Genomic DNA, 72,089 nt, shown 5'->3' on the forward strand with positions numbered 1-72,089 from the left:
TTTAAAAGTCAGCAGCTGCAGTATTTGTAGCTGCTGGCTTTAAAAAAAAAAAAAAAACGCTTTAATAAAGGACTTGTCCCAAAGTGTCTCTTGTCATTTTCATTATTTTTTTACCTTTTTTGTGAAATAGTAGGGGTAAAATATACCCGTTACCAATTCACATGTGGGGAGGCTGGGATCTGGGGGTCCCCTTGTTAAAGGGGGCTTCCAGATTCTGATAAGTCCCCCACTCGCAAACCCCCACGACCACTGGGCAAGGGTTGTAGGGATGAGGCCCTTGCTCCCATTAACATGGGGACAAGATGCTTTGGGGGGCTACTCCAAAGCACCCTCCCTATGTTGAGGGCATGTGGCCTGATATGGTTTAGGAGGGGGGGCGCTCACTTGCCCCCCTCTTTTCCTTAGCCTGCCAGTTTACATGCTCGGATAACAGTCTGGTATGGATTTTGGGGGGGGCCCATGCCAATTTTTAATGATTTTTATCTATATTGCGAGACCAGACAATTCATTACAGCCACAACTTTTTTTTTTCCTTTAGAAATGTCATTTTCCTACGGTACTGTTCTAAACATGGGAAAAATGTGCCACTTTACAGGAATACTTTAGACTTTAAATGCCTAGGCAATATCCTATGTCAGGACAGATACTGTAACTGCTCAACAAGAATTCAACATTAAGGCCTTATTCCCACTAATGCAATTTCTCCTGCATCTTCTGTCACGTTGCACTATAAGGTGCCCATTCGCATCAATGCAACATGGTGCAGTGTGATTTTTTAAAGGTTTCAAGTACTTCTTTTGGTGAAAAAAAGTGCAGGTTTGGCCTCATAGAATTTAATTGGGAGTGCATGAAAAGCACATATACCGGTACTTGCATTTTTGGTGAGTTTTAGATTTAACAGCCAGTCTCTTCCTCCTACAAAAAAAACACATGTAGCATGAAAACACATTACAAAACACCCATAAAAATTCACAAAACATGCAGAAAGCACATGATTTAGCAGCAGCACTAGTATAGACCTAGGCTAAAATACTGTAGATAAATCAACATTAAAAGATAATACAATGGATTTTTTTTTTTACTATTCTAGATGACAATTACAAAAATAGTGTAATGTCAAAGAAGAAAGGGCTATATTGATGGTAGAAAAAAAAAAAAAAGTCCTGCATTTTATTGTCTGCCCAAACTACACAAAAAATTAAAAAATCACCCTGAATGCCTTATAATATAAAGATATGTTAACTTTACAGGGAAAGTGAGTAGATATGTGGATAAACAGCTAAATGCTTTTTCTAAGAGAGTTTTACAACTTAGGTAGAGGGACTTAACAAGAACAAAAACAAGGTATGTGGATCCCAGAATGGCCCTAATAGTAGGATGGATATCGAAGCTCTAAACTCAAACATTTTACCCAAGATGGCATTAGAAAGTATTCTAGGTATCGAGCACAAGAAATATAACAACTTTTTGGTGCTTCCCACCAGTGGCGGCTGGTGAAGTTTTTGGATGGGGGGCGCCAGACTCCGCCCATCATGACCCCGCCCATCATGTTTTCCCCCTCCCACTTCTCATAAACTACGCCCCTTATGTAATCCACCAAATCCGTCCCCTGTATTCCACTTCCTTCCACCCATAGTGTCACGAGTATACAGCTCAGATCACAGGACAGAGTATACAGCCCCAGAATTACAGGACAGATTATATATCTGGATAAAATATTGAAAATGTCAATGTTTAAACCAACTGTTAAAGAATGCAATAAAAGTACCACGAATCAGTGATTTTTTTTTTTTACAACAGCAAACAAACTTTATTGTACAACAAACAACAAAAAGACTCAGGCTCGGTTCACACAGGGGCGACTCAGATCTGACTTCAGGTCGCTCCTAGTCGCCTCAGGTCGGACAACATTTAAAAATCAATGTAAGTGAATGAGAGCCATCTTAATGCACGCTACTGAAGTCGCTCTGACTTCAGAAAAGGTTCCTGTACTACTTCAATCCGACTTGTAGGCGACTGGTACCCATTGATTTCAATGGAGGTCACCTCCAAGTCGGATCTCTGTCTACACGGAGGCGACTCTGACAGAATTATCAGCTCTCAAGAGGGAACTCCACGCCAAAATGTATGAAAAAATATTGGCTTGGGTTCCCCCTCTGAGAGCATACCAGGCCCTTAGGTCTGGTATGGATTCTAAGGGGAACCCCCTACGCCGAAAAAACGGCGTGGGGTACCCCCAGATCCATACCAGACCCTTATCCGAGCATGCTACCCGGCCGGCCAGGAAAGGGGTGGGGGACGAGCGAGCTGTACCAGGCCGCGTGCCCTCAACATGGGGGGGTGCCTTGGGGAAGGGGGGCCACACGGCCCCCCCACCCCAAAGCACCTTGTCCCCATGTTAATGAGGACAAGGGCCTCTTCCCGACAACCCTGGCCGTTGGTTGTCGGGGTCTGCGGGCGGGGGGCTTTAATAAGGGGGCCCCCGGATACCGGCCCCCCACCCTATGTGAATGAGTATGGGGTACAATGTACCTCTACCCATTCACCTGTGGAAAAAAGTAAAAATAAAACACAACACAGGGTTAAAATAGTTTATTGCACAGCTCCGGGGGTCTTCCGTCTTCGGGGGTCTTCTCGCCGGACTCCTCCGCTATCTTCTGCTCTTTTGCTAGTGGAGGAGCCTGACTTTCTTCCTCGCCGCCGCCCTCTTCTTCCGACTTCGGGGGTCTTGTCCCCCTCTTCGGTTCTTCTTGCCGGGCCACCGCTTCTTCTTCCAGCTCTTTTACTAGCGGTGGCCCGGTCTTCTGTCGCCGCCGTCTGTTCTTCTTCTTCTGGAGATGTTGACTTGACGCTCTCTCCGGCCGCAATGCCAGGGACGCGGTGCGTGGCGACTTATAAAGGGACAAGGGGCGGAGTCACCAGTTGATGTCTCATGGTGACCCTGCCCCCTTACGATGTCACAGTCCCAGCATCCTCCGGGACTGTGATATCATAAGGGGGCGGGGTCACCATGTGACATCAACTGGTGACTCCGCCCATTGTCCATATATAAGTCGCCGCGCACCGCGTCCCTGGCATTGCGGCCGGAGAGAGCGTTGAGTCAACATCTCCAGAAGAAGAAGAAGAACGGAAGGCGGTAGCGGCGACGGCGGCGACAGAAGACCACGGCCTGGTACGGCTCAGGGGGGGGGGGGGCGCTCGCTCGTCCCCACCCCTTTCCTGGCCGGCCAGGTAGCGTGCTCGGATAAGGGTCTGGTATGGATCTGGGGGGGACCCCACGCCGTTTTTTCGCCGTAGGGGGTTCCCCTTAGAATCCATACCAGACCTAAGGGCCTGGTATGCTCTCAGAGGGGGAACCCACGCCAATTTTTTTTCATAAATTTGGCGTGGAGTTCCTCCTTTAGAGCTCATTCTCTGATTGGCCATGGCAAAAGTCACCTGGCCTGGGGCGACTTCAATGTCGTGTTGTAAGTCGCCCCAGGTCGTGTCTAAGTCGTGTTCAAGTCGTCTCCAAGTTGCCTCACAAAGTCGTCCTGGAAGTCGTGTCGCCCCTGTGTGAACCGAGCCTTAGGCCGGCCGGGGTGCATTTGGTAATTAATTATTATTTACTTCATTATTTAATTTTTTCCACAGAGAGTCAATTATGCCACTCACCGTTCTTGCAGCTCCGCTCGGGCTGAGGAACAGAGCTGCCGACGTCACTTCCGGGTTTCGTGAAGCAGCCGAAAGCCGGAAGTGACCTGCCTGTCTCTGAATGACAATGCTCCCGCCCGTAGAATTACAGTGATTTTACGGGCGGAAGCTATTCGGCGTTCTACAGTGCGCCGCAAGGCGGGTTTTTAACCTGCAAATGAAGCGCCATGGATGCAATCTTGTGATTGCATCGATGTGGCGCTTCTCATAGTGCACTGCGACCGGCGCCACAGTACACTATGTTAAATTGTTAAATTACATTTTTTTTTTTAAATGTCTTAAAGGGCCCGTTTTTTTTTCTTTTTACACTGGGGGGGGGGGGGGGGGGCGGCGCCTGGGCGCCCCCTATGGACGAGCCGCCACTGCTTCCCACTATACTCTGAGAAAGGAAACAGCAATGGGAACAATTTGTACACCACCAAATGAAAACTTTTGCCTGGGTTGGTGAGGATGAAGTGTACATGGAGTTTGTGAATGATGTAACAGTGTGCCCTTTGTGTCAAGGCCATTTGTTACTATACAGCGCTGCACTACTTTACTGACAATTACACACTCATGCAACACTGTACACAAATTACATTTATATAATTTTTTTTCACACAAATAGAGATTTCTTTTGGTGGCATTTAAACACCACTGGGTTTTTCTTTTCTTTTTTTTTGCACTATTAATGACAAAAGACCAAAAATTTTGAAAAAAAAATATATATTTTTTTACTTTTAACCATAAAACATCTCTCTCTCTCTCTCTCTCTCTCTCTCTCTCTCCCTCTCTCTCTCCCTCTGTCTCTCTCTGTCTCTCTTTGTCTCTCTTTCTCTGTCTCTCCCCCTCTCCTTCTCTCACACTTGGCAGTTTCTTTCAAAAACAGAATCCTCCCTCTTCTCTGCCTGTTGCAATAACATCATTGGAGCAATATTTATAAATGAGCTGTGGGCTGAAAAAAAGAAAAAACTGTTTTATAGATAAATGGATAATAAATTAATAAACAAGTTTTACTTGGCTCTTTTTTGTAATCTGCACACCATGATTCAGAACAAAAGAGAAAGCACTTCAGTAAAACAAAGCAAAATGACCCCCTTACATCAGGGTCCTTATCTGAGCCCCCTTATATCAGGATTCCCATCAGAGCCCTCCTTACCTTACTGTCCTCATCAGAGTCCCCCCTTACATTAGATGTCAAAGTATATATCACCAGCACATCCCCACAATAGGACCCCTTCATCAAGCATATGATGGTACTCCATGGCCACAAAACTTTGTACATTACCACTGTGATGTGAACACATTAACTGCTTCCCGACCGGCGCACGACGATATACATCGGCAGAATGGCACGGATAGGCAAATTGGCGTACAGGTACGTCCACTTGAAATTGCCGCCATGCCATCGCGTGCACACCGGCGGCGGCATGTGCCTGTCGGGACCCCCGCGGTTCCCGTGGACTCAATCGGTGCGGGAATTCCTGCGATCATATCACAGGGAGGCTGAACGGGGAGATGCGGAAGTATACAATATAAAGTTACCTTTCAAGTAGGGTCAAGAATTAACCATAGCCAAAAAAGCAAAAGACAGCTATTATGGCTGTAGCAGACAAATATAGGGTAATACCAGTTAATTCAAACTTTTTATTAATTAGCAAAAAGAGGCCACGTCCAAAATATAAAATCACATTGCCCTTTTCCTTAAAATACATCTTACCCTACTGGGTCTCAGATAGTGACACATCAAAGAATCCAATATATGCACCCTGCAACCTATGGTCAAGGTACATTCAAACCATAGACTCACATATAACACAGACAAAACGGACAAGGCGCCACTCAGACCACTCACGCAGAGTTCTCTGTGGGAGAAATCTTTATTGCTAATAATAAATATATTAAATCATTTATACTATAACAAAGAACTCAGTGTGTTTATGGTTCCCTAGAATTACAATATATAAAAAGAAATCAAACTTATTTTCTATAACGTGGTTGAAAAAGTAACCAGTTAATTCATATCAGGTTACATAGTTACATAGTTACATAGTTAGTCAGGTTGAAAAAAGACACAAGTCCATCCAGTTCAACCTTAAAAACAAATAAATAAAATAAAAAATAATCGTACAATCCAGATACCCAATTTTATGCCCACAATTGATCCAGAGGAAGGCGGAAAAAAAACCCAGCAGAGCATGCTCCAATTTGCTACAGCAGGGGAAAAAAATTCCTTCCTGATCCCCCAATAGGCGATCGGATTTTCCCTGGATCAACTTTACCTATGTTAGTACCTAGTTATATTATGTACCATCAGGAAAGTATCCAAGCCTTTCTTAAAGCAGTCTACTGAACTGGCCAGAACCACCTCTGGCGGGAGTCTATTCCACATTTTCACAGCTCTAACTGTGAAGAAACCTTTCCGTACTTGAAGATGAAATCTCTTTTCCTCTAGACGTAAAGAGTGCCCCCGTGTCCTCTGGGTTGACCGTACAGAGAACAACTCAACACCAAGTTCACTATATGGACCCCTAATGTATTTGAACATGTTGATCATATCCCCCCTTAATCTCCTCTTCTCAAGAGTGAATAAATTTAGTTCCTCTAATCTCTCCTCATAGCTGAGTTCCTCCATGCCTCTTATCAGTTTGGTTGCCCTTCTCTGCACTTTCTCCAGTTCCCCGATATCCTTTTTGAGAACTGGTGCCCAAAACTGAACGGCATATTCCAGGTGAGGTCTTACTAATGATTTGAACAGGGGCAAAATTATATCTCTTTCTCTGGAGTCCATACCTCTCTTAATACAAGAAAGGACTTTGCTCGCTTTGCAAACAGCAGCTTGGCATTGCATGTTGTTATTGAGCTTATGGTCTACCAAAACCCCCAGATCCTTCTCCACTATGGATTCCCCCAGTTGTACTCCCCCTAGCATGTATGATGCATGCATATTCTTAGGCCCCAAGTGCATAACTTTACATTTATCAACATTAAACCTCATCTGCCACATAGTCGCCCAATTAGACAGTGTATTGAGGTCGGCTTGTAAATTGGAGACATCCTGTAAAGACGTTATTCCACTGCATATCTTGGTGTCATCTGCAAAGACAGAAATATTACTTTTGATCCCAGACCCAATATCATTTATAAAGATGTTAAAAAGTAAGGGTCCCAGCACTGAACCTTGGGGTACACCACTGATAACCTTAGACCATTCAGAGTAAGAGTCATTAACCACTACTCTCTGAATTCTGTCTTTTAGCCAGTTTTCTATCCATTTACAAACTGATATTTCCAAACCTGTAGACTTTACCTTACACATGAGCCGTGTGTGGGGAACTGTATCGAATGCTTTTGCAAAATCCAAGTATACCACGTCCACCGCCACCCCTCTGTCCAAGGTTTTACTTACCTCCTCATAAAAAGAAATCAGATTTGTCTGACAACTTCTGTCTTTCATGAATCCATGTTGTCTGTTGCTTAAAGTGTTTTTGTTCAGCAAGAACTCGTCGATGTGGTCTTTTATTAAACGCTCCAGTATCTTCCCAGCTATAGAAGTTAAGCTAACAGGTCTATAGTTACTTGGTAAAGACTTTGATCCCTTTTTAAATATAGGTGTTACTAATGAGCTATCACTGCTTACTTTACACCGCTTACTTTACTCTCCACCAAGTCTCATTCAAAATCTTCTGAAGGTCTAACATTCCATAAGATATGCTGTTCCTTTATATATTTTGTAAGCGTTTATGTTTGTATATGGGACAAGATTGTTCAATATTATCAGATTTGAATACTGGTAGGGAAGATATCTTTTTTCTGTTATCATCAGGAAACTTTTTTTGTTGATAGTTTTAGTCCCAAATAACTTCCACAGATGTGTCTTGTATCGAAGTACAAATCATCAGTCCCAGACAAATTTACAATCTGTGAAAACAGCAGATTCAAATAGCACACATTGTAGCCATCCCATCTCACATACAGCTATACCACTTCCTGATGGAACACCGATGGATTACTGGCAGTTCATGGGGTTAACACCCGTAATTCAACATCCTTGCCTCTGCTTCAAGTTTCCAAAAAGCAGGACAATATCCAACGGTACACTGCCCAGCCTGTCAAACCATCTGGGATACAGGCATGTGTTAATTTAGTTGGTTTTGCTTAGCCGACAGCTCAGTACGATACTAGTCAGCTATCAGCATTTCTCTGGGTCTCATTCAGGTGGTTGTATTCTCCATCCTCCGCTGTGTTAAAGATTGCGGACAATACAATGTCCAGTGGAGCGCTGAATAGCTGGGAATGGCTTTTCAATGTCCATTAGCTTTACATAACGCTGACATAGGTTACGGTTATAGGTTAGGAGCAGAAGGAAAAGAGGGAAGAAAAAGGAAGAAACAAGAGGAAGGGAGAAAGAAAGGGGTACATACATAGATAAAAAGACAAAAGAGAGAAGTTCAATAAATAAATAAAGCATATAGAGAAATAGAAAAAAAATAAAAATTTTTATATATATATATATATATATATATATATATATAATATATAATTATAGAGAGAGAGAGGAGAAGGAATGTCACACATCAATTGATCACACCTTCCTCATTAACTGCATCTCCCTGATCAAGGAATGTCTGTATATTCAATTCTGTGTTCATTCCCAGAGGAACAAGAGATTTTAAAGTAAAAATCCACCACTTTTCTTTCTGTAATAAAATACGATCAAAGTCCCCTCTTCTCAATGGTAGTTTGAGGACATATATCCCCTTACTTTGAATCCATCAGTCCTCCCCTGATGGTACTGAACAAAGTGTTTGGTAACCGGTCTCTCCTCCATTTTCTCTTTTGTTTCCATAATTCTCTGCTTCTCCTTTGTAATATCCCTTAAAAGTTCCCCTATACGTACTTTAAGGGCTCTTTTAGGCTTCCCAATATACATTTTAGGGCAAGGGCATGTGATCATATAGACCGCCCTAGTCGTAGAACAGTTGATTAGATCCCTAATTTTGAATTCCTTTTGTCCCATAGCATCCTTAAATGTATCAATCCTTTCAACGAAGGAGTATATTTGGCATTTTGTGCAGGAGAACATTACTTTAAATCGGGGATACTCAGACAGCCAGGTAGAGTCCCGCTGTCTGATGTATTTAGAGTGAATAAGGATATCCCCCAAGTTTTTAGATCTATGTGCCACCATTTTTGGTCCACTACCTACAATTTTTGTTGCTACTTAAAATACCCCAATGTTTCTCCAAAATTTTACGGATGGATCCCCATTGGGTCCCGTACGTTGTAATCAATCTTATTGGTTCTGAGTCCTTAGATTGTTTAACTCTAAAGCCATCATCCACATTCAGTAGGCTTTCTCTGCTGCGAATCACAGCTTTATAGTTGGCATTGCGGATCTGCTTATGACTCCCTAACCGATCCAAAATGTCAGAGAAGTTAAGTTTTATCCTCATAAATTGCCCCGTAGGGATTCCATTCTTCTGCCAAGGTGGATGGTGGCTTTCTGCTTGTAAAAGAGTATTTGCGGCTGTCTTTTTACGGAACGTACATGTCCTAATTCTACCCCTATCTAATACAATTTTTAAATACAAAAAGGGCAATTCAACCTGATCAAATGCATAAGTTAAGCGTATGTTATGCTCATTTCCATTCAGTTGGTCAACAAATTCATGAATGGTAGTGACGTCACCGGTCCAGATGACCAGCACGTCATCAATGCACCGTATGGACGTGGCTGAGGTACAATGGTGAAATTGAAAACATCCTCCTCCTCCCAGCTACCCAAATGCAGACAGGCATATGCAGATGCCCATGCTGCCCCTATAGAGGTCCCCCTAATCTGTTGGTAAAATCCTGTAGTAAACTGAAAGAAATTGTTTTTAAGAGCAAACTGTAACAGTTCTATTATGAATTCATTTTGTGGGCCAAAACTCGGGTAGCATTTGTCTAGGAATCGCTTTACCGCCGCAATCCCACATTCATGTGGGATGGAGGTATACATCTATACTCAACAACCATACTTCTCCTTCTACCTTCAAATCAGCAATTTTTACCAGGACATGGCGAGTGTCCTGTACATATGATTCAAGGCCACTCACCATCTCTTTAAGAAGAGAATCAAGATAGCTTCCAATTCTATCAAGAGGACCATGAATTGCAGAGACAATTGGTCTCCCTGATGGTTTCTCTAATGATTTATGCATTTTTGGATGCAATAAAAGGTGGGGATATTATAGTCAGCAACTGACAAATATTCATATTCTCGTTTAGTAAGAAGTCCCACCTCCAATGCATCATCCAGCCTGCTATTTAATTCACATACTACTTTAGGAAAGGGAACCCCCTCCAATCTTTGATAGGTATCAGAGTCACCCAAGAGGCATTTTACCTCAGCCTCATAATCCCTGTCGTTCAAAAGAATGACATTGCCACCTTTGTCACTTCTCTTTATTACGATGCTCTTAGCTTCCTTTAGTTCTTTTAATGCTTGGCGCTCCAAGCGAGTGAGATTATCATCATTCAAATGTTTCCATGGGATCTAATTGAGATCCACCTGTACCATCTCAAGGAACATGCTCAAACAACAATTTTTTGACAGAGGTGGCATTTTTTTAGATTTAATATTTAGCTTAGGTGTCCTCCTTGTCAGAGAATCAATTGTCTCTTCCAATAAAGAGTTGAGAATATCTATGGCCTTTTGATCATCTACATCAAGAGAAAGTCCTATTTCTGCCTACGTATTTTTTTGTCCAAATAAGGATCTAAAAAATTCTTTCCTTAAGAACAAAACAACATCTTTATATACTGTAAACTCATGCATGCAGATAGTTGGGGAAAAGGAAATGGTGATGTAATAATTGGATATGTCCTTCAGTCAATGGAAATGAAGATAAATTAATAACTGTCATGTCCGAGTTTACAGTAAGATAATTTCGCGGTTTTGACTCCTCGTTCGGTAACCCCTCATTTGCCATCTCAGAGCTTTCTCTTTTTGTTGTTTGTTCATCTCCTGTTGGGACTGTGAACTTACTTGGGAGGGGGTACCTGTCATCACATCTTCCACCCCCTCTTTTTCCAAAAAAGTCACTGTCCATTGAGTATTCTCTATTTCTTTCTCTCATCGGTACCTATCATGTCTATTTCTGGACCGTGATCTACTTCCTCTTCTAAATGAACTGCTACGTCCTCTTCTAATATTCAAATCAAACACTTGGTTGGTCTCAAAATCCTGTTTATCTCTCCTATATTTTGATTGTTTTGTCATTTTTAAACTCTGTTGTGCCTTCTCTATTTCTTTTTTGAGAAGCCATTTTGTCTAGTGAACTCCTCATTTTCCTTCAATAAATCCAATCCTTTAGCACTTTCCTCTATTAAATTCCTAAGTTTAGATAATTGAATTTTCTCTTCCTCTACAATCAGTGTCATAACTGCAATTTCATGATTTACGCAGAGTTCCTTCCATTTAGGAAGGAATCTGTCATTATGAAGATGTTTAGCTGGTATTGTTCTATCGCGTAAACCACAAGGAACTATTTTATATTGAATGTATGTCTCCAGAAAAGAGACGTTCCACTTCCTATTGAGATGTTTAGTCAACAATTTTTTTATGTTCTTTAAATCCAATTCTAATTTCCTCATCTTTATCCAGAAGCTGAGACGTCTCCCCCTGAAAAGCCTCCCTTATTTCCCTCTCTATATCCTCTCCCAAAGTAAAAGCCATAGCAGAAATTATATGTTTTGCTCAAATCTGTTACTGCGGAAGTAAACAGCATCTCCCTGTTCTGCCTAGCAACAAGTGACACTGATCTCTGCTCCCTGTGATTGGAGCAGAGATCAGTGTTCACTAACACACAGTCACACCCCCCACAGTTAGTAACACACCCCTAGGACACACTTAACCCCTACACTGTCACCCCCTGGTTAACCCCTTCACTGCCAGTGTAATTTACACAGGATTCAGTGCATTTGTATAGCACTGATTGCTGTATAAATGACAATGTCCAATGTGTCCGCAGTCACAATAAAAATCACTGATCGCCGCCATTACTAGTAAAAAAAAATGATTAATAAAAATGCCATAAAACTATCCCCTTTTTTGTAAACGCTATAAATTTTGCTCAAACCAATCAATAATCACTTATTGCATTTTTTTTACCAAAAATATGTAGAAGAATACATATCGGCCTAAACTGAGGAAAAAAAAATGTTTTTTTTTTTTTATATTTTTTGGGATATTCATTATAGCAAAAAGTAAAAATAATGCATTGTCGCTCTTTTTTTGTTTATAGCGCAAAAAATAAAAACTACAGGGGTGATCAAATACCACAAAAAGAAAGCTCTATTTGTGGGAAAAAAAAGGACGTCAATTTTGTTTGGGAGCCACGTCGCACGACCGCGCAATTGTCAGTTAAAGTGACGCAGTGCCGAATCGCAAAAAGTGGTCTGGTCATTGGCCTGCAAAATGGTCCGGTCTGAAAGGTATATATATTGTAATGTTCGGGGGACCAGGTAGATCGCAGGACACAGGCTTTTCACACAACAAAGGGTTTATTAAACTTAAACAGCTTTACAGCAGCCAAAAACAAAAGGAAAAGGTTTGTAGTCTCACTGACTTGCAAAGTCCAGAATAGCTGTCTCTATCAAAACAGTGCTTGATCTTGATGGCAGGTAGCTTCCCCTGCGAGGAGCCTTCCAAACAGGACACTGCTGTCCACTTCAGTTAATGCAACCCAAAATAAACACCATCCACCATGTCTTCTCCACTCCTCCACCCCCATCTACCACTTCCTGTCTTGTTTTTTAAAGACACTTCCTTAACAGGTGGGTTAATCAATTTTATTCCCTTAAAGAGACCACAAACCAAATAGAGGGGAAATATAGCGTCCTTCCATGACCCAGCCACGGCGTCCTGTTCATATCCCCCCCTGTGCCCCAACGCCAAGGAGGTGGAGGCAACAGTGGAGCTCAAACAATGGACTCGGGAGAGGGCATCTGCATTTTGATGCAGTCTCCCGGGCCTATGCTCCACTACAAATTTAAATTCCTGGAGTGCCAGGAACCACCGGGTAACCCTGGCATTAGTCCCTTTTCCCTGTCTCAGCCATGTTAAAGGGGCATGATCAGAAATCAACCTAAACTTCTTCCCCAAAAGGTAATTTCTGAGGGATTCCAGAGCCCATTTAATGGCCAGACACTCTCGTTCAATTATGGCGTAGTTTTTCTCCGCTGGTGTTAACTTCCTGGTGAGGAAGACTATTGGGTGTTCCTCGCCATGAATAACCTGTGACAACACCGCTCCCAATCCTACATCAGAAGCATCAGTCTGGACAACAAACTCTTTTGAAAAATTAGGTGCTACCAGGACAGGGTGTTGGCACAGTGACGACTTGAGCTCCAAAAAAGCCTTCTCAGCATCTGCATTCCACTCCACCATGACCGATTTCTGACCCTTAGTCAGATCGGTCAACGGAGCCGCCAACGTGGCAAAGTTGGGTACAAACCTCCTGTAGTATCCCACCATGCCCAGGAATGCACGTACCTGCTTTTTTGTGAGGGGGCGGGGCCAATTCTGTATAGCCTCTATCTTGTTGACCTGCGGTTTCACTACCCCTCTACCCACGATATAACCCAGGTATTTCACCTCCTCCATTCCCAAAGCACATTTTTCAGGTTTTATTGTAAACCCCTCCTTCCAAAGAGAGTCCAGCACTGCCTGAACTTTGGGCAAATGTGATTCCCAGTCTTTGCTAAAAATGACTATATCGTCCAAGTATACTGAGGCATACTTCCGGTGAGGTCGTAAAATCCTATCCATTGCTCTCTGGAACGTGGCTGGAGCAGTTTGCAATCCAAAAGGCATCCTTTTGTACTGAAAACTCCCCTCTGGGGTAAAAAAGCAGTTTTCTCTTTAGCAGCCTTAGTCAACGGTATTTGCCAATACCCCTTGGTAAGGTCTAACGTAGTGATATACCTGGCTGGACCTAGTCTCTTGATAAGCTCATCTACCTGGGGCATGGGGTAGGCATCAAACCGGGAAACTTCATTACGTTTCCGGAAATCATTGCAGAATTGCAGAGTCCCGTTGGGCTTCGGTACCAACACAATCGGGCTCGACCACTCACTCTGCGATGCCTCAATAATCCCTAGGTCTAACATCTTTTTTACTTCCTCTGAAACAGCCTTCCTTTGAGCCTCTGGGATGCGGTAGGGCCCGACAAAAACTTTGACTCCTGGCTCTGTGACAATATCATGCTCTATGACATTAGTGAGCCCTGGCAAGTCTGAAAATTTTTCTTTATTTCTCTGCAAGAACTCCTTTGCCTGCTGACTTTGGGTTTTAGATAGGGTATTTGCTACTTGGACACTCTCCACCCCAACCCGAGACTCAAGTTTTGTACTAGCCAGGGAGGTCACTGGTTCCCTGTCTGTCCAGGGCTTTAACAAGTTTACATGATATATCTGGAAGGGTTTCCTCTTGCCTGGCTGGTGGACTCTATAATTTACCTCTCCCACTTTTTCTACAACCTCGAAAGGGCCTTGCCATCTGGCCAAGAATTTACTTTCCACAGTGGGAATCAACACTGCTACTCGATCCCCCACTTGGAAGTTCCTAATTTTGGCTGCCCTATTATAGACCCGTCGTTGAGCCTCCTGGGCTTTTTGTAAATGTTCCTTAACTAGCAGCATCACAGTTCAGATCCTCTCCTGCATTTGAGAGACATATTCCAGAACACTCTTATGCTGAATTGGTTCACTTTCCCATTCTTCTTTAACAAAGTCCAGTAATCCACAAGGTCTCCGCCCATATACCAATTCAAAGGGCGAAAACCCAGTGGAGGCCTGGGGCACTTCTCAGATAGCAAATAGGAGAGCTGGTAACAGGCAGTCCCAGTCTTTCCCATCCCTTTGTACCACTCTCTTGAGCATAGACTTAAGGGTCGTATTAAAACGTTCTACCAATCCATCTGTTTGGGGATGGTAGACCGATGTGGCAAGCTGTTTAATCCGGAACAGTTTACATACATCAGCCATAACCTTCGACATAAACGGGGTGCCCTGGTCTGTGAGTATTTCCTTGGGAAAACCTGTCCGTGTAAACAACTGGAATAATTCCCGTGCAATAGCCTTAGAGGAGGTATTCCGCAGGGGTAGCGCCTCAGGATATCGAGTGCCATAGTCGAGGATCACCAGTATGTAAGAATGACCTCGAGCCGACTTTACCAAGGGACCCACTCTATCCATGGCTATCCTCTCGAATGGGACCTCAATTACGGGCAGAGGGACCAACGGGCTCCGGAAATGGGTCGCCGGAGCGGTCAACTGACAGGTGGGACAAGAGGTACAGTATCTCCTTACCTCTGCTTTCAAGCCTGGCCAGTAAAACCGGTCGGCGATCCGTGCCTCCGTCTTTTCAACTCCCAGGTGTCCCCCTAAAACATCATCATGGGCCAGGTCCAGGACCTTGCGTCTATACTGTTGGGGTACCAATAATTGTTCTACCACATTTTCTCTCACTTTAGTAACCCGATAAAGCAATTCATTACATATTGAAAAATGTGGCCACCGCTCATTAGCACCTGGCTCTTGGGGCTCCCCATTTATTACTACAACCTGTTCCCGTGCCCCGGCCAAAGTGGGGTCTTGCATCTGGGCAGTACCAAATGCCCCCTGGGGAACACCCAAATCTGGCAAGGCAGGGGTAGAGGCCACTTCCTCATCCTCTTCCCCCAGCATTACCTGAAGCGGGGAAGGTTCCCCCCCCTCAGTGTTCAGGTAGGTCTGAGAACCCCACATTTTGACATCCTTAACAGTATCAGCACTATTTTCATCATCATTAACCAAAGTCTTGGCATTTTTATCAACTGGGTCCATATTACGAATATGTGGCATCTCAGGGTTATTACCCTCAACAACAGGAACAGAGGGACTAGTTTCTTCCCAGTCTCTGGACCTTTCAGATAGTTCTCCTTGTCCCCAAAGTTTTGCAAATAACGGACAGTCTCGTCCTATGATAACGTCATGTACCAAGTTCTTTACCACCCCCACCTCTTGAGTACCAGTGTCACATGCTGTGGAGATGGACACCGAGATGAGAGGGTACTCTCTAGTGTCCCCATGAATGCACACAACCCGCAAAATTTTGCTTACCGGACCGATCTTCCCAATTACTCTAGGGTGAACCAGGGTTACCATGCTTCCAGAGTCCAGCAAAGCCCGTGCAGGGTGGTGGTTCACTTGGACTTCACACTCAAATTTCCCCTCTCCAAGGTCAAGATGTGTTGTACAGGCTTCATGGGCATAAAACGACCCCCTTCGAAGAACCCCGCATTCCATGGGCTCTTCCTGCAACGGGCAGTGGGCTTGGGTATGGCCCCAGGCATGACATCGCCAACATTGTACATCCCCTCCTCTCTGAACAGGAACAGGTCGCTGAGGGGGTAACGGGTGTGACTCTTGGCCTTCCGGGGTGTTGGTTCCAGGGCTCCTGGGGACACCCTTTCGAAGGGTGGCAGTTGGTCGGAAAGGCTGTGGCAGACTGGGCCCTTGACGCTTGGTAGGGCCAAGCAGATCCTCCACCACTGTATATCGTTCCACCATCTCGAACAGGAGGTTCACCGTTTTGGGGTCTCCATGGCTGACCCACCGTTGAAGGTCGTCTGGCAGTGACCTTAACTATCGGTCCAGCACGACCCGCTCCACAATTTGGGGACCAGACAACACTTCGGGCTGCAGCCATTTTTTTACTAGTTGCACCAGGTCATGCATTTGAGACCGCGGTGGCCGATCTGGACGATACTTCCATTGGTGCACTCGTTGGGCCCGGACAGCCGTAGTCACCCCCAACCGAGCCAGTATTTCTGCCTTTAATTTTTGATAATCTTTAGCGTCTTCTGGTGGTAGGTTGAAATAGGCTTTTTGAGGATCTCCGGTGAGGAAAGGAGCAATTAGGCCAGCCCACTGGTCCTGGGGCCACCCTTCTCTCTCTGCTGTCCTCTCAAATGTAGCCAGAAACACCTCTACGTCATCACTCGGGGACAGTTTCTGCAAAAAATGGCTTGCCCTTATGGTCACCTGGTTGCCAGGGGCAACGGCCACTTGTTCACGGCTCTGAGAAAGCTGTTGCATTGCTTCTTTTAAGGCAGCCATCTGAGCCTGCATAACCCCTTGTAGGGTCGCTTGCTGGGCTGCTAAGCGCTGATTAGCTTTCTCATGTCGAGTCTGCGCTTGCATATTAGCCAAGGACAGCTGTTTAATTAGCTCCTCCATTGTTTCAGCTTTCAACAGTTGTGCAGCTTTAACCCAGGACATAAATTCACTGTACTGTCCCTTTAAATGTCATTTTAAATCCAATGCAAAAAAAAAATAGCAAGAAAAACGCCTGTTACTTTGTCCTGCCCACATTCAAGCACCACTTGTAATGTTCGGGGGACCAGGTAGATCGCAGGACACAGGCTTTTCACAGAACAAAGGGTTTATTAAACTTAAACCGCTTTACAGCAGCCAAAAACAAGAGGAAAAGGTTTGTAGTCTCACCGACTTGCAAAGTCCAGAATAGCTGTCTCTATCAAAACAGTGCTTGATCTTGATGGCAGGTAGCTTCCCCTGCCAGGAGCCTTCCAAACTGCTGTCCACTTCAGTTGCTGCAACCCAAAATAAACACCATCCACCATGTCTTCTCCACTCCTCCACCCCCCATCTACCACTTCCTGTCTTGTTTTTTTAAAGACACTTCCTTAACAGGTGGGTTAATCAATTTTTTTCCCTTAAAGAGACCACAAACCAAATAGAGGGGAAATATAGCGTCCTTCCAGGACCCAGCCACGGCGTCCTGTACAATATATATATATATATATATATATATATATATATATATATATATATATATATATATATATATACACATTTGAATGTTATCTTGAAGATCCATGGTGTGCTGGCCATAAATGCTTTATCTGCTTTGATGTTACTGGTCTCCAGATGGGGTTGCTACAGCACTCACTTCTTGACATCTCTATGTGCATAAGGAACAATATACATTCTTCCTTATACAAACTGGCCAAAAAATCACCCCTTACAACAGGGTTCCCATCACAGCCCCCTTTATATCATATTCCCTGTCAGTGGTCCTCCCTTTCATTGCTTCCATTGTGTGTGATTGAAGCCAGTGCCGTGGCATGACAGAAGCCAGGAAGCAGGGCAGGTATGAACAGGGGAAGTTCTGTTCTGCTGCTGGGGTACATACATCATTAGTTTCTAGGACTCAAACACAGCACACCTGGGGGAACCTGGCCCTAGCTACAGGCCAGATGTCATCCTGATGTGGGCCAGACTTCCGGTGTCCTAGTGTTGCTCTGTATTCCAGACACCGGAAGTGACGTCCTGAGCACGAGCGTGGAGCTCGTTTTGTTTTGTATGACCTATTTATGCTGTTTGCCTTAAAGCAGTAAGGTATGGAGCACCTGATGCTTGAGGGCACTGAGAAGCTGCAGGATAATCCCAGTCACCCAATTGAGTCACCCTGCCTTAATACAATTCACGGACTCTTTAATCTCTACCACTGTGTGCACTCACGGATTCATATATGTGTTATTGTTTCATTAGCCTTGTGGATATATATATTCAGTTGGACACTTTCATCTATTCACATGTGTGGCACTAATGCACTTTATTAGTGGATTTTATTCTTAGCAAATATTTTTTCAGCAATGTGTTCCCCTTTGGCACGTATGTACTTTATCTATTAATGCGATTAAGTCCTTTGATTTTAATATTGTGTTTTAATGTGGATATACTTATTCAGTTGGACATCAATATTTTTTCACATTTGTGGCACCTTGCACTTTATGATTAGTGGATTTCACTTTCAGTAAGCAGTCTTCAGTATTACATTTGTTTATGACACATATGCACTTTATTTATTTATGCAAATATTTCTTTTGATTTTAGTGTTTATTTATACACATAAGTGTGGACGTTTAGCACATAATAATTTTCATTTTGGGGGGCGTGGCCTGACCTCGGAGGGAAATGGATGCCTAAGAGACGAGCTCCCGCCGCCATCCATCCCCTCAGCGATACCGGAGGCTTCTCACCGCTAAAACGATCGGCGAATCATGGGCACAGCGTCTAGGCAGTCCTCCGCATCCCGCTCTCGCTCTCCACGCCGGCAGCAAGGAAGCCAGCACCACACTATTCCGGATATCTTCCGCTCTCAGAGAGGTAACATGGCGGCTTCCCGCCAGCCTCTCACACAGCCCTCTCACACAGCGCAGCCGAGCGGCTCTCCCCACCTCACGCTGACAGACCTGGGAGAGCAGGGAAGTCTGCAGCAGCAGCAGCAGCCCAGCCTCATGGATCTTAGAGCTGTGGCAGCGGACATTAAAGAAACCCTGTCTGCAGCTATAGCTGACCTTAGGCTGGACATTAGGGCTATTGCAGACAGAGTACATGAGGTAGAAGTAACAACGGCCCAGCACAGCTCATCCATCCATAATATGGGCTCCACACTAGACACTCACTCGTTACAGATGAGAGACCTTCAGCGCCATTTAGAGGATTTGGACAATAGGGGACGGCGACATAATCTGAGGGTGAGAGGCCTGCCAGAATCTGTGGAAACAGAGCAGTTAGAAGCGACAGTGACAGGCCTTTTCAACAACATATTAGACAAACCAGCTCAGTCTACTGTAGCTATGGAAAGAATTCATAGAGCTTTGAGACCTAAAGGGAGAGATTCTGACCCCCCACGGGATGTTGTGTGTTGCCTCGTGGATTATAAGCTTAAGGAAGAAATCCTACGAAAGGCACGGAACAGGATACAGCTAGAACATGAGGGCGCATCAATCCACATATACCAAGACCTGTCAGGAATCACTCTCCAACACAGAAGGGATCTACGGCCACTGCTGGACCAGCTACGAGCTAAAGGCATTCCTTACAAATGGAAATTTCCTTTCGGTCTAGCGGCTACCTATCGCGGCCGTAGCGCTTTACTTAGAGTCCCTGAGGAGCTCCCGCTCTTTTGTGAGGCAATGGATATTCCATTTATGGACATCCCTGCATGGTATGCAGGGTTTAGGAGCCGATTACAAATGAGAAGGGGAAGATCGCAGGAAGAACCGATGGAAGCCCAAAACACCAGACATCGCAGGCGCAGATCCCCTTCGGGTACCAGGCACTACGCATCTCGCAGGGAATCCTACACGGATGGCAGCCCTACCGACTCACCGAGATCCAGAAGGGCAAGACGGGACACCGGTCCCCCGAGGGGTCGCTCTCCACGATATTGAACATCCGAAGTCAGCTAAGTCCGGGACTATTACCCCTTTTGCCTTGTCCCTTATTCATTTCCTAGCTTCCAACTGCTCGCTGTCTCTATCCTCTCCTTTCTCAACATCCTCCCTCCTAACATGCTGTAGAGTCACCAAGAGTCCTAGGTATTCATAATGGAGTTCCTAGTTCCAAACTAGTAGAGTCATATACCTGACTGAATCCCTAATCCTAAAGAACCCCACTTCTTTGACTCCAACATCTACCCCATTGCTGAACCTTTTCAAAAAAGCAGGGTAAGATTTGACAGAATGACTGTTTGGGGAGTAGCAACCAAAGAATTCCCTCCTTTACAGCTGCAATCCAAGACTCAAGATCTCCAGCAGGGGTTATTAGGGATCAGTTCAATGTACCCCATTCAACATGAAGATGAAGTTCTTGAAAGGGACGAGACCAGGTTTATGCTAGGCTCTAAAGGTCGTAGACTTAGAAGTTTGTTTACCGTGCTTACAGTTTATTATCTAATTTTATTCGCTTTATTATAATAGGGAAATGGAGATGCACCGAGGGACTGTAGGAAGGCCCCCAACCCTTCGACTTTACCGTGTTTGACTTTGCTCAACCACGTTTTCCCATACTCCTCATTACTTGCACAGATCCTTTGGAATCCAAAACTCAGCTCAAAATGAAGTCTTCAACCCCTATCGCCCAATATGTAGAGACCTTTGCACCAACTTGAGCCTTCCTGCATCCCCTCCTAGCTTAGGTGCAATATTCATCTCATCCACTAGCAGGTATATGAGGTTACATTAATCTGATCGCATCCACATGCCAACTAAGACCCTCTCCGTGGTAGTAATATGGTGTACCCCTGACATGCTTACCAGCCGGTACAAAAGGCTAGTTGTGGGTACACATTCTCATAATATTGTAGATCCTTAGGCTGGGCATTACTTTCCCTTTTTAGTTTTCACGACTGATATGGGAAACAAAGGCGTTTATAGTCTGCCCTTAGAGACACCATATGCTTACTCTGCCCAGGCCCATATTCTTATAGGAATTCCCCTTCAGATATCCTTAGGGGTCACATTACTATAGGCTAGAGTATGGGGCAAAAATGGAATATATGATGCACGGAGGGATCCAACGCGTTATCTCCAACGTGGAAATGGCAGTGCAATGCTTGCTGGGACTCACAAACAGGTTTAAGAAATATACCTTACTGGTTTGTTTGTTTATCGTTATCTGTTTTTTACAGTTATTGCTTCTAGCTTACAGCATCCCAAAGTTTTGTTGCACACAGTTTTTCGTTCAGTACTCAATGACATCTATAATCCTTTTCCTCTACAATTTTGAGACAATATCATTCGTGGAATAAAGGTCTGCCAACCTATGGTTCTCTAGAACCAAAGGCAATACCGTTAACTACAACTGGTCTGGTTAGACCTTAAGTTGCTGTTTATCTAGACACATAAGTAATCAGCATGATACCCTACTGTAAAGGTTTATGTTTTTCTCGCCAGATCACAAATTGAATTATAACATGTATGGTGAATAGATACCTCCCTATTTACTGATGAATATATACTTCGGGCCATGGATGGCGGTGGCGCGAAATAGATTTATTGTTTATCCACTTTTTAATTTCCTTTCGAGTGGTATTGTCCAACCCTCACACAGGGACCCAGTGGGAAATACCTCTGACAACAGGGGTGGCCCCCAGCTGGGCGCTGTACCCATCCGAACACTAGAAACATTAAAGGAGGGGCTGGTCCCCTTCCTTTCCGGTACACCTCAGTGACGTGAAAATTCTCTTTTCTCTCTTACCTTGTACCCTAACACGTTCCCCTTTTTCCTCCCCCCCTTCCACTTTTTCACACCCCCACTTTGCTTCTTATTTATCTGCTTAGAGGATTTCTTACATATCAATATGCCACGTAAAGACATCGCAACCCCATCCCCCCAGGTCAAGCTATACTCCCTAAACGTAAAAGGTTTAAATACACCTGAAAAAAGATCTCAGCTTCTTATACTCCTTAAAAAAGCTAGAGCCGATATTGTTTTCCTCCAGGAAACTCACTTCAAATCACACAACATGCCTGAATTGAAATCCTTATACTACCCGATCGCTTATCACGCCACCAATGTGGAGGCCAAATCTAAAGGAGTCTCAATTTTAATCTCCAAACACTGTCCTTTCCAAATTCAGGATACTCTAGTCGATGCAAATGCCCGCTACATATTTCTGAAGGGGGTACTGTACAACCAGACTGTCACTCTAGCCAACTTATACGCCCCAAACAAGCTACAAGTCCCATTCTTTCGAGATACGATTCATGAACTCACCTCCTTCTGCCAGGGAATGCTAGTGGTTGGGGGAGATTTCAATTTACCTCTTTCACCAACAGTAGACTCATCCTCGGGAACGTCTTCCGTTACCTACCGGGCGTTGCGCGCGATCAAAAAACATTTGCAGACGCTAACTCTACATGACACCTGGCGCACCCTCCATCCACGAGATAGAGATTATACGTTCTACTCTCCTCCACATCGTAAGTACACGAGAATTGACTATTTTTTTATGTCTCAAAATGACTTAGATTCCCTTTTGACAGCGTCTATAGACCCGATGGTCATTTCAGACCACCACCCAATCGCTATAACTGTCTCCTTTCCACGGTCACCAATAACACCTTTCACATGGCGTTTAGACGACTCTCTCTTGACGGACGCTGCCAATGTTCACGAAATCAGTACATGCCTTAAACAATACTTCCAGGAGAACGCATCTGACGACATAAACCCGCTCACGCTTTGGGCAGCGCACAAATGCGTGATCCGTGGAGAATTTATGGCTTTGGCAGCTAAACGAAGGAAAATCAGACAGGCCCGCATACACGACTTATCTAAGCGCGTTCATACCCTTGAGACCAAACATAAACAATCACTTGCGGAATCCACTCTCCAATCTCTCCAGTTAGCAAGAGAAGAGCTGACCACAGAACTAGGTAAAACCATCAGACGCAAATTCGCACTCACACAACGCATTTTCTATGAATTTGGCAATAAAGCCAGTAAATATTTAGCAAGGGCAATCCAAACAAAACGAGCCTCTTCTAACATTCATCATATCCTAGATCCTCAGGGAAACAAACATGTAATCCCCACTGATATTGCTAATCAATTTCGTCATTTTTATAAGAATCTTTATAATCTCCCACTTCCGAACACTGAGTCCGCTGTGAAAGAGAGACAACAGAAAATTATAGATTTTTTGGCACACTACAGCCCACAACCCATTTCCCCTGAAACGGCAGCAAGCTTAGATTCTCCATTTACAGGAGAGGAGATGATGATGGCCCTTAAGCAATTGAAAACAGGCAAAAGCCCGGGTCCAGACGGATTATCTACCGGGTATTATAAAATGTTTGCAGAAACCTTGCACCCTTTTTTACTTACATTTTTCAATACATTACCTTCTGATTCCACAAAACACTCTGACATCCTTGAGGCCCATATATCAGTCATTCCCAAACCTGGTAGAGACACAGCCCTAGTCCCCAATTACAGACCCATCTCCTTAATCAACGTGGACATAAAACTCTATGCAAAAATTTTGGCGAACCGAATTCTTCCCCTTTTACCCTCTTTAATCTCATTAGATCAAGTTGGATTTATCCCAAATCGCGAGGCTCGCGACAACACCCTAAAAGCTATCAATGTGCACTACTGGATGACGACCCACAACACCCCTGGCTTTTTTCTTTCCTTGGACGCGGAGAAGGCATTCGACAGAGTGGCTTGGGACTACATGCTAGCAGCCTTACGATCGATGGGATTTGGAGAACATGTCCTAGCATATATCACAGCACTTTATTCGTCCCCGTCGGCTAAAATCAAAATTAACGGCCACCTGTCGGATGCCTTCTCCCTGTCCAACGGAACCAGACAGGGTTGTCCTCTCTCCCCCCTACTTTTTGTTCTCACCATGGAACCAATGCTCCAAAGAATCAGGGAAAATCCAGCTGTCAAAGGGGTACAGGTTAAGGATATTCAACACAAAGTAGCGGCTTTCGCCGATGATGTACTCCTGTTCCTCACTGATCCGATCACCACAATTCCCAATCTGTTACAAGACTTTGCCCTGTTCAAGGAAATTTCCAATCTCCAAATTAACTTTGGTAAATCTAAAGCCCTCAATATCACTCTACCTGAAGATGTAGTACGGTTATGTAAAGCCAATTTTCCTTTTAGTTGGGAATCGCATTCCATCACGTATCTCGGTATACAGCTTCCGACCAAGTTGGGAGACTTATACCCTAGAAACTTTTTACCACTTCTTAATACCCTCAGACAGGACCTCGAACTTTGGCATAAAAAATCCTTTTCCTGGTTTGGTAGAGCGGCGATCCTGAAAATGAACGCCCTTCCCAGACTCTTATACCTTTTACAGACAATCCCTATTAAACTTCCTCTAACGTTTTTTTCCGCGTACAAAAGTATTTGCTTAAAATTCTTATGGGCAGACAAGCCTCCCCGCATCAAATGGGACACCTTAGTAAAACCCATTGGGCAAGGGGGAATAGGACTACCAGATGTACAGAAGTATCATTGGGCTGGCCTCTTGTCCAGAATAGTTGACTGGCACGTACATGCTGACATTAAAGCTTGGGTGAGACTGGAGAATGCTTTTTCATCAATCCCAATACACCACCTACCCTGGATCAACTTTCGCTCCACGTTGCCAGACACATTAAAACACCCCCTCATAGGCCCAACCATACACACCTTTAGTCGTATCTGCCAGAGGTCACACATAGCTCACACTCCTGGTCCAATGACCCCGCTGGATGGAAATCCAGATTTTCCTCCGGGCTTGCTTAACTGTTCAACTACTCTCGATAGGGCATTCACCGCAAGAAAGGCGGAAGCTTTCTTCGACAAGGGGGAATTAATCCCTTTCTCCACCCTCACATCCCGTTTCCCCGAATGGGATTTATCGTTTTTCCAATTCCTTCAAATTCGCCACTTTTTACTTCAGACGTCCACGTCACAACAATGGAGTAGAGCTCTCACCCCATTTGAAACCTTGTGCAATAGCAGGGACCCTGTTAAACACCTTATCTCTCAAATGTACACCATGATATCCCCAACGCTATCTAAATCGGAAAACCCTTACGTCCAGAGATGGGAACATGACCTAAACATGACGCTGACTCAAGAGGATTGGGATAATATTTGGCTTAATATACACAAAGGCTCCTTAAACGTGTCGATACAAGAAAACGGTTACAAAATATACTCGCGTTGGTACAGAACTCCCGATCGGCTACACAAATGTTATCCCCAGGTCCCACCCACTTGTTGGAGGTGTGAGGGAGCCAGGGGAACTCTCTTGCACATCTGGTGGGAGTGCGACCGAATCCAACCCTTTTGGGTTGCAGTTCACCGTCTCATAGCGAAAATCACGACATACACGCCTACATTTACTCCAGCTCAATTCTTGCTTCACCACACCTCTCTCCCCCAAAAGCAATACAGGAAGTCCCTTATGCACCATTTGATTAACGCAGCAAAACTTTGCATCCCTACACACTGGAAATCAGCCACCCCTCCTAGCGTCACAGTCTGGTTGCAGAGGGTATCCAGAATTGCCGAGATGGAAGCCCTAATACATCAAGCTAAAGAAACCTCACATAAATTCCAAAATACATGGGCCTGCTGGCTGCAGTTTCAACAATCGGAGGAATACAAAAATCTTCTCTGTACCTAGTAGCTTGACCTGGGGGGTGATCCCCTTATACGTACCTACTTCAGGATATGCATATTATACATCTATACCTCACTATCTTTATTCCCTTTTTCCTACCTCCTTTACCCCCCCCCCCCATACTTAACAATTAGTAGCAACCATGGTTAACCCTGTTACTGTCTATAAACCTCACTGACATAGTTACTGTCAAACCTTACATTTTATAATCCCCAGTTGACGATGGGGCTGTCATTATTCACTAACAATGGGACGGAGTAAAAATAATTTCTTTTTTTTTTTCTTATTGGGCTCCCCTCCCCTCTCACAGTCAGATCCCAGTTGGGGTGAGAGGGAAGGGGAGTGGATTACCAGGATCCCAAATCTTCACTTAATAGCCCTTAGGAGGAGAAGTTATGGCTTACTCTCCACCATGGTGGGTCTCACAAAACCCACTCAAGAACTACCTAATCCATATACTGCCGACAGGCTGTAGGACTATAACTTGGCGCCAATAAGGTTGTACAAGAGGTTCTACAGCCTTTTGTTCTTCGTCCCAGATTATAGAAACACACACAATATGCCTGTTAGTAACAGAATATAGGATTATTCAGAATGAATCCCTTGTTGACATATAACTTACGGCACCCTAAACACTCTGATATGGGATATAAATATGGAAATAAGTACAAATGTTATCCTTGCCACATAAAATATTTCTGTTCCTAGATAATAGTAACTGTAACTTATACTACTTAACCTAATTTACGTGCCTTGAGTGTCATTTTCTTACCTGAATATTTATGACCTTAGGAACGTTTTTGTTATTCACTACAGATGGCGGCTGCGTCCGCAAAAAGTAAATTTCTGTTCTGTTTCTCAAAAATCAATAAAATGTTTTAAAATAAAATAATTTTCATTTTGGAGTGCAACACCACATATTGATTTTCTTTTTACCTTATTTGGGGGGGGGGGTTTGCACCCCTGTCGGTGGTTTGCTGCAACTATTATTCATTATTTACATTTAAATTAATTTCACTCACATTAGTAGAGCGGCAATACCCTATATACTTTTATCTGAATATACAACTTAATCACATTAATTACAGATTAATCACATGGTATCTATAATAACTGCAAATGCATTCAGTATATTCACAGTTAAAATAGAGATGATTCATTTTTCAATTTATGTGACATCTGCTTTGCAATCATTTATGTCATATTACATTCATTATTACAGTCTAGTAATAGGATAGCATTTCTATACATTAGAACTGCATGAAATGTGGGGTCATATGTCAGTCAAAGATGAGTACAGTAAGTGACTGCTCATGTGAAATTGATAAATCTATATGCCTGGGGCTTAGTTTCACTACACAGCTGGTCCAGTTTGAATTTCTAGGGTTTTAAATTATATAAAATAAAATTGAGAGAGCATTCCAAAAAATGGAAATTAAAAATCAAAATAATGTTTATAATGTATTACCAAACATATCCAATGTACAAGCTTTGTGAAGATATTAAAAAAAAAAAAAAAACTGTATTACTTGTCCCAAATTTTACATTTTTTTAAAACTAATTATCTCTTATGCAAAATTGGTTTCTTGAAATTTTGAATACAGAATATTATCACAAGTAACTATAAGCTTGGAATGACAACATAAACCTTCAGGCTTGGTTCACACCTAAACCGGCCGTGGATCGCACAGCAACGCTGTCCGTCCCTATTTCCCAATTCAGGGACAAATCAGGGAAGATTCTTTGCCTGAATTTGGACCTGAAATGGAGGCAAGGACACACAGTGCAGTGTGCTCCACAGCCACCCTGGAGACATGTGAACCAGCTCCATAGAGAGCAGATCACATTCTCCTGCTATGCGAATTGGATGCAGGTGTGAACCCAGTCTTAAGGAAAACTGTCATGAATGGAACATAGAGGTGGCAATTTTTGACTTTTTCTAATGAAAATTCCCCCATCACAGGTTTCTTTTGAGATTTAGCACCATAAACCGTTTTGTGCACTTTTAAAGTGTCTGTGCGAATTGGACAACATTTCTTTCTCTACTTGAAGATTTAAATAATTTCTACTAAATTATTGAGGTGCAAATTGAATGCATCTGTACTGTATTTAGCTAATTTGCTATAGGGGAACATTTACCAAGCTAAACACTATTTCTGTTCAGGTGCGTACATCTAAGCCCTTGTACACACGGTCGGAGATTCCGACAACCAAATCCGTCGGATTCTGTCCGTCGGATTTTGTCCGAAACTGTTGCATACACACGGTCGGACAAAGTTGTCGGAAAATCCGACGTGATGACGTTTTTTCATTACGACGGGACTACGCTCACGCTAGTAGCCAATAGCTTTGGTGTAGGAATTTGATCTGAGCATGCGTGACACTTTGTCTGATCGGAATTCTCTACACATGATCGGAGTATGTCCCATCGGAGCATTTTGTCTGAAAATTTTACCAACAAGTTGGAAAACTTGGTCCGTCGGATTATCCGACGGAAACAGTCCGATGTAGACCACATACAGTCGGAATATCCGACAAAGCGGTCCGATCGGACACATTCCGTCGGAATCTCCGACCGTGTGTACAAGGACTTAGTGTTTTGCTAGCCTCACCTAGATTTTTTTCTTTCATTTACAGCATCCAGTAATCAAGGGTTGGGATGAGAGAGCTTTGCAGGAGTTTTGGGAAGCCCAAAACGAGGATGGAAAACTACAGGTGTGAGACTTGTTTGCTGCCTAGAAGCATAGAGGGCCCAAAAGGAACACAGTCAGGCTTTCAAGGGGCATACAGTATATTTAGAAGGAAGAAAATGTATTTTTTACACGAAGTTGTAAATGTAATAACATTTTTCTAACATACAGTATAGGCATACTTAGAATTATACCCCTAATCAAATTTTGACACTACTCCTGAGTAAATAAGTATCTGTAATAAATACATATGGGGATAGCACATGTTTGAGACTTTTTAGTAACCTAAATGCAGACAGGAGTCAAAATCCAAGGAGCACCTTTCTATTTTCAAGGGGAATAAATTACACTAATTTCCTAAATACCTATCACATTTTTGGAGGCCCTGGAGCACCAGTAGAATAGAATAGAATAGTAGAGTAGAAACACCCACAAAATTACCAAATTACCAAATTTTGGAAAGTAAACAACCAAAAGTGTTTTTTAGGAGACATAGTGAGGCTTTTATGAAAATTAAAACAAACAGGTTACAAAAAAAGTGTTGGTGATACCAATAATTACCAATAATTTATTAAGGATTAAAAATAGGCTACCCATGCAATTTAGTAGAAGAGGCTATTTCGCACTTACCTGTTTCCACATGTTAAAAATTAATTTACTGAAGAGGATGGTCATGTTAATAAATAATTCATCATCCAATTCAACAATAGGTAAAGTAACATGGAAAAGTTCTTGAGGAAACACTGGCTAATTCTTTTGCAGGACCCCCAGTTAGGGCCTATGCTCCCTTATAAACATTTCCTGGACAGATGAAAACATTAAGACTAAATTAGCCCTGAATAAAATCAGTGCACAAAACAAACCCTGTACCAGTGAAAGTAATCTGTTTGGCAATCTAATAGGAACTTTAAGTACAGGAAGAAAAAGTTCCTTACCTGCAAATGTATAACATGTGAGCAAAAAATGGAATGGGAGGTCATACCAAATTTCTCTCTTCTACAATTGCTGCAAAGAATTTGTGGTGTACTGCCTAACTTGCCCATAAGATCTTACTTATGTAGGGACACCATTAAGACCTTGCAAATACAGCTGGCCCATTGAACAAGACAACATTAATCATATGGTGCCTGGGCATTTTTCTGAAAAACATAATGAATCTACTGATGGGCTCCAGGTTTGGATCATTAAGGCCATACGATGCATTCACCACAAAAGTGTTTAAAAAAAAATGAAATGTTCTGGATTTTCACTTTCAACATATTATCCCTGACAGGAACTATACTGCGGGGGCACCTATATGGAGGCAATGCTAGTCCTAGACTGACTGAGTATGCACTGACCAAAATAAGGAGGATGGTGTGGAGGGGACATGGGGAGCAAAGGGGGTGTGCAGAATAGTTATTATAGGAAAGGCAGTCCTTTGAGATGTTCTGCTGTTGTCTGGGCCCTTTAAGAGCATTAGTGACCCTAAAAACAGTCCCAGTATAGTCTTGGCACAGGATGCTCCAGTCTTCCTGCAGCAGTGAAACAGGTGCTACGATGTGGGTGGTGATGCTCTGCCCTCAGGTGTTTTCACTTCCAGTCTCAGGCATGGGCAGTTGTGACAACAAACATAGCTTGGTGTAGCTTCACTTAAAGCGGGAGTAAACCCGCTGAAGTTTTTTTTTTTTTCTTTTTTTTTGACCTGCAAAGGAAAATGCATAATGAGCTAGTATGCACCGCATACTAGCTCATTATGAAATACTTAATTAGAATGAGGCCCTGACATCTGGCCCGATCCACGCCAAGGGAGCTGACATGTTCCCTCCTGACATGTTCCTTTCGGGTATCGCGGCACCGGTCACTCAGGGCGCATGCGTGCGGTAGATTTCTTTCCGGTAGGCCCCAGCGTCTGCTGGACTTTCAGCCGAGAATCCCCTGTGCACATGCGCCGCTGCAGTCAGCGGCGCATTGCGAGGGTAATATCTCCTAAATAATTTGATATATAAAGTGTATCTTGTTAAATAAAACTAAAAATATAATTGCACTACCAGAATAACGTAAAAAGTCTAGCAGCCAGCAACAACAATGATGAATTGTGAAAACATAAAAAACAAAAATTGCAGCACTAAATAATGTGAGATACTAGTGACAATACAGACAAATATATAAAAAAAAAAATTGCGATAAAAAATGTGTGAGAGTAAACTCACTGAAAACAGTGAGCCACAACAATAGTAGTGAAGCTAATAAATATTGATAAAAAGCAAATGAATATCAAATCCAAAATGCATAACATTAAATTATAAAAAATAATCTGTGCAGTTCATAAAAAATCGCAGATGATTGGAAAATGCTATGCACATAAAAAAATCCTCATGAGAGGTCAAGACACTACAACATCAATGAATCAGTCCTTCATGTAACCCCATCCAATTCTTATACAGGGGACTTCAAATATATGCGGTAGTATGGAAATGTGATACTTGACGTCCAAATTCCACCAATAGCAATCTTCCAAGAAGATAGCATGTGCACTTATCATAGAACAATAATGGGTACTCTTACCCTAAGGTGTGGACCCACACACCATAATGGTGGGTCAATCGTGCATCAAAGTGAATCCACCGCGATTGGTCCTCCAAAAGGAACAATCGAACTCCTGGCTCTCGATCGAGATATCCAATGCAGGTTGTCTGTGTCTCAAACTCCATGAAACTGCAATCATGAAGGTAGGTATAATGAGAAAAAATTTAAAAAATGCCTCCACATAGAGTAGATCACAAAAAATGTATTTAAAAATGTTAAATTATAAAAAACATAATTCATGAAGGTACAAGCCATCAAGAGAAATTATGCATAGGCAGAATAATAGATAAAAAGCGTGATATATCTGGCCGACAGGCTATGTACCCGTCATGTTTCACACCATAGTGCATCAACTGGTTGCCCCAGTCCACACCTTAGGGTAAGAGTACCCATTATTGTTCTATGATAAGTGCACCTGGTATCTTCTTAGAAGATTGCTATTGGTGGAATTTGGATGTCAAGTATCACATTTCCATACTACCGCATATATTTGAAGTCCCCTGTATAAGAATTGGATGGGGTTACATGAAGGACTGATTCATTGATGTTGTAGTTTCTTGACCTCTCATGAGGATTTTTTTATGTGCATAGCATTTTCCCATTCTCTGCGATTTTTTTTATGAACTGCACAGATTATTTTTTATAATTGAATGTTATGCATTTTGGATTTGATATTCATTTGCTTTTTTTATCAATATTTATTAGTTTCACTGCTATTGTTGTGGCTCACTGTTTTCAGTGAGTTTACTCTCACACATTTTTTATCACAATTTTTTTTTTTTTTTCATATTTGTCTGGTGTGTATTGTCACTAGTATTTCACATTATTTAGCGCTGCAATTTTTGTTTTTTATCTTGTTAATTTAAGAGTGAGGCACCCCAACTGGGAACACACTGCGCTCAGAAGGAGAGCTGCGACCCCCAGCCCTCTTTTGGGGGTTGTTGTATTGTTTTCATTGTAATGCCCCATACACATGGTCAGATTTTCCAACGGAAAATGTGCGATCGTATCATGTTATTGGAAAATCCGACCATGTGTGGGCTCCAACTGACTTTTTACATTGGATTTTTCGACGCACAAAGTTTGAGAGCAGGATCTAAAATTTTCCGACAACAAAATCCGATTGCATAAATTCCTGAACGTGTGTAGACAATTCCGACAGACAAAGTGCCACGCATTCTCAGAATAAACTAAGAGACGATAGGTATTGGCTACTGGCCCATTTATAGTTCCAACGTACGTGTTTGACGTCACCTCGTTCTGAAAGATCGGATTTTCCGAGAACTTTGTGTGACCATGTGTATGCGACACGGGTTTCAGCCAAAATCCGTCAGAAAAAATCCAACGCATTTAGTGGTCGGAATGTCTGACCGTGTGTATGGGGTATTAGATAACGTCTAGTGTTAGACTAAGTAGTATATGAAAAAGATGTTAGTGTTCGAAAAAGAAAAAAGTAAGAACTATAAAATATAAAAGTATAAAATAATATAACATAAAATTAGGAGAAAAAGAAGAAAAACACAGTCAGATAGCTACTTCCCTTTGGTACTATAGTATGGTTTATAAGTAATACATTTGAGTTTTATGTTTCATTGTGTACCAATCTACCTATTTTTCCCATATTTTTTAGGCTTTATTGTAATTGTTTTGGTTTGATGCATATAACATCTTGTACGCTGCGCGCGTGTTAGTCGTATTTATTACTTCATGTATGGACGGGGTTTGTTGATCTCTCCAATGGCACATTATCGCTAATCATGCACTCAGAAGAATGTGCATGGCTATGGTCCTGTATTCTGGTGGAATTAACTCTATGTCTAAGGATAAAATTGCATTTCCCGGCGACATGGGTACTTTAATATTCAATACTTGTGAAATTACTCCATATATACCTTTCCAAAAGTGTATTGTTGGCTAGTAAGAAGAAAGTGATAAAGATCGCCACCTTTAAGTTGTATATTTTCCAATTCTTTCCATCTGGTATTGGGGCTTTAGGAGAACCATGTTTTAATTTGCGCCAATATTGAGGCAATGCAGTAGTCTTTAAGTACTACTAAGCCCACTCCTCCCGCCTTCCTAGTATTGATTAGTTTGGAGAATACACACCTTGCCCTCTTTCCTTGCCAAAGATATATGTTGATCATAGATTGGGCTTTAATAAAGAAGATGTTAGGCACTGGGATAGGGAAGGTCCTAAATAGGTATAGAACTTGTGGTACCAGTACCATTTTAAAGGCTGCCAGTCTCCCCGACCAGGATAATTCTGTTTTTGATAGATTGGAGTTTGGGGTCTAGTTTATCTAAGAATATGGAGTCATTTGAACAATTCCTCTGTCTTAGGTGTTAAGGTGGTGCCTAAGTAATGTATACCAGTGGTGTTCCACGTGTATGGGTATAATTGTTCCATTTTGCATCTAGTTTTAGGAGGTATATAGATGCCAAGGATGTATGCCTTTGTGTCGTTTACTTTATAATAGGATATATCGTTGAACATTTTGAGTGTTTGATGTATCGAGGCTAATGAGATCTCTACATCTGTGATCATGAGTATAACATCGTCAGCAAAATAGACTGATGGTGTGTGCTGAGTTGTTAAACCTATGTCCTGTAATTTGAGGGTGGTTGCGTATGTAACTCGCCAGAGGTTCCATGAGAAGGATGAAAATTAACGGTGAAAGTGGGCACCCCTTGCGAGTTCCATTTGTAATATTAAATGAAGTGGAAAGTGCCCCGAGGTTTAAACCTGGGCAGAGGGCTTGAAATATGTCATAATTGTAGAAAATATGGTGCCTTGGAATCCAAACTTCTTCAATACCCTGGCAAGATATCCCCAATGTATCCAATCGAACACCTTCTCTGCATTCAAAGCTAGGAGCAGAGAAGGCATTCCCTTCAGATTTGCATGGTGGATTATATTAATTAGGTGTGTAGTGGCGTCAGTGGTTTGACGTATTTTTGTAAATCTGGATTGATAAATGTGTATTAGCTGTGGAAGTATGTTTATCAGCCTTAGTGCAATCAGTTTGGCATACAGTTCAGGTCGTTATTAAGTAATGATATCGGCCTGAAATTCTGTAGAAGAGATGGTTCCTTCCCTGGTTTGGACAGGGTGATTACAAGTGCTTTCAACATTTCTGATGGGAAGGAGGAAGAGGCAGCTGCAGCATTGAAAATATTGGTTAGGTGGGGTATGAGGATGTACTTGAATGTTTTGTAGTATTCTCTTATGTATCCATCAGGACCTGGGGATTTGTTTAGTGGTAACGTATCTATAGCATGAGACCCTTCCTGGTTTGTGAAGGGAGAATTAAGGTGCTGTAGTTGTGTTGGGGTTAATTGGGGAAGAGAAACTTTCTTCAGAAAGCCCTGTATAGCCTCGGGGGTTGGTTGAATGGTATTTGGATCATCTGCCAAGTTGTACAGAGATCCATAAAAATAGCTAAATGTGTCGGCAATTTTTTGTGGGTGTTTATCTTTAGTGATTGGGTGTTGGATGTATGGTATCTTCATTTTGTACCTGCAGCCCCGTAAGCTTTGTGCTAGGAGTTTCCCCACCCAGTTACCATACCAGTTACCATATACATAATAGTTCATATTTAGGCATCTAGTAGACTTTTCAAAACTTCCTAATAGCAGCAATCGAAGATCCTAATGGTGTTGGGATAATTGTTTAGAAGTTGAGGGTGTGTGTTTTTGTTTATTACTGATTTCTAAGTTGTGAATTTTTTTTCTCAGATCCTGTATTTGCTGTTGGTGCTGCCTCTTCCTCCTTGCCCCTAGTTTAATAAAGATACCCCTCATGAATGCCTTCTGGGCATTCCACAATGTAAACTTATCATCCACAGAATTCACATTATAGCTAAAATATTGCATTAAATGTTGTTCCAATATAGTTTTAGTAAGTTTTTCCTGTAAAAGAAGCGGGTTAGCTCTCCAGATGGGAACATGGTTTGAGGAAAATGAGTCACTGATTGTCAGAACTACAGACACATGATCTGACCACGTAATATCATTTATGGATACTGCTACAGTTCTGGACAAGGTCCATTGATCTAGTAGGAATAGATCAATTTGTGAGTATGACCTGTGTGGTGAAGAAAAAAAGTGAAGTCTTTTTCCCCTGCATGAAGACATCTCCAGACATCGAATAAGTTTTTGCCGATGTATGATATTTTGAAGCGTTTGAGTTTTTCTGATGAGGGTAGAAGTGGAATCAAGGTGTGAGTCTGGGATAAGGTTGAAGTGCACACATATCACCAGGGCTCCTTTTTGGTGGGCCCTTATCTTCCGAAAAGTTTTGTTAATAAAGCGTATTTGGTTTGAATTCAGGACGTAAGGTTCACAATAGTGTACGTTGAGGAGTTGATATCGCAAATTAATATTATGAACCGTCCCTGTGGGTCTGCAATCACTTCATGAGACAGTGTCCCTTAATGCAATAAGAACTCCTTTTTTTTTTAATCTGCGTTTGCAGTAACGATATGGGGGAACTGTTTAGTTGTGCATTTTGGGGGGGAACGAACTATTAAAATGGGTTTCCTGAGCACATAGGTCATCACTTTTGAATTGTTGAGCTTCCTTCCTTCCTGACAGGGTGATTAAGTCCTTTGGTATTTATTGAAATAAATGTCACCCCCATGTGGACAAAGTAGGTTTAGATGTTTGACATTCTGTGTTCATATAAGTTAATTTGTGAGTGGAGAGTTCCCTGTGGTCAGAGCCACAGAGTGGTCAGAGCTGGTATAAATTGTATTGTTAAGTGTTAGTGCACACCAGTGATTTGTTGTACTCACATTTGGAAGTGCATGCATCTTTCCAGCCTGGCTGTGCTGGGGGGGGGGTCTCTTTGGAGGTGTTGACCTTGAAGAAACAGTAGTGGCTTCATCTGAGAACTGTGAAGTAATCTGTAAGTTCTGACTGTGTTGGAAAAATATAACAAGAAGGAAAATAAAACTGACTATGAACATAAAAACTTAAAATTTGAATAACATATTTAAACTTCTCAAGTCAACATTGTGATCCAAGTATGGGTATTGCATACCCATATGCAGCATTTTGCTGCTCAAGTAGTATCAGGGGAGTGAATTCATGAGCCAAGAGAGACTATTCTCCCCATAGAACAGACAATAATACTTATTAGCTTTCCAGGTATTCAGTGTTTTTTAGCATTTTTAGCTGTTACCTTTTGCCATCCAGGATCTGCATGGGGAATGCTCTTAGGGGAATCAGGCCTGCTGACAGGCTCTGGAATTATCTGCCATTCTTTGAGCAGGGACAGACCTTTTTCCAGGGGGTCTAGGGTGAAGGTATAACCCTCTTTGGTAATCATGATTTTTGAGGGGAAGCCCCATCTGTAGTTGATCCTATAATTCCTGAGGGCTTTGGTAATTGTGGTGAGGCTTGTTCGTTTTTGGAAAGTGTATTGCGATAGATCTGAAAAAAGAATGCAGATTTTGATGCTGTGGAGGGATATTATCCTTAGTGTGCACTGCAGACATTAATTTTTTTTAAAATGTAACTGAAGCATTATATCCCTAGGGATCTGATCGGGGAGGTATGAAGGTTTAGGCAAGCGATGGATCCTGTCTATGATCACATCTAGATCCGTGAGGTCAGGAAGGATTTCTTTAAACAGAGTAGTGGCATACTCATGTGGGTCTCCTTTGCTGTACAGCCTCTGGGATCCCTCTTTAGATTATTCCTTCTACTTCTGTCCTCCATGTCAGCCATTTTAGATTTAGAGCCCTTCTATTACCTCCTCTTTTTCATCATGGTCATCTACCAAATCATTCACAGTATCTGCAAACTCCCCCATCTTGTTTTCAATGTGTTCCACTCTGGATTCTACAGCCTTTATCTCCTTATTGAACTTTTGCATGCAAGACATCATGTCAGTTTGGATTGATCTCCTTAGGGGCAGTAACATGTCCTTTAGCACTGTGTCCATAACTGGATGATTATTCATTGGGAACACCTCAATGCTGTCAGACAGCTCTCCAGTGTGCTCCCCAGAGTCAGTGCTGGGACTAGCTTTGGGGCTGCATCCAAGCCATCCTTTCAGAATTTGGCTTTAGCTGGGATTGCATAATGAGGGCTATTAGGGTAGGATTGCTGGCTGTCTGGGGACCCACTATTTTTGTTGACAGATGCAGAGTTAGCAGGGATGGAGTGTGTGTTGTGGGTCAGGGTGGATGAACGGCCAGTGCCATCTTGCCTACCTCCATGTGTCTGCCATGAAACAAAATCCATCCATTTCTGGGGATTCTTGAGGTCTTTTCTTTTCCTTGAGTGGGGTGTAGGTTGCGCTATGGAGCCTTAGAATTGAATACAAGTAAATAAAGAAATGAATATGAAGTTTAGATAAGAGCAGCCTCTATTAATTTCCACCCTAATGGGTGGAAAGATGCTAAAGAGAGGAGAAGGAATAGATGTGGTGCTATACCGATAATACCGATTATTAATACAAACCTCTGGGTGAGGGCTTTGTTATATATAATTCTCAGTAGGCTGACAATTAGGTACAAACATAGGTGTGCTATCACACACCCTATGCTATTTGCTAATGAACACCTATGAGTCGAAACCCGTATTACATATAATTCTCAGCGTGCTGGTTAATTAAACCCAAAGACACAAAAAGCACAAGAAACACAAAATTGCGACCATGATATGGAATACTTATCCCTATACCATAACAATGTATAGTTATTTGTAAAGTGCAAGTGCAAATAAATCTACATGTGCCTTAAAGGTAAGGATATACCATAAAATAATATAAATAGAAAAAGGACTGGATGTGATATCGGTGAAATAGCCGTGAATGTGATATTAATAATTTAAAAAAAAGTTAGTGCTCTAAAGTAATGTTTAGAGTGAATATCACAATGATAGCACAATATAATGGCTAATACAGTGTAATAAATAGTACTATATAAGATGAAAAAAATTACAATGAAACATAGAAATACCATAAAAATTAAATAAAAATAGGGTAAAAAATATAAAATAAAATAAAATATGTGCAAAAAATGCAGGTGAACTGTGAACAATAAACGTGGTGAAACAAGTCTCTAATAAGTGACGGAATCTTCCGTGAGTGGTGGGGAGGAGGTGATGGTTTCCAGTTGTGTTCCTCGCGTTCGGTGGCTACGTATATATTATATTATTATGCTCTTACCGGAAAAAATACCCCATCCGGGGTGGATCAGCCTTCACAATATCAGCTATTGTGTCGCTCTCTGGCTTCCTTCAGATGTAATATTGGGGATCCCTCGTTTCTCCGTGAGTGCAATGTGCCACGTTATATAAGGTAAAGAAGAGGCACATCCATAGTGTGATACCGTTTAGAACATTGCTTTTATTCCAAAAAATAGATTAAAACTACTTACAAACAAACGGTTTAAAATTGCGGTAGTGTATGTAGCTTTAAAAGTCCCGATCTACTATCTCCGCCTGAGCTTGAGGTGTACGTTGCCTGGCCACGCCCTACGCGTTTCGTCACACGGACGTCATCTGGAGCGGCCATTTTCGTACACCTTTCATGCTTTATAGGGTGTATTGTGTCTATCGCGCATGCGCGGTCAATCGGCGCCATTTTAAGTGAGGGAATACCCTCATAATCTTGTACTGCGTGACAGACCATACACAATAGAGAATTGGGACTGCACAGAGAACTAATACCGGAAAAAGAACTTTGTCTAGCATAATTTAATAAGAAGAATAATATGCTGATAATCCAATTAAACCAAATATGAAATTCCAAGCGAATGTGAGGGCGTCTGTACTGAAATACCTAATGAGGAAGTTGATTATGTTGAGGTGAATGTGGGTGCTAGCTGCTTGTGTGATGCCTACGTAGTCATTATTGAAATGTTTGATTTGGGCATTAACTCTCTGTTGTCTTGCAGGGGCACGGAGGACTTATATATAACATATGTATTGCACTAGTTCATTAATAAGATGGGAATAAGTGAGGATGGGGAATGATAATAATGGAATTAAATGTAGTATTAAACTTGAAATGTTAGAAATAAGTAAAAAATATGAAAATTCAAAATAAAGATAAAAATAAAAATAAAAAGAGACTAAAATAAATGCTAATAAAATGAGACCAAGGCAGAAAGGAATGTGGTATTACTGTGGGAAGAATAAAAATATATAAAAAATATATAAAAATATATATAAAAAATATATAATGAGAGGAAATAGGACAAGTCAGAAGATAAATATATGAGGATGTATAAAAAATCAATTAGGTATATATATATATATATACATGTATATGTGAAAATCTTCTTGTGATACAGTGGTGTGAAAAAGTGTTTGCCCCCTTCCTCATTTCCTGTTCCTTTGCATGTTTGTCACACTAAGGCCGCGTACACACGCGCGGACTGTTCGCCCAACTTTGTCCGTCCAACAGTTTCGGCAAACAGTCCGCTCAAACTTAGCATGGACGGACATGGCCACACACGACGGACGAACAGTTTGCTGAAACCGTGCGCGATGACGTGAACGGCACGTACGACGGGACGAAAAATACGACGTCCTATACACTGCATTATAACTTTCGGCATGAAAATCCTTTCTGAGCATGCGCGCAACTTTGTTTGACGAACAAGCCTACACACGAGCGGACTGTTCGCTGAAACAAGGTTTCAGCGGACAGTTTTACGGAATTTCCGAAAAACCTTGTCCGTCAAACTGTCCGCTGAAACTGTCCGCTGAAAGCCCACACACGAGCGGACTGTCCGCCCAAACACTGTTCAGCGGACAAAGTTGGGCGAACAGTCCGCCCGTGTGTACGCGGCCTTAGGTGTTTCGGAACATCAAACTAATTTAAACAATAGTCAAGGACAACACAAGTAAACACAAAATGCAATTTGTAAATGAAGGTGTTTATTATTAAAGGTGAAAAAAAATCCAAACCATCATGGCCCTGTGTGAAAAAGTGATTGCCCCCTAAACCTAATAACTGGTTGGGCCACCCTTAGCAGCAACAACTGCAACCAAGCGTTTGCGATAACGTGCAATGAGGCTTTTACAGCGTCCTGGAGGAATTTTGGCCCACTCATCTTTGCAGGATTGTCCTAATTCAGTTACATTAGAGGGTTTTCGAGCATGAACGGCCTTTTTAAGGTCATACCACAACATCTCAATAGGATTCAGGTCAGGACTTTGGCTAGGCCACTCCAAAGTCTTCATTTTGTTTTTTTTCAGCCATTCGGTGGTGGACTTGCTGGTGTGTTTAGGATCATTGTCCTGCTGCAGAACCCAAGTTCGTTTCAGCTTGAGTACACGAACAGATGGTCGGACATTCTCCTTCAGGATCTCTTGGTAGACAGCAGAATTCATAGTTCCTTTTATCACGGCAAGTCTTCCAGGTCCTGAAGCAGCAAAACAGCCCCAGACCATCACACTACCACCACCATATTTTACTGTTGGTATAATGTTCTTTTTCTGAAATGCAGTGTTCCTTCTACGCCAGATATACTTGGACACACACCTTCCAAAGAGTTCCACTTTTGTCTCATCGGTCCACAGAATGTTGTCCCAAAAGTCTTGGGGATCATCAAGATGTGTTGTGGAGAAATTGAGACGAGCTTTGATGTTCTTTTTGCTCAGCAGTGGTTTTCTCCTTGGAACTCTGCCATGCAGGCCATTTTTGCCCAGTCTTTTCCTGATGGTGGAGGCATGAACGCTGACCTTAACTGAGGCAAGTGAGGCCTGCAGTTCCTTGGACGTTGTTGTGGGGTCTTTTGTGACCTCTTGGATGAGTCGTCGCTGCGCTCTTGGGGTAATTTTGGAAGGCCGGCCACTCCTGGGAAGGTTCACCACTGTTCCATGTCTTCGCCATTTGTGGATAATGGCTCTCACTGTGGTTCGCTGGATTCCCAAAGCTTTGGAAATGGCTTTATAACCCTTTCCAGACTGATAGATCTCAATTACTTTCTTTCTCAATTGTTCCTGAATTTCTTTGGGTCTCGGCATGATGTGTAGCTTTTAAGGATCTTCTGGTGGACCTTACTGTGTCAAGCAGCTCCTATTTAAGTGATGCCTTGATTGTGAACAGGTGTGGCAATAATCAGGCCTGGGTGTGGCTAGAGAAATTGAACTCAGGTGTGGACAAACACAGTTATAGTATGTTTTAACAAGGGGGGCAATCACTTTTTCACACAGGGCCATGATGGTTTGGATTTTTTTTCACCTTTAATAATAAACACCTTCATTTACAAATTGCATTTTGTGTTTACTTGTGTTGTCCTTGACTATTGTTTAAATTGGTTTGATGTTCCGAAACACTTAAGTGTGACAAACATGCAAAGGAACAGGAAATGAGGAAGGGGGCAAACACTTTTTCACACCACTGTATGTGTAGACAGAGCCTATAATGAGTGAGTTTCAATTTTTATCCTGAAAGCTACCACAAAGGGGTTTATTTTTATTTGTGAATAAATAACGTTTGACCCTATTCTTTAGAATGAATAACATTCGACCCTATTCAGCTATTGGTGAGGGTGGGGTTCACAATTAATGTCATCCAAGCAGTATTATGTAATGTTAGCTTTTGTTTTATTCCCGTGGGGGAGAAATATATAAAAAAAAAAATGTAAAATGTATAAAAATGTATAAAAATTTAAAAATGTGAAAAAATGTAGAAGAATAGTGGTTTGTACAAAAATATGTGGAGGATCATGTGGATTTATATATGGAGGTTACCCTAGTGAAAATTAGTATGAAAGGTATAAAAGATCAGAATATCAAAAAATCGTTAGAGTCAAAAAGTCTGAATGTCAAAAATTAGATTCAAACCTTATGCCTATGGGTATCTGTAAGGAGATAAGGATGGGAGGAATGTTTATCCTGTCTATGTTGGGTAGCGTAAAGTCCATTGTATAGGTGTGTGATTTTTAATTGGTTGAATGTATTACATTCGACCTGGATATATGCTTAAATTAGAAATCGGTTTAAATATGTTAATAGCAGTTAAACGTTAGTTAAAAAGCAATTGAGGTCCAGGTCTATATTCATTCCTGCAGGATGTAACGTTTCAAGGTTAAAAATCCACTTCGTTTCGTTCTGTGAAATTTTGATAGTCATGTCTTCTCCTCGCCAATGTCCTTTAATTTTGTCGATGGCATAAAAGGTCATTCGTTTAGGGTCTTGGTTATGAAAGTCTCTAAAATGCCGCGAGACACTGTGTTTGTCATATCCTTTTTTAATGTTTTTAATATGTTCCCTAATCCTTTCATGTAGTTCTCGTGTAGTCCTTCCTACATATTGTTTGTGACAAGGGCACTCTATGACATATGTCACATGAGTGCTTTTGCAAGAAATTAGTTTTTTTGTGGAGAATTCTCTTCCGTTAGTAGTGGAGGTAAATTTAGTGGTTTTCCTGTGGGTTTGTTTGCTTCTGCGGCAAGGAAGACATTGCCCGCATTTAAAGAACCCTTTTAGGTGTTTGCTGATCTTGATGTTACGTGGAGGATCGATTGTGTTTTTGACTAGTTTACTTCTCAGGTTGGGGGCTCTTTTATAAATAAAAGCGGGGTTATTAGGTAGAATTTGTTTTAGCACGTCATCGGTTTTTAGAATGGGCCAGTGTTTCTTTATGATCCTTTCTATTTCTTTATGCTGTCTGTTGAAGCCCGTGAGGAAGGCAGTCTCTACGTTTTTCTTTTTCTTAGCAGTTGTTTTACTTTCTAATCGTTTTTTCCTCTCTGTTTTATTTACGGTTTCTTTGAGGGCCCTAAGATAGGACTCTTTGTACCCCTTATGTATGAATCTTCTGATGATAATTTCAGCTTGTATGTCAAAATCCTCTTTCTTGGTACAATTTCTGTATACTCTTAGGAGTTGTCCCTTGGGTATGTTGCCAATCCATCTGGGGTGGTGGCAACTAGAAGTGGGTATGTAGCCATTTCGATCTGTGGCTTTGAAGAAGGTTCTTGTGCCCAGGTATCCTTCCGTTTTGAAGATTTGTAAATCTAAATAATCTATGCTACGGTCGTCCCATTTACCTGTAAACGTAATCCCGTAAATATTGTGATTTATTTCTTCTAAAAAAGACTTTAATTCCGCCTGAGATCCTCCCCAAATGATTAAAATATCGTCTATATATCTTTTATACATTTTGAGGTTCCTTCTGGATGTTCCATAAATCTGTTCCTCCTCCCAGTGGTCTAAAAAAAGGTTTGCCACGCTGGGTGCATATTTTGCACCCATAGCTACTCCCTTTGTTTGTACATAGTATTTCCCTTTGTACCAGAAGTGGTTATGGCTCATCGCCAAATCCAGTCCCTCCAATATATAATCTATTTGCTCTTGTTTTAATTCTGATTTACTATGGAGGGCCCACTCCACTGCATTAAGGCCATCTTTCTGTCTGATGTTTGTGTATAGAGAGTTGACATCGATTGTGACTAGTAGGTCTTGGTCTTCTACCTTGACATTTTCCAATTCCTTCAATAGTTGCCTGCTGTCTCTTAAGTAGGATTTCCCTTTTGTTACTAACGGTTGTAAGAATCCGTCTACATAGGCTTCCAATCTTGAAAATACGGAATCTATTCCGCTTACTATGGGTCTTCCTGGGGGTTGTGTTTGGCTCTTGTGAATTTTTGGAACATAATAAATGACTGGGGTTTTTGGTGCGTTAGGTGTTAGATACCTTGCCTCCTTCTTGTTGAGGATCCCTTTGGATAGGCCCTTTTGGGTGTATTCGTTAAGTTTTTTATTATATTCTTCTTTTGGATTCTTCTTTAATTGTTTATAGGTGTTTGGGATATTGAGGAGGTTAGCCATCTCCTGTTCGTAGTCTGTCTTGTTAAGTATAACTAGTCCACCTCCCTTATCTGCCGGTCTAATGACTATGTCTTTATTCTTCTTTATTTGTTTGATGTGCTTCCAGTTCACCTTCTTCTTGGAGGGTTTGATTATCAGGGCCCTGATGTCTCTTTCCACCATTTTCTTAAAAACCTTAATACCCTCATTCTGCGGTTGGTTCGGATTGAAAATAGAATTATTTCTCAGTTCGGAATGCTTGAAACTTGATTCTTCCTTTTTCTTCCCTGCGTTTTTTGTATTGGCAAAGAATTTTTTAATGTTTAATTTTCTGACAAATTTTTGTACATCAATAAAAGTTTCAAATTTGTCCAGATCTTTGTCTGGAGCAAATTTTAATTCTAGGTCCAGTATTTTTAGTTCCTCCTCATTGAAGGTTACCCCACTCAAGTTGTAAATGCCTTCTCCTAGTATTCTCGCCTTCTTTTTCTTGACGCCTCCTCTCTTTCCCCTCTTTCGTATTCTTCTGCCCATCTTGGGGGCCTGTACTCCCTCCTTTAGTTCTCTTGGTAATCCTGATATTCTATGTGTTCCCCTCTCGTGTTCCCTGGGCCTGACCATCTGGGGTTCCATCCGTTTCTTCTGGATTGACCTTGATGTTGACTTCTCGTTGGGTACCGAAACAGTCTCCATCCTCCTCTTGGTCCAAATGGGGGGTTCCCTGGAGGCCTGTATCCTTGTCCTCTGTATAAAAAATCCCTTTGGTACCTGCCGTGGGAAGGGGTGGTTTGGGGGTATCTTCTGAGGGGGGAGTACCTATTCTGATGTCTTGGGATATTGTGTGGGTCCGGGCCTGGTTGTTGTGGTCCCCTGGGAGTGTCCCATTCTCTTCTATTCTGATATCTGTTGTTGCTTATTTCCGGCCTTCTGTAGTTTGGTGTGTGTGATGCCACAGTTCTCTCCGTCCTGTTAGGTATAGGAGTGGGTTGTTGCCATATTTCTTCTGTTCCGTTTGGTTGGTCTTCATCTGAATCATCGCCCATGGATATGTTGTTATCCTCTTCTGTATAGGTGGTGTCCATTTGCCATTTATAGATTTGTTGATTTTTATAATCTAGTACATCCCTCCGAAACTTCTTCTGTTTTTTTTGTTGGATATCTCTGTCATATTTTCTAATCATTTCTTGTAGGCTTTTTTCTTTCTCTTTATATTCATTTGTATTGTTGTGTGGTGACAGTTGGTCTTTGATCTGTGAGATTTCTGTCTCAATATTTTTGAGTTTGACCTGCCTTCTGACTACAATTTTTTGTAGGGTTCACTTTCATTAAAGAATTTATACCAGTCCTCCATCAAGTGTTTGTCATTTAGAGCGTCATTGGGGGAGACATCCCATCTTAGCTTTCTTGGGGTGATTTTTTCAGAGATGTACATCTCCAAGATGGCTATGTCCCACCATACTCTTAGTTGTTTTTCTAAACCACCCCTTCCCATGGCAGGTACCAAAGGGATTTTTTATACAGAGGACAAGGATACAGGCCTCCAGGGAACCCCCCGTTTGGACCAAGAGGAGGATGGAGACCGTTTCGGTACCCAACGAGAAGTCAACATCAAGGTCAATCCAGAAGAAACGGATGGAACCCCAGATGGTTAGGCCCAGGGAACACGAGAGGGGAACACATAGAATATCAGGATTACCAAGAGAACCAAAGGAGGGAGTACAGGCCCCCAAGATGGGCAGAAGAAAACGAAAGAGGGGAAAGAGAGGAGGCGTCAAGAAAAAGAAGGCGAGAATACTAGGAGAAGGCATTTACAACTTGAGTGGGGTAACCTTCAATGAGGAGGAACTAAAAATACTGGACCTAGGCTTAAAATTTGCTCCAGACAAAGATCTGGACAAATTTGAAACTTTTATTGATGTACAAACATTTGTCAGAAAATTAAACATTAAAAAATTCTTTGCCAATACAAAAAACGCAGGGAAGAAAAAGGAAGAATCAAGTTTCAAGCATTCCGAACTGAGAAATAATTATATTTTCAATCCGAACCAACCGCAGAATGAGGGTATTAAGGTTTTTAAGAAAATGGTGGAAAGAGACATCAGGGCACTGATAATCAAACCCTCCAAGAAGAAGGGGATCTGGAAGCACATCAAACAAATAGAGAAGAATAAAGACATAGTCATTAGACCGGCAGATAAGGGAGGTGGACTAGTTATACTTAACAAGACAGACTACGAACAGGAGATGGCTAACCTCCTCAATATCCCAAACACCTATAAACAATTAAAGAAGAATCCAAAAGAAGAATATAATAAAAAACTTAACGAATACGCCCAAAAGGGCCTATCCAAAGGGATCCTCAACAAGAAGGAGGCAAGGTATCTAACACCTAACGCACCAAAAACCCCAGTCATTTATTATGTTCCAAAAATTCACAAGAGCCAAACACAACACCCAGGAAGACCCATAGTAAGCGGAATAGATTCCGTATTTTCAAGATTGGGAGCCTATGTAGACGGATTCTTACAACCGTTAGTAACAAAAGGGAAATCCTACTTAAGAGATAGCAGGCAACTATTGAAGGAATTGGAAAATGTCAAGGTAGAAGACCAAGACCTACTTGTCACAATCGATGTCAACTCTCTATACACAAACATCAGACAGAAAGACGGCCTTAATGCAGTGGAGTGGGCCCTCCATAGTAAATCAGAATTAAAACAAGAGCAAATAGATTATATATTGGAGGGACTGGATTTGGCGATGAGCCATAACCACTTCTGGTACAAAGGGAAATACTATGTACAAACAAAGGGAGTAGCTATGGGTGCAAAATATGCACCCAGCGTGGCAAACCTTTTTTTAGACCACTGGGAGGAGGAACAGATTTACGGAACATCCAGAAGGAACCTCAAAATGTATAAAAGATATATAGACGATATTTTAATCATTTGGGGAGGATCTCAGGCGGAATTAAAGTCTTTTTTAGAAGAAATAAATCACAATATTTACGGGATTACGTTTACAGGTAAATGGGACGACCGTAGCATAGATTATTTAGATTTACAAATCTTCAAAACGGAAAGATACCTGGGCACAAGAACCTTCTTCAAAGCCACAGATCGAAATGACTACATACCCACTTCTAGTTGCCACCACCCCAGATGGATTGGCAACATACCCAAGGGACAACTCCTAAGAGTATACAGAAATTGTACCAAGAAAGAGGATTTTGACATACAAGCTGAAATTATCATCAGAAGATTCATACATAAGGGGTACAAAGAGTCCTATCTTAGGGCCCTCAAAGAAACCGTAAATAAAACAGAGAGGAAAAAACGATTAGAAAGTAAAACAACTGCTAAGAAAAAGAAAAACGTAGAGACTGCCTTCCTCACGGGATTCAACAGACAGCATAAAGAAATAGAAAGGATCATAAAGAAACACTGGCCCATTCTAAAAACCGATGACATGCTAAAACAAATTCTACCTAATAACCCCGCTTTTATTTATAAAAGAGCCCCCAACCTGAGAAGTAAACTAGTCAAAAACACAATCGATCCTCCACGTAACATCAAGATCAGCAAACACCTAAAAGGGTTCTTTAAATGCGGGCAATGTCTTCCTTGCCGCAGAAGCAAACAAACCCACAGGAAAACCACTAAATTTACCTCCACTACTAACGGAAGAGAATTCTCGATAAAAGAACTAATTTCTTGCAAAAGCACTCATGTGACATATGTCATAGAGTGCCCTTGTCACAAACAATATGTAGGAAGGACTACACGAGAACTACATGAAAGGATTAGGGAACATATTAAAAACATTAAAAAAGGATATGACAAACACAGTGTCTCGCGGCATTTTAGAGACTTTCATAACCAAGACCCTAAACGAATGACCTTTTATGCCATCGACAAAATTAAAGGACATTGGCGAGGAGAAGACATGACTATCAAAATTTCACAGAACGAAACGAAGTGGATTTTTAACCTTGAAACGATACATCCTGCAGGAATGAATATAGACCTGGACCTCAATTGCTTTTTAACTAACTTTTAACTGCTATTAACATATTTAAACCGATTTCTAATTTAAGCATATATCCAGGTCGAATGTAATACATTCAACCAATTAAAAATCACACACCTATACAATGGACTTTACGCTACCCAACATAGACAGGATAAACATTCCTCCCATCCTTATCTCCTTACAGATACCCATAGGCATAAGGTTTGAATCTAATTTTTGACATTCGGACTTTTTGACTCTAACGATTTTTTGATATTCTGATCTTTTATACCTTTCATACTAATTTTCACTAGGGTAACCTCCATATATAAATATGTACCACATGATCCTCCACATATTTTTGTACAAACCACTATTCTTCTACATTTTTTCACATTTTTACATTTTTATACATTTTTATACATTTTAAATTTGTTTTTTATATATTTCTCCCCCACGGGAATAAAACAAAAGCTAACATTACATAATACTGCTTGGATGACATTAATTGTGAACCCCACCCTCACCAATAGCTGAATAGGGTCGAATGTTATTCATTCTAAAGAATAGGGTCGAACGTTATTTATTCACAAATAAAAATAAACCCCTTTGTGGTAGCTTTCAGGATAAAAATTGAAACTCACTCATTATAGGCTCTGTCTACACATATCACAAGAAGATTTTCACATATACATGTATATATATATATACCTAATTGATTTTTTATACATCCTCATATATTTATCTTCTGACTTGTCCTATTGCCTCTCATTATATATTTTTTATATATATTTTTATATATTTTTTATATATTTTTATTCTTCCCACAGTAATACCACATTCCTTTCTGCCTTGGTCTCATTTTATTAGCATTTATTTTAGTCTCTTTTTATTTTTATTTTTATTTTTATCTTTATTTTGAATTTTCATATTTTTTACTTATTTCTAACATTTCAAGTTTAATACTACATTTAATTCCATTATTATCATTCCCCATCCTCACTTATTCCCATCTTATTAATGAACTAGTGCAATACATATGTTATATATAAGTCCTCCGTGCCCCTGCAAGACAACAGAGAGTTAATGCCCAAATCAAACATTTCAATAATGACTACGTAGGCATCACACAAGCAGCTAGCACCCACATTCACCTCAACATAATCAACTTCCTCATTAGGTATTTCAGTACAGACGCCCTCACATTCGCTTGGAATTTCATATTTGGTTTAATTGGTTTATCAGCATATTATTCTTCTTATTAAATTATGCTAGACAAAGTTCTTTTTCCGGTATTAGTTCGCTGTGCAGTCCCAATTCTCTATTGTGTATGGTCTGTCACGCAGTACAAGATTATGAGGGTATTCCCTCACTTAAAATGGCGCCGATTGACCGCGCATGCGCGATAGACACAATACACCCTATAAAGCATGAAAGGTGTACGAAAATGGTCGCTCCAGATGACGTCCGTGTGACGAAACGCGTAGGGCGTGGCCAGGCAACGTACACCTCGAGCTCAGGCGGAGATAGCAGAGCGGGACTTTTAAAGCTACATACACTACCGCAATTTTAAACCGTTTGTTTGTAAGTAGTTTTAATCTATTTTTTGGAATAAAAGCAATGTTTTAAACGGTATCACACTATGGATGTGCCTCTTCTTTACCTTATATAACGTGGCACATTGCACTCGCGGAGAAACGAGGGATCCCCAATATTACATCTGAAGGAAGCCAGAGAGCGACACAATAGCTGATATTGTGAAGGCTGATCCACCCCGGATGGGGTCTTTTTTCCGGTGAGAGCATAATAATATAATATATAGGTAGCCACCGAACGCGAGGAACACAACTGGAAACCATCACCTCCTCCCCACCACTCACGGAAGATTCCGTCACTTATTAGAGACTTGTTTCACCACGTTTATTGTTCACAGTTCACCTGCATTTTTTGCACATATTTTATTTTATTTTATATTTTTTACCCTATTTTTATTTAATTTTTATGGTATTTCTATGTTTCATTGTAATTTTTTTCATCTTATATAGTACTATTTATTACACTGTACTAGCCATTATATTGTGCTATCATTGTGATATTCACTCTAAACATTACTTTAGAGCACTAACTTTAAATTTTAAATTATTAATATCACATTCACGGCTATTTCACCGATATCACATCCAGTCCTTTTTCTATTTATATTATTTTATGGTATATCCTTACCTTTAAGGCACATGTAGATTTATTTGCACTTGCACTTTACAAATAACTATACATTGTTATGGTATAGGGATAAGTATTCCATATCATGGTCGCAATTTTGTGTTTCTTGTGCTTTTTGTGTCTTTGGGTTTAATTAACCAGCACGCTGAGAATTATATGTAATACAGGTTTCGACTCATAGGTGTTCATTAGCAAATAGCATAGGGTGTGTGATAGCACACCTATGTTTGTACCTAATTGTCAGCCTACTGAGAATTATATATAACAAAGCCCTCCCCCAGAGGTTTGTATTAATAATCGGTATTATCGGTATAGCGCCACATCTATTCCTTCTCCTCTCTTTTCTTTTCCTGGCCATGGTCATCGATGCTGTGGTGTGTAGATCGCTCCATTTTGGGGTGAAAACCCCCTCTGGAAAGTTGCTATTAGCACTGTTTGTCTGTGAGGAGAGGAGCTCACACCCCTGGGGAGCAGTGATTTTAATAATGCTTAAAGTGAAACAATAAAAGTGAAATATTCCTTTAAATTTCATACCTGGGGGTGTCTATTGTATGCCTGTAAAGTGGCGCATTTTTCCTGTGTTTAAGAATAGTCCCTGCACAAAATGACATTTCCAAAAGAAAAAAAATCATTTAAAACTGCTCACGGCTACAATGCATTGTCTATGGAAGAAATCAAAAGTGCTAATTTTAAAGGCTAATATACATGGTATTGTCATAAACAGTTTGGGGACCTGGGTCCTGCCCCAGGGGACATGTAGCAATGCAAAAATGTCTTTTTAAAAACAACCGTTTTTTCGGGAGCAGTGATTTTAATAATGCTTAAAGTGAAAGAATAAAAGTGAAATATTCCTTTAAATTTTGTACCTGGGGGCTGTCTGTAAAGTGGCACATTTTTCCCATGTTTAGAACAGTCCCTGCACAAAATGACAATTCTAAAGGAAAAAAGTAATTATTCATTATTTCAGAATCACTACTCCTGAAAAAAACTGCCATTTTTAAAACTTTTTTTGCATTGCATTGATACATGTCCCTAGGGGCAGTACCCGGGTCCCCAAACACTTTTTCTGAAAATAATTTGCATAATAACCCTTACAATTAGCACTTTAGATTTTTCACGTTCGTGTCCCATAGACTTTAACAGTGTTCACGTGTTCGAACACATTTTTTGCCTGTTCGCATGTTCTGCTGCGAACCAAACCGGGGGGGGGGGGGTGGCTTCAGCTCATCCCTAGTGGGGATTATATTTAAAAAAGGGGTAAAAGGAGGTAAGTAAAACCTTTGACAGAAGGGTGGCTGTGGACGTAGTATACTTGGATTTTGCACCGTTTAGGAGATATTTAGTTTACATGCAGCCAGTGGCAACACTGGCACATGCGCTCTGAAGGAACAGATACCCGTGCACCAGTCACAGAGCCAGAGTCCTCAAACCTGCAAAATTTTTACTCTGTTACAATTTTTTTTTGCTTTGGTAGAAACATGCATGTTTCTAAACATAACATACAAAACTCTGGAACTTACAAAGTTCAAAGTCGAAAAACTGAAGGCAATATCAGACATTATAGTGTCAAAAATGTTTTGATATTGCCTTCAACAGATGGGATGATGTGACCCCTGTAAAAGCCAAATTTTGAAGATGAACACAATTTGGGAGTCAAAATGGGTATTTCCCTGACTCACCTGTTGATGATATCTTCCTCATCAGTCCTGCCTACTTAAGCCATCCAGACCAGATGATCTCCTGATCCCATGCCTAATGTCAACATGTGCTATCTTCCATCATGGGGGATCAATGGACATGTTTTGAGGGTGCAACCCCTTCCTCTCACCTACTAGAGTTACGAGGAAGAGTTACAAAACGCATACATTGATATCCCTTGATGGCAGATAGCACACGTTGACACACCGTGTGTATATCTTCAAAATTTGGCATTTAAAATGTCAAAAAAAGTTTTTGTAAATTCCAAGAAATGGAAAAATGGTGGCATTTGGAAGAAATTCAGATTCTATCCAACACATCAATCATGTTCTTCATTTGTTGTTCCATAACATTGAGTTTCTTCCTTATAATGTCAATGTCACCATTCCACACCATGATGTCGTTAATTAGCCTTTATGCACTGTCACTTGTGAAATGTTCAGCTTGCTCTTCAGCAACCAGCACATCACCTAACAATTTGTTTAAAAACATGTATTATAAATATGTAAACATACATACAGTACCTGAAGCTGGGGTGTCAGACACTCATCTGTTGTGGTGACAATCTCACTGACTTCCTCCATCTCTCCTTCCTTCAGATCCTTGGGTGTGGTGTTGTGCTGAGTTCCCCTTCTTTTTGAGGTGTGGGGTTCCTGGGTTGTCCTCTGAGTGGTGTCCTCCAAATCTTTTCTCCCCTATGAGAATGAAACAAAAGGTATACTCAGATATTTGAGTCCAGAAATATGAATATGAAACTTTGCTGGGAAGTGGGGTACAATTGTCTGTTTTGGGCAGTGTTCCAAGCTGAAGACATGATTTTTTACTTTACCCAAGCTGGAATACTTCCCTTTTTTCTGTAAATTTTTCACAGATGGAGACACCCCAAGTATCCACTGGAGCACCTGTGTGGGACACCTTAAAAGTTTGTTCTTGTGTCCCACACTAGTGCTCCTGAGTCCAGATGTATAAACAGCTGCTGAGTGTCCTCTCCTTACATTACACTGAATCAAGCTTGCATTTCATTCTAGTTACAAATAGGCATGTGCATTCGTTTTCGTCCGAATGCATTTTCGTCCGAATTTCAGCTATTTTCGTTTTCGTTTTGACAAACGATAACGAAAGCACAGAATCCGAAAAACGAAAGATCCGACATAAATGCTTTATTTTCGTTTTCATTGTTACAACAGTTCGATATAGAGATTCGACATGACTCTGACAATAACAATCTGTGTCTATAGAACCTGTGGTCGAATGTGCCTAACCTTACCTCTATTAGTCCAAGATTATATAGAGAAAATATTCGACAGAGAAAAAAGATTTGACAGAGAGAAAAGATTCTGCAAGTTACTGTCCTAAAAAGTGTTTGGGGACCCGGGTCCTGCCCCAGGGGACATGGATCAATGCAAAAAAAAGTTTTAAAAACGGCCGTTTTTTCGGGAGCAGTGATTTTAATAATGATTAAAGTGAAACAATAAAAGTGTAATATTCCTTTAAATTTCGTAGTGGGGGGTTGTCTATAGTATGCCTGTGAAGGGGCGCATGTTTCTGGTGCTTAGAACTATCCCTGCACAAAGTGTCATTTATGCAGGAAAAAAGTCCTTTAAAATCACTCGCAGCTATTATGAATTGTCAGCTCCGTAATACAGAGAACACTCATTGAAAGTCATTGATAAAAATAAATAAATAAATAAATAAAATAAAAAGTGTGGGGGTCCCCCAAATTCAATTACCAGGCCCTTCAGGTCTGGTATGGATATTAAGGGGAACCCTGCCTCAAATTTAAGAAAAAATTTGACGTGGGGTTCCCCCTAAATATCCATAACCAGACCCTTCAGGTCTGGTATGGATATTAAGGGGAACCCCACGTCAAATTAAAAAAAAAATTGACGTGGGGTTCCCCCTAAAAATCCATACCAGACCCTTTATCCGAGCACGCAACCTGGCAGGCCACAGGAAAAGAGGGGGGACGAGAGAGCGGCCCCCCCTCTCTCCTGAACCGTACCAGGCCACATGCCCTCAACATTGGGAGGATGCTTTGGGGGTCTGTGACCCCTCAAAGCACCTTGTCCCCATGTTGATGAGGACAAGGGCCTCATCCCCACAACCGTGGCCGGTGGTTGTGGGGGTCTGCGGGCGGGGGGCTTATCAGAATCTGGAAGCCCCCTTTAACAAGGGGACCCCCAGATCCCCCCCCTGTTTGAAACGGTAAGGGGGTACAAAAGTACCCCTACCATGGGCGCATGCGCGGCGCGGTGAGGAGAGGACGCATGGAGTGAGAGCTCCGTGAACCGGTGAGATTACGATCACTCCTCGAGGGGATTTCAGCCCGCAATTCCGATCCTTTACAGCCTATACCCCTTGGGGACTCAGAGGTGCATGCCGACACACAAAGCCCGCCGTGGGAAAGCTACTCAGAAGTCCCTAACTACTTACCTTCTCCGGACGAGGGAACAGAGCGGGATGTCGCAAAATGGCGCCCAGCCTCTGCAGGCTCCAGCAGTCACGCCATGCCCAAGTCTCCCTCCGGCGTCCACAGCACCATCAAGTGAGTACGCTGTACACCTCACTAAGGCAGAGCTGGATGCTAGCCTCTCTGCCATGTATGAAAAGCTGGCTAATAAGTTCCAAGTGGAACTCCATAAATCAACTAACACTCTGACACAGGAGCTGGCAGCGCTGGGAGGGAGGACAGATTTATTGGAAGCTAAACACGATGAGCTGCACCTGGCATATTCAGACCTGCGCAGGGATTATGACTCCATTTCAGACACAGTCACCCAGTTGCAGTCTAATCTCGAAGATTTGGACAACAGAAATAGGCGCAATAACCTCAGGGTGAGAGGGGTCCCGGAACAGAACACAGATCTGCTTCCAACCATTAAGAGGCTTTTTATGTCCCTTTTACCGGACTCCCCGGACACCGCATTTGCCTGCGACAGGATTCACAGGGCTCTGAGGCCTAAACCCCCTGAGGATAAACCGCCCAGAGACATTGTATTATGCCTTAAGGACTTTCTCATTAAGGAGGAAATTCTTCGTGCATCCCGCAACACCCCTAACATCCAACTAGATGGAGTGCGAATTCAAATCTTCCCTGACCTGTCCCCAACCCTGGAAAAAAGGAGGAACCTCAAGGAAGTTACCTCTGCCCTGCAAACGGCGAGAATCAGGTACCGCTGGGGATTTCCTTTCAAATTGCAAGTCCCTCATAACGGAACGACCCATACCGTCACCACTTTGCAAGGTGGAAAAGAGTTGCTTATCAAACTCGGCCTTTTGGCTCCAGAACAACCTCAGAGGCTACCGTCCACCCCTCGTCCTTCGCCTATTTGGGCTACTCCGTCACCGCAGAGGGACCGTAGACGACAGCGTCAAGAGCTCCGTGACCTACAGATGTGATCATCTTTGAAGATTTCCCGGAGGACGGAGCTCCCTCTTCTGCGAAAATTTTTTTTGTTGTGGTGCTACCGGTTTTATTACAGGTTTTCCCATGCTTTCATGAATATTTTTTTTTTTTTTTTTCCCTTTTTCATATACTTTAATCACCTTTTTATTCAGTTTCAAGTGGTCGGCGCCATCTTCACCAGAACTGTTCTCACTGCTCCCGCTTGAGTGTCCCCCTGCTCTACATTATTAGTGACTGGTGACCCCAGTATCTACCGTTCTCGAGTTTCGGGTTCCAGATCTTGGGTCCTGAGTTCTGGGACCGCACTGCTTCACAGCTTGACAGTGCTTCATAAATAAGAGCATTGGACTTTAGAGTCCGTTTGACTGATGACTGTTTGTTCTTTTGTCGGGGGTACCAACAAGTTTGGTTTTGTTTCTGGTATACCCCCGAAGCCATGGTATTTTTCTATTGCTTGGTTTTTCTTTCTCTTCGGGTCTTTTTTTAGTTTTTTTTTTCTTTTACCACAAGTGAATATGTTTTCTGTTTGGTATCGGGCGCCCTGCCATCCTGGAATGTATAGTAGTATGCCCATATCATGCTTAGTGTCACATGCCTGCATTATAGGATATGTATGTATCCCAATAGGGGGGTCCTTGCACGCGGGGTCTCCCCTGGTGGGCCATATTACTCTGGGAACTATTTCGCACTTATGTAATTGTTTCTATATAATACTAGCGTTTTTCTTTCTCCTGCCATGGGACTCAAAATAATCTCCCACAATGTGGAGGGCTTTAATGCTCCCCATAAACGCAGGAAAGCATTTAGATATTACAGACATGTGGGGGGTGACATATTGTTTCTACAGGAAACGCACTTCTCTGAAGCTAATCACCCACGCTTCTTTGACAGACATTATAGGCAACATTATTTCACTACTTTTAATTCTAAATCTAGGGGGGTGTTAACCTCAAACTGCACCGAATTTCTTATAAATATAGCCAATATTTATAAGAAATTCGGTGCAGTTTGAGGTTAAACACCTCTATAAAGATCCCTCTAGTAGATTCATCATCCTTCAGGGTTTGCTGAATGGTAAGAGTATCACTCTAGCTAATGTGTATGCTCCTAACACCTCGCAGGCTTCTTTTTTCATTTCTTTTTTCCAGATTTTGGACAGATACCTTTCTCCCCATCTGTTGTTAGGTGGCGACTTCAACTTGGTGGCACATTCTAAGCTGGACAGAAGCCGAGTGGTGAGTACTGCGAATGCCTTTCCGAGATCCCTTGTCCGTCTGCTCAGTTCCCATCAATTACTTGACACATGGCGCGCCCATAATGTGGGAGCCAGAGATTATACGTTCTACTCTCACCCTCATGACAGCTATTCCAGACTGGACTATATATTCAGTACCCCGGTACTGTTAGCGAATTCATCTAAGGCTTGTATCATCCCTTGCCCCTGGTCGGATCACCAGGCGGTGTCGTTCTCGGTAGCACATATTGGTATTGCCCCATCCCAGGCCTCCTGGCGCCTTAACGACTCTATGCTTTCTGACCCGGCCCTGGTGACAGAGATTGCCGAACACATTGCGGAATATTTTACGTTAAACGACACGGTTGACATCTCCCCTTCTTCCCTTTGGGCCGCTCATAAGGCGGTCCTCAGGGGTCGTCTGATCTCTATTGCTGCCACGCGGAAAAAACAGAGACTACATGATATCTCCAGACTCACTGAGGAATTGGCGAAACTGTATCACACACATGGCCTCTCCCATTCCCCGGACATATTTGCACAGATCTTGACTAAACGAGCGGAACTGGACGCACTTCTCTCTGAGCAGACGGAGAAGGCGTTAAGGTGGTCAAGGGCAAAATTTCTATTGCACAGTAACTCGGCTTCTGCGATGTTTGCCAGGAAGTTGAATGCTACTATGAGACCACCACACACATACAAACTTAGAAATGGTAGGGGAGAATTGGTAACACATCCAGCTGAGGTATTGGGACTGTTTTCTAAATTTTACCGGGACTTGTTGGCGGCTCCGACCCCCTCACCAGGTCCATCTGTAAAAGACTGGCTTGATAGCCTCCCCCTCCCCTCCCTAACAGAGGAGCAATCTCTGTCTTTGAATGCCCCTTGCAGTACAGAGGAACTCCAGACTTTAATTTCCTCACTGAAGCCCTCTAAGGCCCCAGGACCGGACGGATTTACGTCTACATATTATAAAAAATTTTCACCCCAACTTCTTCCCTATTTAGCAAAATTGTTCAATCATGTTTTAAAAGGCCACACTTTCCCCGAGGACATGCTTCTCGCAAACATGTCCTTGATCCCCAAACCGAACAAAGACCACTCCCTCCCCCAAAATTACAGACCGATTTCGGTTATTAATAATGATTTGAAATTATTCGGCCGCCTTCTGGCACATAGACTTTCTAGTATTATCCCCACCCTGATCTCCCCAGACCAGACAGGATTTATCCCTTCTCGCCAAATTACAGACAATATCCGTCTAGCCACCAATATTATTCAGGACGCCAATCTATTCTCTAAAAAGGTATTACTGTTAAGTCTAGATATTCATAAGGCGTTTGATAGCGTCACCTGGCCTTACCTGGAGTCCGTCCTGTCTAGATTTGGGTTCGGAGGGGCTTTTGTGCACGGCTTTAGGGCTTTGTACCATCGCCCCTGCACCCGAATTAAACTCCCGGGGTGTTCCTCTGAGTATTTTCCGCTTGGAAGGGGGACCAGGCAGGGATGCCCCCTTTCTCCCCTGATATTCGCCCTGGCGGTGGAACCGCTTGCCAGGGCGATATGTCTACACCCAGACATCAAGGGCTATGCTAAGGGGGATCAGGTTTTCACATTGAGTATGTACGCTGACGATGTACTTTTATTTTTATCTGATCCTGTGGTCTCACTGCCGAACCTGATCCCTTTATTGAACTCTTTCCATTGCATGTCTGGTCTGGGAGTCAATCTGGCTAAATGTGCGGCACTACCTATTAATTTTCCTAACGCCACGCTTGCAGGCATACAGGCGCATTTCGGTTTTACATTATGCAGCGACTCATTACCTTATTTGGGTATTAAGTTGGCCACCTCCCTGCCTAAACTCTATTATGCAAATTATCCCAAAGCCTTTGCACACATTACTCAATTATTGCGATCATGGGAAAGTTATCGGATTTCCTTTTTGGGCAGAATCCAGGCTATTAAAATGACTATCCTTCCGAAGCTTTTATTTTTTTTTAGAGCGCTGCCCCTGTATGTCTCCCGGAACACGATCGATGGTATACAGAAAGAGATCAATCGGTTCGTTTGGCAAAACAAAAAACCCAGATTGCACAAGACGCTACTTTTCAGACCAGTGGACCGTGGGGGTCTGGGGCTCCCACATCTATGGTTATATTACCTTGCGGCTAGGCTGGTGCAGCTGGCGCAGTGGCATTATCCCCCGGGTACGGTCCCATGGATCCAATTTGAGAGATCCTCGGTGAGTCCCTTTTACCTCCCGGGCCTCCTATGGACTGATGGGGTCCGCCCCAAACAATTAGCCACTTTGAATGGAGTGGTAGCACAATCCCTCCAACTTTGGTCTTTATATAAAAAACGATATGCCCTGTGTCCATCCTGCCCCGGCCTGGCCTCTTTCTTGGGGGACCCCAGATTCCCACCGGCTTTTTCATCACCGGAGAGTTTTGAGGGTTGGTCTCAGAGAGGCCTGGTTACCCTTGAGGCCCTTTCCCAAGAACCACCCTTTTGCACCTTTGCTTATCTCCAAGAACAGTTTGGGTTACCCAGAGCAGATTTTTATAAATATTTACAAGTTCGGCACTTTTACGCCTCTCATTATTTGAAGAGGAGACTTCCCCCTCCAAATGCCTTTGAAAGGATCTGTAAGTCCTCATCCAGGGATCGTGGCAATATCTCCTGGTTGTACCGGTCTCTTGGAGAGGTGCAGCTACCGGATAAATCACATGCCATGCTGGGTTGGGAGAGGGAGGTTGGTTTCGAAATGACCACTGAGGAGTGGGAGGATATGATTACAAACATGCGTAAATGCACGAAATCGTTGGCAGTCAGGGAAACTGCATTAAAACTGCACACAAGATGGTACTACACCCCCGCTAGGCTGCATAGATTTAGCCCACTGGTCCCGGGGAGTTGCTTTCGTGGATGCCCGGAGACTGGTTCCTTCTCCCATATCTTTTGGAGCTGTGGGGTACTGCAGCCCATTTGGCAGCGGGTCGCTGACAAGTTGCTTCAGCTTACGGGTTCTAATATTGATATCACGTGCCGGATTGGCCTTTTGTTTGCTGGCATCCCGGGACTAACTCCCCCGGCTCAGAAATTAGCTCATACACTTATCAATGCGGTCCATTGGACTGTGGCTTTGCACTGGAGATCCCCGGTGGTCTCCTGGGAACAAGTACTGCAACGCATGGAGTCGATCAAACTCATGGAGCGTATACACCACACTTTGCAAGACTCCATGCATATTTTCGATCGTAAATGGGCCGTTTGGTCGTCTCTACAATGGATAGTCCCTAGGACGGATAGTTAGGCTGGGCACAGCGCCTAATGGCTGGGTATATGAACATGTTTGATAGCGCTCACTTGTGGTAGCATTTTTGTTATCTTTTTTTTTTTTCTTTTTTTTTCTTTCTTTCTTCTCTTTTCTCTTTCCCTCAATGATGTACATTTGCTCACCAGAATTTTCATTTGCCATCTCCGGGTTGGGTTTAGCATATCAAACTTTAACTTTTATGAGCATTAACGGTTTATTGATGTTCCTTTGTATGCTATTCTCTATGACAACTTTTGTACTGGTTGACCTTTTTTCTGTACTTGTCTTAATACTTTCTAATAAAAAACGTTTGTAAACAAAAAAGTACCCCTACCATTTCACAAAGAGAGTGTAAAAAATAGTTAAATAAGACAAACACACTTTTGAAAAATTCCTTTATTAAAAATTAAAAAAAGATTCCAGCGGTGCTAATCCACTCTTGCTATCCAGCGATGGACGGTCATCTCTCCAGCGATGGCTCATTTCATCCAGCGCAGCAAATCCATCCTTCTTTTGAGAAATGTCAGGCTCCGGAATCCTTGCAGTGTCTGCTCCGTGGAGACAGAAGAAGGATGGATTCGCTGCGCTGGATGAGATGAGCCATCACTGGAGAGATGACCGTCCGTCGCTGGATAGCAAGAGTGGATTAGCACCGCTGGAATCTTTTTTTTTTTTTTTTTTTTTTTTTTTTTAATAAAGGAATTTTTCAAAAGTGTGTTTGTCTTATTTAACTATTTTTTACACTCTCTTTGTGAAATGGTAGGGGTACTTTTGTACCCCCTTACCATTTCAAACAGGGGGGGGGGCGGGATCTGGGGATCCCCTTGTTAAAGGGGGCTTCCAGATTCTGATAAGCAGTCCGCCCGCAGACCCCCACAACCACCGGCCACGGTTGTGGGGATGAGGCCCTTGTCCTCATCAACATGGGGACAAGGTGCTTTGAGGGGTCACAGACCCCCAAAGCATCCTCCCAATGTTGAGGGCATGTGGCCTGGTACGGTTCAGGAGGGAGGGGGAGGCGCTCTCTCGTCCCCCCCTCTTTTCCTGCGGCCTGCCAGGTTGCGTGCTCGGATAAAGGGTCTGGTATGGATTTTTAGGGGGACCCCACGTCAATTTTTTTTTAAATTTGACGCGGGGTTCCCCTTAATATCCATACCAGACTTGAAGGGTCTGGTTATGAATATTTAGGGGGAACCCCACGTCAAATTTTTTCTTAAATTTGAGGCAGGGTTCCCCTTAATATCCATACCAGACCTGAAGGGCCTGGTAATTGAATTTGGGGGACCCCCACGCTTTTTTATTTATTTATTTATTTATTTATTTTTATCAATGACTTTCAATGAGTGTTCTCTGTATTACGGAGCCGACAATTCATAATAGCTGCGAGTGATTTTAAAGGACTTTTTTTCCTGCATAAATGACACTTTGTGCAGGGACAGTTCTAAGCACCAGAAACATGCGCCCCTTCACAGGCATACTATAGACAACCCCCCACTACGAAATTTAAAGGAATATTACACTTTTATTGTTTCACTTTAATCATTATTAAATTCACTGCTCCTGAAAAAACGGCCTATTTAAAACTTTTTTTTGCATTGATCCATGTCCCCTGGGGCAGGACCCGGGTCCCCAAACACTTTTTAGGACAGTAACTTGCAAATTAGTCTTTAATATTAGCACTTTAGATTTTGAACGTCGGAGTCCCATAGACTTTAATAGGGGTTCTAAAGTATGCTATATACTAGCTCCGTCGAATCTTCTTTATACATTCGACAGACACCATAAGCTTTCAAAGACAGATTCGACCGTAATTCATGTGGATTTTCGGACAAATGCAATTTTTGAACGAAAAACGAATAAATAAATAGAATTTCGGGAGTAACTAAATAAATTAAGTTTTCGGACGAAAACGAAATTCTGAAACGAAATATTTTACTCTGCACATGTCTAGTTACAAACACATTTAGACATCAATGTACAAAACTTATTTTTAGACAAATAGGCATGACCAAATGTCTTTAACCTGTATCTGCCCAAAACATCGTATTTAATGAGCGAACAATGTTTCCTATGACCGATTAATGTGCCCACGAACATGAAAGTCACAATTTCAAACTGTACAACAGTAACGAAAATCACATGGCACAGCATGCAAGTAATAATAATAATAATCGGAACACACAAAAACTACTTACTTTTTAGAAGAACTTTTTTGATCCTTCTATACTGATCCTGCTCCCTTAGTTTCAGGGCTGACCAGCATTTCCTTATTTGCTACTTTGATCGTCATACCCCAAAACTTGTGTGCAGACTCTTCACAACTTTCATCATGATTTTGGCCTTTCTGACATTCGGGATGGTGTACGGTCTATTCTTGCCATCATAGTCATTCCTCCTCAAGATGTCCACCATCTCTAGAAAGGCCATATTTGAGGCCTTAAATCTTCTCCTCCGGGATCGGGATGTTTCTGGCTCCCACTTTCCTCCTCCTCGTTACTGCTCTTCTTGCACACCCGCTCTGTCTCTGCCATGTCGCTCCTGCTGCACACAGAACAAGAAGGGATGGGGAATATTCTAGAAATAATGTCAAGGGCGGATGATGCAGAGTTTCACGCATGCGCAGTGTATATCAAACTAACATGCATGTGTCGTACATACAATTTGTGTGTGGAGCAGGGATGAGCTTTATGTTCAAGTCGAACATTGGCTGTTCGCCAGTTCACCGAACAGCGAACAATTCACACGGAAAATTCAAAAAGCTGCAGAACACCCTTCTAGGGAGAAATCAAAAGTGCTAATTTAAAAGTCTTATATGCATGGTATTGTCATAAAAAGTGTTTGGGGACCTGGGTTCTGCCCCAGGGGACATGTATCAATGCAAAAAAAGTTTTAAAAATTGCCATTTTTTCGGGAGCAGTGATTTTAATAATGCTTAAAGTGAAACAATAAAAGTGTAATATTCCTTTAAATTTCATACCCGGGGGGTGTCTATAGTATGCTTGTAAAGGGGCGCATTTTTCCCATGTTTAGAACAGTCTGACAGCAAAATTACATTTCTAAAGGAAAAAAAAAAGTAATTTAAAACTACTTGCGGCTATAATGAATTGTTGGTCCGCAATACACATAAAAGTTCATTGATAAAAACGGCATGGGGATTTCCCCATAGGGGAACCCCAAACCAAAATAAAAAAAAAATGTGTGGGGGTTCCATACCAGGCCCTTCAAGTCTGGTATGGATATTAAGGGGAACCCCGTGCCAAAATAAAAAAATGGTGTGGGGGTCCCCCTCAAAATCCATACCAGACCCTCCAGGCCTGGTATGGACTTTAAGGGGAACCCCACACCAATTTTTTTTTAATGGCGTGGGGTGCCCCCAAAAATCCATACCAGGCCCTTATCTGAGCACGCAACCTGGCAGAGGGGGGTGAGAGAGCACCCCACGAACCTTACCAGGCCACATGCCCTCAACATTGGGAGGGTGCTTTGAGGTAGCCCCTCAAAGCACCTTGTCCCCATGTTGATGGCGAGAAGGGCCTCATCCCCACAACCCTTGCCAGGTGGTTGTGGGGGTCTGCGGGTAGGGGCTTATCAGAATCTGGAAGCCCCCTTTAACAAGGGGACCCCCATATCCCGGCCCCCTTGTGTGAATTGGTAATGGGGTACAAATGTACGCCTACCATTTGACCAAAAAAAGTGACAAAAAAGTTAAAAAATACAGTTTTTGACAAGTCCTTTATTAAATTCTTCTTCTTTGAGCTTCTTCTTTCATCTTCTTTCTTCTGGTCTTACTTCTGTGTTCTTCTTCTTCTTCATCTTCTTCATTTTTTTCTTCATCTTCTTCATCTTCATGAAAAATCAAAAGTGCTAATTTTAAAGGCTTATTTGCATGGTGTTGTCTTAAAAAGTGTTTGTGGACCTGGGTCCTGCCCCAGGGGACATGTATCAATGCAAAACAAGTTTTAAAAACTAAAGTTTTTCCAGGAGCAGTGATTTTAATAATGCTTAAAATGAAACAATAAAAATGTAATATTCCTTTAAATTTCGTACCTGGGTGGTGTCTATAGTATGCCTATAAAGTGGCGCATGTTTCCTCTGTTTAGAACAGTCTGACAGCAAAATTATATTTCTAAAGGAAAGAAAGTAATTTAAATCTACTTTTACTTAAACGGCATATTATTATTTTTTTTAATGCGTAGGGGTCCCCCAAATTCCATACCAGACCTGGTATGGATTTTAAAGGGAACCCGGTGCCAAAATGTAAAAAAAAAAATGGCGTGGGGTCCCCTCAAAAATTCATACCAGACCTTTATCCGAGCATGCAACCTGGGTCTCTCATTTACATAAACGGGTGACCCCTCCCCCCTCTGACAACACAGGGAAAGCCATAGGGAAGTCCCTGTGCATCAGAGGGGGGAGGTGTCACCGGGTGGCCCCGCCCTATATTATATAAGAGCTGTCACCTGAACAGAAGTGTCACACAGCGGGAAACTCCCATTGAGGCAGATCGCCTGGAGGATGAAGTGGAGAACAAGAAGCCGGAGGAAGATGCCGGACAAGAAAACTGGAGGAAGAAGGAGATGAAGATAAAGGAATAAGCGGGGGAAGAACAAGATGGAGGAAGAAGAAGAACACCGAAGAAAGACCAGAAGAAGATGGAAGAAGAATCGGGGAAAGAAGAAGACATTAATAAAGGAATTGTCAAAAACCGTCTACTGTATTTTTTAACATTTTTGACACAGTTTTTGTGAAATGGTAGGCATTACCAATTCACACGGGGGGGCGGGATCTGGGCGGTCCCCTTGTTAAAGGGGAATTCCAGATTTTGATAAGCCCCTCACCCGCAGACACCCACAACCAACGGGCAAGGGTTGTGGGGATGATGCCCTTCTCCCCATCAACATGGGGACAAGGTGCTTTGGGGGGCTACCTCAAAGCACCCTCCCAATGTTGAGGGCATGAGGCCTGATACGGTTCAGGAAGGGGGGGCATTCTCTCATCCTCCCCTTTTCCTGCGGCAGGTTGCATGCTTGAATAAGGGTCTGGTATGGATTTTTGGGGGGACCCACACCATTTCTTTTTTAAATTTTGGCACAGGGGTCCTCATAAATTCCATACCAGACCTGAAGGGTGGAATTATTAATCCCAGCTTTACTGGGCCAGAACTAGGGTGGAATCTGTGAGTTGCACAGACCCAGCAAGTGTCCGGGGCTGTAAATGCAGCATCCTTAGAGTCGCCTGGTCTGCTTCCATGTGTGAGTTTTAATGTTAGTATGGCTACCTCAGCAAGAACCTGGAAGGCTGAAAACAGCCAATCAAATTAACTTAGCATGCTTGATTGGTTTACTTGCCGAAGTAAAAACAAACTTCTGGCCCTTCAAATGGAACCAAAAGCTCTCTATATGTTGACTTTCTATATAAATATATACTGCTTTTATAGCTCACAGGCTTTGCTAAAACATCGAGCTCTGCTTCTTGAGCTGGGGGAAAAAGGATCCAATGACTCTGAATACAGAGTATCCTTCTGGGTGTTAAACTGCATACTCAGCATGGGTATTGCCAACCTCAGTATAAAACCGGGAATAACTCTACAAAAAATTAAATACTCGGGTCTTCAGTGAGTGTGTCCTGCACTGGGCTCACAGCAGCTGATTCCTACGTCATCAGTTTAACACATGTGTTTTTTCTTTGTCTCCAGCTTCCTCCAATAGAGGCAATAAGGTGGCTGGATTCAAATGTATGCATTTTCCATTGTTAGATTTGTACGTAAACAAACAAAACAAATTCATATTTTTTTTACTTTCAAAATATTTTATTTTTGAATACAGCATAGGAAACAAGAAATAGGCCCACATGGCCAACAGATGACTTAACAGAGCACTAGAACCATGCATAATCATACAGTTGAACAAAGCAAACCTATGCCTAGTAGAGTCTGATCCATCCATCAAAGTGTCAGTGAGGTCCAGTAACCTTACCTATACCAGTACTCTAAAAAGGGAGAGCACTGTTCAGGGAAGAACAAAATTCAAAGATATCCTCTGAAGATTCCTGGACCCGGGGTAAGGGAAGAACCCTAGCGGTCCCTGGGCCACTCGGCACCCCTCGCGGGATCATGCTGTGCCAAGTGAGGGACCTGACCAGAGGGCCCCCGTAAATGGGAGACCATTCCACCCACCCCTACAAACGCTAAACGGATCATATCTGTCATCACTATGAATACATGTGAAAAATTTTGAGGTCAACCGTCGGCCATCCGAGCCAAGCATGACAGTAAAGAGGGGTAAAGAAGGAAGAGGAGGGGGTAAAGAGGGGTAAAGAGGAAGGGGTGGGGGATCAAGTAGAATGAGCCATAGTTAAACCAAAGGTCTGTACTAACTACCTAAGTGCCGATGCTCTAGAGACAAGTACGGGTGTTCATAGCCCCGTTGGGGCATGGGTTAAGGAGATGCCCATGTGCATAGCCCATGGTTCCCAAACAATGTCAAATTTAGCGCGGGAGTCAGATATAATGCTAGCTATTTTCTCTTGGGCCATTATCCAGGAGATTTTTCTTTGAGCAGCCTTGACCAAAACGGAGGGCTGTTTCCAAGCTTTTGCAATGGTGAGCTTGGCTCCTATTAGAATAAATCGTATCAGTTTCATAGTATGTCTGGGGGTCTTGATAATTGGAGCATTAAGGAGAGCAATGGTAGGGGACCGGGGGGCTCGGAACCCAGCGATCCCATCAATAATTTTGAAGATTCTTCTCCAAAAGCATCGTAACCTGGGACACTCCCACCACACGTGGGCCAGAGTGCCCCTGAGGTGACAACCCCTGAAGCACAGCGGGTCAGAGGAGGGGTACATGCCGGCCAGCCTAGCTGGGGTGTAATACCAACGTAGTATAACTTTTAGACTGGCTTCTGCTAGAGACGTGTTTAGGATTCCTTTGTAGGCCAACGAGATCGCCGTGTGCCAGGGCTCCAGGTCCCAATTAAACTGGAGATCCTCTTCCCATTTGAGCATGATTGAAGTCTTAGATTTGGGCTGCGTCAGTGAAGAGTATATGCAAGAGATACCTCCCCTCTGCTCCGGACCCTGACCACACCATGTCTCATACTCTGTGAAACTAGGAGGAAAAGGTTTTTCGGTCCAGATGGAGTGTAGGAAGTGGGAAATTTGATGGAATCTGAACCTCTCCGACATTGGTAATTCTAGATTCTTAATGTAGTGTTTAAGAGGGAGGGGTCCTGACCTGGAGAAGAAATGCCCGATCCGGTACAGCCCTTTGTTCAACCACCATTTGAAAGCTGATATATTTTGACCTAGGGGGGAAAGCTGGGTTATTAAACAGATGCGCTAACGGTGTGATCGGAGACGAGATGGAGCTCAAGTTGCGAGTCTTATCCCAGAGGGCTAGAGAGTATGATAGAGTGGGTGCTAGTATCGGGGGTCTCTCTTTAGGAGAGGACCACATTAAAAAGTCTAGAGTGTGACGTGGGGCAGCTTGTCTCTCGATCCCAACCCAATCCGGCTTTTCAAACTTAGAATAAATAATCGAGATCTGTGATAGTCTGGCAGCAATAAAGTAGTGATGGAGGTTGGGAAGACCGAGTCCTCCTTTCTTCCTGTGATGAAATAAGATGCTCTGGGGGATCCTATACCCCTTCATATGCTTTCTGATGATAGGAATGGGCAAGGAGCGAAATAAGTATAAGAGTCTGGGCATGAGGGTCATTTTGATAGAATTAATTTTTCCTAATAATGATAGATTGTATCCGGCCCAAGTGTTAAGATCTGTGGCTAACTTGGAGAGCATAGGGGGATAATTAGTGTTGTACAAGGATTCGATTTTAGGTGTTAAGTACACTCCTAGATATTTGATGGCTGTGTCATTCTATTCAAAAGGAAAGGACTGACACAGTTGATCAACCATTTGCGGCGGTAGAGAGATATTCATAGCCAGGGATTTGTTATAATTCACTTGTAGGCCAGAGATTTTAGAGAACTCTCCAAGGGTTTGGAGAAGATTTGGAAGGGAGGTGATAGGGGAAGTGATAAACAAAAGGATATCATCTGCGTATAGCCCACATTTGTGGATTTGCGATCCGCAGTTTACTCCTTTTATGTTATGATTTTCCCTCAGTGCGATAGCCAGAGTTTCAATTGCCAAGGCAAAAATCAGCGGGGAGAGAGGACACTCCTGCCTGGTCCCTCGCGCAATCTGTATAGGCTCAGAGTAGTGACCCTGAAGCCTTATTCTGGCTTGAGGGGTGGAGTATAAGGATTTGATCAGCCCCATGAACCTATCTCCAAATCCCCATCTGTCCATGAGCAAAAGGAGGTAGTTCCAAGAAACTGAGTCAAAGGCTTTTTTTTAAGTCTAGCGAAAGGAGCATACCTTCTTGTTTAGGACCGCCATCCCAGTTCGATTGTAAGATTGAAATGATATCAATGGCCCTTCGGATTTGGTCCGGTCCCTGCCGTCCAGGGATGAACCCCACCTGATTTTTATTGACATATATGGATGTGAAAGAAGCTAGTCTATTTGCTAGCATTTTAGTTAGGATCTTAAGATCGCAATTAATAAGTGAGATCGGGCGATAATTGTCTACAATTTCTGGGTTATTGTCTGGTTTGGGAATTACAGTAATAAAAGCCGAGTTGAGAAGTGGGTCAAGCCGGTCTCCTTTGGTCTTGTGGTTACAAAATTTGGCCAAGTGCGGGGCTAAAGTGTTTGCAAACTTTTTGTAATAGGTGTTAGATAGCCCATCTGGCCCAGGGGCTGAGTTACCTTTTAATCCCTTAATAGTTTCGAGAACTTCCTCTTCCGTAAAGGGGGCCTCGAGGACGTCCCGGTGTGCATTAGAAATACGAGGGATTGGTAGCGTGTCTAAGAAGGAGTTGATGTCATCCTGAAGGTCAGGCTTAGGAGCGGAATAGAGATTAGAGTAAAAGTTTTGGAAGGCTTTCAGGACTTTCGTTGGATTAGATGAAAGTCCTGTCCCTGGCAGTCTGATATGGGGCATACCTTGAGATCTCGGTTTGGGGGACAATTTGGAGGCGAGCATAGTACCTATTGTATCTTTTTGAGTGTAGAATTTATTACCACTCCATCTAATACTTTTCTCCGCACGGGTCGTGAGGGCTAGGTTGAGTTCCAGCTTTATTTTATCCAATTGCGGGATGTTTTCTTTTAGGGGTTTTTTTTTATGTTTCGCTCTGAGATCTGCGTATTCCATTTCTAGTCTAGCTATGTCAGGGGTTCTTTCCTTTTTCAAATGAGTGGCCAGCTTTATGAATTCACCCCTAATCACTGTCTTATGCGCCGCCCACACTGTCTCCATAGAAGTGTCTTTAGTAGTGTTGAGTTTGAAGTAGTCCTGTAGGACTGATTCTATATTGGGGATTCTGCTAGGGTCTGTCAGTAGGGATTCGTTAAGTCTCCAAGTCTTGAAACCCGGGGATTGGGTTGCGAGGTGTAAGTACAGTATCACAATCGCGTGATCTGAGAGGACCGTGTCTTTTATCAGTGAGCGCTCAGCAGAGGGGAGTGAGTGACTTTGAACGAAAAGGTGGTCTATCCTAGCATATGTGTTATGAGGAGCTGAGTAATGCGTGTAGTCCCTAGTGGATGGGTTTAGTTCCCTCCATGCATCCGTTAAGCCCTGAGAGTGCAACAGTTTTGCTATTCTGTGGCTGACTTTGCGCGGACGAATGAGCTGTAGTCCTAAGGGTTTAGTTCTGTCTAGTTCCTGTTCAAAAGCTACGTTAGAGTCCCCTCCAAGAATCACTTTACCTTCAAGCATAGGGTTAAGGGTGTGGAAGAGTTTCTCAAAAAACTTATCTTGCCCCTTATTAGGGGCATAGTATGATACCAGAGAATACAGTTGCCCTTCCACTAGGCCTTTCACTAAGATAAACCTGCCATCAGGGTTCCTGAAAACAGAAGTCAACGAGAAGTTACAGTCCCTAGCAAGAAGAACTGCAACTCCTCTTGTCTTGTTCTCGGCATTCGCGAGAAAAAATTTAGGATAGTGGGCGTGCAGGAAAGATGGGCTGTACCGGCTCGGGAAGTGCGTCTCCTGAAGGAATAAAATATCTAATCTAAGGGATTTGTATAGGCTGAACAGTTTCTTGCGTTTAAGGGGAGAATTTAGCCCTTGCACATTATGAGAAGCTAGCTTCAGTAACTTAGGAATGGTATTAGCCATGGGAGCAGAGGATCGGATCTCGGACACAAACACCTTCACTTACCATTGGTAGAAAATTTCTGGGACCGATGAGGAAACTTCTAGGCTCGTAGGGAGTCGGGCTGTGATCAACTCTAGTAGCGGAGCATCTGCCAAGCACATAACAATTAATGATGGTAGTATAGCAAACGTATAACATTCTACCTGAGGGGGGGGGAGGAAAGGGAGTAGAGAAGAGTCTCCCAAGAAAAGCACCAACCTCCGGAGGGGAGAGAGAAAATCCGGGGTCGGAATTCTCCGAAAAGAAAAGAGAAATCACCGAGAGCGGGCTCTCGGAAGTCCTAGCCCCTGAAAGCCCGAAGGATTGCAGGGGATAGGCGAAGGCACATGTGTACCGCCCCGGACCAAGGGGCTTCTGAAAAATTTAAATAGCATGGTGCTAAAACGGCTTGAAGAAATTAAACTTGAAAAGACCACCAGGAACAAACATAGAGCAATAGTAAAAACATTAACTCGTGGTGTAAACAGGTGACCCTCCTATGAGAGTTGCTATATAAAAGAACAAAAAAAAAGAAAAATTTTAGAGCAAGTATTCAACCCGCTTATGCGAGGGCCAAAATGAGTTTCTAACTCAAACAGTCATTTTCAGCTACCGTTCATGTACTATGTAGACATATATCTTGAACCGTGTGGAAGAAAAAGCATAGCACAAAACAAAAAAGACATAAAGAAAAAAAAAAAAGGGGGGAAAACAGGAAAACAGAGGAGTTCCGGTGGTAGAGTAGGGGACACAGGCACCCTTCAAACATGGGAAGCTTGTAAGGTGAGGCTACCCAGGGGAAGTCAACAAGAGGTGGTTCGAGTTGTGCGACCTTCTCCGATCAAGAGTAATGTAGAAAAAGGTCTTGTCCAGGGAACTTCAGGTGTGACCGTTGTCTCCAGAGCGTCTCGATTTGGATTTGGACCAAAGTGGGATTGATGGGCTGACCGGGGGAGGTCTTTTTGCCGAATTCGGTGGAGCCGCAGATGTGTCCATTCCGGCATCTTGGGAGATAAGCTTCAAACGTAGAAGGGTTTGTTCGCCAGAGGAAAAGTTGGCGAAGGAGTAGTTTGCCCCCATATGTGTGAACTTAACCGCAAAGGGGAATGCCCATTTATATTTGATGTCCTTCTGTATAAGAACATTCAAAAGTGGTTTCAAAGCACGTCTGCGTTGAATGGTTGACGGGGCCAGATCTGCAAAAACTTGAATCACATGGCCTCGGCATGTCACCTGTGGGGCCAAACGGGCCTGCTTCATTACTTCCTCCTTAACTGCAAAGTGATGCGGTTTTACTATTATGTCTCTGGGGAGGCCGTCCTTCCTGGGGGGTCCCAGGGCCCTATGAGCTCTATTAAGTTCCAGTCGCTGAGGGTCAATATTGGGCAATAGCGATTTGATCAGGTCCTGGGTTGCAGCAGTCACATCCGTGATTGATTCCGGCAGCCCTCTGATTCTGAAGTTATATCGTCTCGACCTGTTCTCAAGGTCGTCAATACGCGAAAGAGCAGTGTCCAACTGGTCCTGCATTGAATGTATCAACTCAGAGTTCTGATTGGCAACTGCGGCCGTAACGTCTAGCTTAGATTATATAGCTTCCATTCTCTGGCCAATGTTTTGTAGGTCTGATTTAATCTCGCCGGTGATTTTCGCTGCTGTAGAGGCCAATCCCCTTTCCAGTAACATAGAAAGTTTAATAAAAAGGTCTGCTGTGGACAGGTCTTGCTCCTGAGGGAACTGTTCTGATGTGATGGGGCCTTGGAATGAAGGCCTGCAGGCCTCCGTGGGAGACAAGGCCTGGTCTGCCATAGTCATGCCTATCAGGGACTCTGTAGAGGCCGGTGATGGGGTTCCTAGCTTGGGGAAGTTCCCATGGAGAGTAGGAGTATAATTCAGGATGGCCGGGGATAGCACTTGCCTGTGGTCAGCGCCGTGTTCCGAGCTGTGGGCTGGATGCTGTCTGTGTGCCTCGGCCGCGGCGGCCATCTTGGTACACCCCGCTCTAGAGGCCGCCTCAAATTGTGGCACTAGATCGCTCCTGGTCGCGACGGCGGACATTCAGGGGGGATCCCTGGGTGTTCGGGAGACAGGGGCCTCGAAGTGTCACCTTCCTGGTGTGCTATTCGCCGCTCTGGGAGCTCCGTTGGTCCGGCGTGGTGCGGAGGATCAGGCTCTGGTGGCCAACTTGGATCCCTCGCGCATGCGCACAACAAATTCATATTTTGAACCTTTCATTA

Source organism: Lithobates pipiens, unplaced genomic scaffold (genome assembly GCF_037356315.1).
Source record: "Lithobates pipiens isolate NorthernLeopardFrog02 unplaced genomic scaffold, aLitPip1_a1.2 Scaffold_16, whole genome shotgun sequence".
Taxonomy (NCBI): Eukaryota; Metazoa; Chordata; class Amphibia; order Anura; family Ranidae; genus Lithobates; species Lithobates pipiens.